The sequence below is a fragment of the Chenopodium quinoa genome, unplaced genomic scaffold, assembly GCF_001683475.1.
Source record: "Chenopodium quinoa cultivar QQ74 unplaced genomic scaffold, ASM168347v1, whole genome shotgun sequence".
NCBI lineage: Eukaryota > Viridiplantae > Streptophyta > Magnoliopsida > Caryophyllales > Amaranthaceae > Chenopodium > Chenopodium quinoa.
In genome coordinates this window covers 3044215-3116303 of record NW_018743894.1, presented here as the reverse complement: position 1 = coordinate 3116303, position 72089 = coordinate 3044215, and the positions used below count along the sequence as shown (strand labels likewise).

The 72089-nt window shown below is 37.6% G+C and overlaps 1 protein-coding gene and 3 long non-coding RNA genes across 5 annotated transcripts; 3 read left to right on the top strand and 1 right to left on the bottom strand.

Moving 5' to 3' along the window:
* Window positions 1-7375: 7375 nt before the first annotated feature.
* On the top strand, window positions 7376-10086 carry LOC110686842. The gene is made up of 2 exons (XR_002504317.1): window positions 7376-8024; window positions 9754-10086. It is a non-coding gene; the product is annotated as an uncharacterized LOC110686842 (long non-coding RNA).
* Window positions 10087-30091: 20005 nt separating this feature from the next.
* LOC110686841 lies at window positions 30092-33754 on the top strand. 2 transcript variants are annotated; one of them, XM_021863437.1, is made up of 9 exons: window positions 30092-30961; window positions 31038-31116; window positions 31209-31886; window positions 31998-32112; window positions 32216-32508; window positions 32589-32637; window positions 32733-32795; window positions 32884-32994; window positions 33080-33754. In XM_021863437.1, the coding sequence occupies exons 3-9, from the start codon at window positions 31771-31773 to the stop codon at window positions 33239-33241; spliced, it is 909 nt and encodes a 302-aa protein (XP_021719129.1). In that variant the 5' UTR covers window positions 30092-30961; window positions 31038-31116; window positions 31209-31770; the 3' UTR covers window positions 33242-33754. The 2 variants fall into 2 exon arrangements, with proteins under 2 accessions (XP_021719129.1, XP_021719130.1); XM_021863438.1 differs by having other exon boundaries at window positions 31038-31886.
* Window positions 33755-52650: 18896 nt separating this feature from the next.
* Window positions 52651-53931, top strand: LOC110686788. The gene is made up of 4 exons (XR_002504298.1): window positions 52651-52995; window positions 53120-53178; window positions 53450-53623; window positions 53725-53931. It is a non-coding gene; the product is annotated as an uncharacterized LOC110686788 (long non-coding RNA).
* A 3939-nt stretch (window positions 53932-57870) lies between these two features.
* LOC110686840 lies at window positions 57871-63250 on the bottom strand. The gene is made up of 5 exons (XR_002504315.1): window positions 62912-63250; window positions 61458-61540; window positions 60092-60173; window positions 59909-60010; window positions 57871-58122 (listed from the first exon to the last, which is right to left on the bottom strand). It is a non-coding gene; the product is annotated as an uncharacterized LOC110686840 (long non-coding RNA).
* Window positions 63251-72089: the final 8839 nt, after the last annotated feature.

The window sequence follows — 72089 nt, the reverse complement described above, 5'->3', positions numbered from 1 at the left end:
GAAAATCTCATTCTCATTCTCCCAAACATTGAAAAAGCCATCGTTCGATGAAGTTCACAGAGTTGATACATTGGAAAGGAACTTAGAGGAGTTCCAAGAGAATTGATTGAAGGAGATCCTTTACAAGCTATCCTAACGGGAGGCTTAGTTGAGGGAGATGAAGAAACCAGGGGGTATGATCTTTTGCACAACCAACCTTTAGTCCACAATGAAGTGAAAGTGGAAGTGCTCAATGTGGAGGTAAAAGAGGAGAGGACTACGCCTCCTCATAAGGTTGAACTTAAATCCCTTCCCCCTCTTCTTAAATATGATTTCCTTTATGATAGTGAGGCTTATCCCATTATTTTCAATGCCAAGCTCGATGATGTCTCTCTTGATAAACTCCTAGTTGTTCTAAAGGAGTATAGAGATGTCACAAGGTACAAAATTGATGACATTAAGGGGATAAGTCCCACAATTTGAATGCATAAGATATTACTTGATGATGATCATGCTTCTTCAACTGAGCACCAAAGAAGGCTCAATCCAAACATGAAAGAAGTTGTGAAAAAAGAAGTTTTAAAGCTTCTTGAAGCGGGCATAATCTACCCTATCTCCGATAGTAAGTGGGTTATTCCGGTTCAAGTTGTGCCTAAAAAAGGAGGCATGACTGTCATTAAGAATAATAAGGGTAAGACCATTTCTACATGGTCGGTCACCGGGGGGAGGATGTGCATTGATTATAGAAAATTGAATAAATCCACCCAGAAAGACCACTTTCCTCTCCCCTTTATTGATCAAATATTGGAAAGACTAGCATCACATAGTCATTATTGCTTCTTGGATGGATATTTGGGATTCTTCCAAATCCCAATCCAACCTGAGGACCAAGAAAAGACTACATTCACATGTCCCTTTGGCACCTTTGCTTATCGAAGGATGCAATTGGACTTTGTAATGCACCTTCCACATTTCAAAGGTGTATGATGTCTATTTTTTCTGACATGCTTGAATCATCAATTGAAGTATTCATGGATGACTTTTCTGTTTTTGGTTCATCTTTTGACATTTTCCTTTCGAATTTGATTAAGGTGTTGAAAAGATGTTAAGAGGTGAACTTGGTCTTTAATTGGGAAAAATATCATTTCATGGTAGAAGAGGGAATTGTTCTTAGTCATGTAATTTCTAATTGGAGCATTGAAGTATATTGTGCCAAAATTGAGGTCATTGAGCGCCTCCTACCCCTTACAAATGTGAAGGGGATAAGGAGCTTTCTTGGACGCGCGAGTTTTTACTGCCGTTTCATAAAGGATTTTTCAAAAATTGCAAAGTCGCTCACTCAATTGTTGGTAAAGGATGCCCCTTTTGTGTTTACTAATGATTATTTGCTAGCATTTGATAGGTTGAAGGAGGCATTGATTTCGGCTCCTATCATTCAACCCCCTAATTGGGAGCTTCCTTTTGAGCTTATGTGTGATGCTTTGGATTTTGCTATTGGGTCCGTTCTTGGACAAAGAAAGGTTAAGAAGCTCCATGCTATCTACTACACTAGCAAAACATTGGATGATACACAAAGGAATTACACTACCACACAAAAGGAGTTTGTAGCCATTGTTCATGCAATTGAGAAGTTTAGGTCCTACTTGTTGTGGTCTAAAGTCATAGTCTTCACCGACCATTCGGCCTTGAAGTACCTCTTGTCCAAGAAGGAACCAAAGCCAAGATTGATATGGTGGGTCTTGCTATTAGAAGACTATGACATTGAGATTAGAGAAAAGAAGGGTGTCGAAAATGTTGTGGTCGATCATCTTTCACGGTTGCCTATCTTTGTAGGTGATCTTAATAACTTTCCAATCGACGATTCATTTCCGGATGATCAACTATTTGTTATTCTATAAACACCGGCACCATGGTTTGCGGACATTGCAAACTATTTATCTTGCTCTATTCTTCCTCCTGACCTCTCCTATCAACAAAAAAGGAAGTTTCTACATGATGTTCGCCAATATTTTTGGGACAACCCCTTGCTTTTCAAACAAGGTATTGATGGCCTTTTTAGAAGGTGTGTCCCGGATGATGAAATTAAAGATGTTATCACAATGTGTCACTCCTCACCCTGTGGAGGGCATATGAGTGCTAACAAAACTTTGGCGAAAATCTTACAATGTGGTTTTTATTGGCCCACAATGTTCAAAGATGTGTGGGGTGTAGTGAAAGCTTGTGACCGGTGTCAAACAACCGGTAATATTTCAAGAAGAAGTGAGATGCCTTTAAACAACATTCTTGAGTTAGAGATTTTTGATGTATGGGGCATTGATTTTATGGGGCCTTTCCTGACCTCTTTTGGGAATAAGTTCATTCTTGTGGTCGTTGATTACGTGTCAAAGTGGGTAGAAGCGGTTGCATCTCCCACTAATGATGCTAAAGTGGTGGTCAAGCTCTCCAAAAGAGTAATTTTCCCAAGGTTCGGGGTGCCGCGAGCCGTTATTAGTGATGGAGGTTTACATTTTGCAAAGCGGTCCTTTCAAGCTCTCCTTGAGAAATATGGTGTGAGGCACAAGTTATCATTGGCTTACCACCCCCAAACAAGTGGTCAAGGTGAAATTTAAAATCGGGAGATAAAACTAATTCTTGAGAAAACGGTGGATAGGTCTAGGAAAGATTGATCTACAAAGCTTGATGATGCTCTATGGGCCTACCGCACCACATTTATAACTCCCATTGGCACCACACCATACAAGCTTGTTTATGGGAAATCATGCCATTTGCCGGTAGAACTTGAGCATCGTGCTCATTGGGCCATCAAAACATTTAATTTTGACCTTCAAAGTGCCGGTGAAAAGAGGTTGCTTGACCTCTATGCCTTGGAAGAATTAAGGTTGGATGCATATGAGAGTACGTGCGCGGATTTACAAGGAAAAGACCAAGGTTTGGCATGACAAGCACATTAGCAAAAGCGAGTTTAAAGAAGGTGACAAGGTCCTACTATTCAATTCCCGGTTGAAGTTGTTTCCGGGTAAGCTCAAGTTAAGATGGAGTGGACCTTTTACCGTTAAGAAGGTGTTTCCATATGGTGCTATTGAAATCTCAAACGACAATGGTGAACCGTTCAAAGTGAATGGCCAAAGGCTAAAGCCATACTTTGACGGTTTTGTGCCTGAAGAAGCCAAGGTTGTTCACCATGATGAGTTTGATGTTCATTCCTCTCATTGATCACGCAATGTCGTCAAGCTAGTGACGTTAAAAGAGTGCTTCCGGGAGGCAACCAGAGTTTCTACACCCTCTCTCTCATAAACTATTATTTCTTTTCCAAAATTTTTATTATTATTACTAACTTTTCTCATAATATCTTTTGTAGGTATTGATGAAAAGAGTAGCAAGAAAAATATTCATGGATTTGAAGTAGTAGGCTTAGTAATAATCATAATAATGGTGATAATAATAATTTTATTATTATTATGCCTTATTATTATTATTATCTAGAAAAAAAAGAGAACGTGCAGCATCAGGTATGCATAGACGTGCAGAACATCGCACGTCCGTGCAGCAGCAATCAGGAACTTAAAGAGTGAATTTTTCCAGATAAGCACGGATGTGCCAAATTCAGCACGTCCGTGCAAGGTGGCTCAGCACGTCCGTGCCAAACAAGTCAGTAACCTACCCAAGTTTCTGCTCGAGGCTGCACGTCCGTGCCAAAGTCTGCACATCCATGCAGCCCCGAATTAAGCAGTCAGCATCATGGTTATATTGTTAAAATAAAAAATTCTCACTTCCTCATAACTCAATCCCACAAATTCCCCTCTCTCTCTCTCTCTCAAACTCCATTACTCCTCCTCTAAACTCACTCAAATTCACTCAAACCCTCAAAATCCCACCAAAAATCAACATTTTTCCCCAAAATCTTCACTCCATTTTAACAAAATCACAATCTACTACTCCATTCTCCTTCTTTAAACCCAAATAAAATACCCAAAATTTCAAAACCCTAACCCTTAAAAATCAATTTGGGGGTTTTCTTGTGAGCTTTAAATTGAAGCAATTGGGTGTTGTAGTATGGTCAAGCAAGCATAAGGAAGGTTAGAAAAGTTCATTTGCGGGTTTTACACCCACGATAAGCTCTGTATAATTGTTCCTCCATTTCACTAATTTTGTGTTTAAATTCTTGAATTTTTGCATGAAATTGCTTGAGAATGTTTGTTTGAATTGGTTGTGAGTGATTGTTAGTTGATAATTGCAAAGTATAAGTGAATTTTGAGGTGTTTTGTGAATGTTGTGAGAATTGGATTTTTGTAATTTAGATTGAGGAATTATTTTTTGTGAATGATAAAAGCATGCTTGGTTGAGTAAGTTGTTGTGTTAGATTGTTTAAGGTTAATGCATGATATTAGTGTCGAATTATTGTGAATGCATTAGTGAAGTGGACTTAGTTGCTTGGTGATTTGCTCGTTTTATTTTAAGGTAGTGACTTAGAGCTTGACTTGGTGATTGTGTTGTGCTTATTGGTGCTTGATTAAGCCTTGAGTTGTTGTCTTAGTGGACCTAGTGCCTCCTGTGTGTTTGTTGTGTTGATTGCTTGGTTGTGGTGTGTTTAATTGCCTTGTATAAAGACCAACCATGAGCAAAAGAAACCAGGTCGGATGCTAAGTACTGTAACCCCTCTCCTCCTCCTCTCATTGATCCACCACAAGTGGACACCATGGGAATTGAGTTCAACGAAATGACCTTTTTGAACAACTTTATTAGAATGAGTAGGAGGAGATTCCGACCAACCAAGTTCTAAGACGAGAGTGTTGCCGAGGCCTTAGGGGTAGGGGATGATGTTAGGATGCTTTTCAAGGGACGTGGCCTAGGGAATTGGCTAGACTTAAGCGCCCCGACCTACAAGAGGTTGACACTTGAATTCCTTTCCACCCTTCAAGTGCAACGATACAACAATAGATCCCCCGCCGCCTTACCTTCCAACTCGTGAACACCCAACACAACATAAACATAAGGAGGGCGAATCAATCTTTTGGGTGGCCAAGTAACAGCACCATAGGACCAAAGGATAGGCCCCCCCGTAACTATTGTGCGGGTGAATTTTGGAGGAAGATCACTGGCCTTTTCGACTACAACCCTAGGACTGATAAGGCCAGGCCATACTCCACCCCTCCTTTAGGATGTCACATCGCACCATAGCAAACACGACGTTTTCTAGAGGTGATAGTTCGGGTGTAGTGTCCACTAGGGAGCTTCACTTCATGTGGCACTTGAGCGAGGGTATTACGGCCCTAGATGAAGGGTCTTGGTTAGTCGACCACCTAGAGGATTTTGCCACTAGGTCCGGCAACATCACCATAGGTGGCATGATCACCATTATTACTTCTGCTCATAACCTTGATTTTGCAGATGAGAAGGTTCGCCAAGGGCCGACGCAGCTAGACTTGTAATCGCTAAGGACCATGAGATAGATTGTGGACGCGGAAGCGCCACATCCTTACTTGTGGCACGTGAGTGGCCTCCCCTATGCCTTCCTTCCCGACCCAGAGAAGACCTTCATTTATGATGAAAGCTATTAGGTCTTTGAGAGGGATCATCCTTGGGTTCCCGGTGAATAGGAAGAAGAGCATGAGAAATCTCAACAACAAGAGGTAGAGCAGCAGCAAGACCAAGAGCAACAACAACAACAATTCCAACAACAACAATTCCACCAACAACAATTCTTTCAACAACAACAACATGAGCAACAACAAGGGTACTAACAAGGGTACCAAGGTCAAGGTGTGGGTGAGGACAACCCACACCTCTCTTTCGAGCAGCAGATACAACTCATGAATGCCGGTTTCACCCGCATGACCACTGAGTCTAAGACTATGAGAAAGTCTCACGAAGACATGAGGTCCTCCTACAACAACATGAGGACAAGATTTGAGGGTTTTCGATCGGAATTGGGTGAATTCCGAAATGTCTACCGGCATTAGTACCCCGGGGGCTCAAGCTCCCAAGGAGGCCCGAGCCAATGAGTTAGTTCTCTTTCTCCCCTTTCTTATGCTTTAATTATTTTAACATTGGGGACAATGTACATGATAACATGGGGGGAGAGTCATTAGCCCATATGTTTGTGCTTTCTTGTGTGTTGTTAATGTTGAACTTGCATGTTGATTGTTCTTTTCCCTAAATCAAAATCCCTTGAATCCAAAATTGCTCCCTTTGAAATCCAACACCCTAAATCCAAATATCTTAATTTGTGAATACTTTTCCTCCCTCTCTTTATTTAGATGTCTATTTATGCTTAGCTTAGTTTAGCTCAACTTTATAATTATTCTTTCTCGAAAAAATAAAAAATAAAAATAAATTATGAAAAAAGGCTCAAGGATGAGACTCAAATGACGATGCTTATATGTTTTTCTTGCTTGACTCTTGAGTGATGAGTAAAAGTGCTTTTAGAAGGGTGTGTGCAAGAGTTGGGGTCATTTAGAGGCTTATTAATCTTGATTGCATTAGAGTATATGAAATGAAAACCGAATAATGCTCAATTACACGTCTACCATAGGATATTTTCAAGTTTTCCCAAAGTAGGATATGTTTGAATCAAATTGCGGTCCCTTGTGCCCTTGATGTTACTCCCCTCCTCCCCAAAATGAAACTCTATTAGGGAATTCGTTCTGCTTGTATCATTTGTAATAAGTGGCATAATAAGCCACATGTTTTGAATAAAGAAAGAGACGCTCACAATTAAAAGAGGCGAGGGCAATGTTTGTTGAAAAAAAATGAACAAAAAAAGAAAAAAAAAAATAGAAAAAGAAAGAGAGAAAAAAAACTCCTACAAAATTTTTCTTTTTCTAATTTAGAGGTCAACTTGTGGATGCCTCCCACACATTATTTATTTTGATGTTTCTTGAGTAAATTACCGAGTTAGAGTGTAGTTGAAGGGGCTTGGGAGTGCATTTTGGGAGGTGGACTTGCATTTTAGGATTTTATAACTGAAAGAGGGCTTGTTGCAACTTTGGAATATCTAGACGTGCTCTAATAAACTAGTAAAAGGTATAAGGAAGTATCCTAGTGCAACCTTGCTTAGTTCTCCTCTCTACCCTCAACTCATATGCACATTTGTATGATCGGTAATCTATCCTTGAAATTTGCTCACTTGTCTTGCTTGTGATTTATATCCCGATGAGTTGACTTCACTAGTAGAAAAATGCTCATTTGCGTCGCCTTATTTGCGTCACCCATAGAAACAAATGACGCAAATGAGATATTTTGACAACATTATCAGTAATTTGCGTCGGACATTTGTTACAAAGCGAAGCAAATGTCTGACATATTTCAACTTACTTATATATACGTCGCTTTTATAAATAGGAGTGACGCAAATAACATTGTCATTTGCGTCACTCGTTTATTAACAAGCGACGCCACCTTTGTGAGTCATTTGCGTCACTCGTTTATTGACAAGTGACGCAAATGACTATTACGGCTTACATAAATTGTGGCTGCCTTCTGCTGTTCGAACTTCAATACTTCAAAAATCAAACCCTAGAAAATTCAACCTACCCCAAAATTTCCAGAAATTCAACATCAAAACCCCAAAACATTACAAAAATTTGACCATTAATCAATAATCCCAGCAAATGTGAGGCAAAACCCCTTATATTCGAGCAAATCCGAGCCAAAATACCATACTTTTGAGCAAAAAATCTACCCAAAACCCCCACAAAATTCAATTGCAGAAAATCGAGCAAATTACCTTAAATTTCAGCAAAATATCAATTGAAAACTCAAATCAAAAGCAAGTTAATATTGTCCTAATAAAATCCTAGATTTTTTTACAAAAAAACCAAGCATAATTGTGAGAAAACTTAAGTTTGAGTTTTGAATTTTGGGTTTTTTTTTGTTCTACGATTGAAACAGAGTTTACACACAGATCTAAGGAAGGAAGTTGGATTTTCGTTCAAATTAGGAGCAATTTGTTACGATTCTCTGAAAGTTAGGGTTTGTACTCAATAATATGGAATTTTGGCTCTATTGTTGCTGAAGTTGCATATGCAAAATCGATTTCAAGCAAGGTAAGACCTCTTCATCTCTTTTCTTTTTTATCGTGCACTTCAATCGACATAGATATTTGGAGTTCAATTGTAAATTAATTTAGTTTAATCTACTATTTTGTTGCTGTTTTTTGCACGAATTCTAGATTTACAAGCATTTTTATAAATAACAGCTTTTTGGGGGTTCATATTCGAATTTAGGGTTCATCAAATGCAATATATATTGCCCACAAATCAAAGAAATTTAGGATTTATACTCGATTCTAAGGAATTTTGGTTCTATTTTGGTGAATTTATGTAGTTGATTTCAACCAAGGTAAGATATGTTATGTGTTCTTACTGTTTTCTGATTTGAATTTATTCTAGTTATAAAGCCATCAAGTCACCACAATTTGTTTTCTGATTCGAAATGCCTATGCAACAACAGTAACAACGCAGGACAGTCTCTGGTGTTTTACTAACTCTAGTGTATAACTTAATATGGACAATTGTTTGTGGTGGTCAGATCAGTTCCTTTTTATAATTCATATTATTTACACAAAAATTCCAAGTTATGTAAAAAATTATAGAAAAATCAGCCTATCAGGACAAACCACCTAAGATAAACAGAAATATGAGCAGATCAAGTATTTGCCAAGATAGAAATACCTTAAGAAACTTGCAGACCGGAATAGAGTCATTATAGATAGATAGAGACTCTAGGCACGGTGCAAGCCAAAGAAGAGCCTGAACAAGTTCAACTTGAGTATACTTTAGTAATTATGAACGAAGCTGCACCACCAAGTTTTCATACTAGATTGAATTAAGGGTTCAATTTTGGGTGAACTTAGTTTAATTTTACTATTTTGTTGTATTTTGTTGATTATGTTGTTATCTTGAGGTTTTTCATAATTCATGTGGTTGTTTGAGTTGGAAGAATGGTCATTCAAGTTCTTGTGAATCTACATGGTTTTTAAAGGAGAGTGGAGCCTTTCCCCTGTAGCTTTATGCTGTTAGCTGTACTGTGATGTGTGATGCTGTGATCTTCATATTATAATATCCAACTAGCTATATTATTGAAAACTTTTAACCACAACTGTGAAGCGCAGTTCTTCCTCAATTGGTCCATCATGTTATCGATTTGGCGATAACACGCCCTTTCAAATTTAAAATTATGGTTTTTCTGGAAAGATGCTTATGTAGAAAGGTTTTTGCTAATTTTTTCATCTCTATTTTGAGTAGCTATATTTGAGGTTGAATGATGCTTGTAACTTTGTCTATTTGTTTCACTTTTATGGGCATTATTACGTATAGAGTCAGATATGCATGTGCTTGGCATTCATGCTTATATTTTTGTATATGGTTCCTTTTGAAAAGATGCATGTATTTTGTTGTCCTTACATATTAGTTGTTTGCACTGTTATTTTGTTAAACAATATATTATTTGAAATCAAAATCAGAATCCAAAGCAGAACATATGTTTTTATACTTAATGTTGAAATCTGATGCCTTAATTTGACATGTGTCTTTGCTTATTATTGGAAAGACCATATTACACTTTTGTAATTGGAAATTGTTAGCATCCTATTCTCGAAACTAAGGATTCATTTGATACAATCCTCCACTAGTATACTTAATTAGAGGAACAACTATTAGTATTTTTCTTGGAAAGGTAATGTAGTTGTTTAAATAATTGTAGAATATTATTTTGTTGCTTTGATGCTTCATTCTCAACTCTGATTGTTTATTGATTCATTATATTTGATTTCAGGAGCTGGTGAATTTAAATTATTTGCAAGAGAAAAAGGAAGTGGACTTCCATTAAGGACTTGTTCGTGTTAGGGAAAATGAAGATATTGTCCCTAAATTGAATTATACTAGCTTCAAATTCCATATTATTTATTGGATTCTTTTGTTATAGTTCTTAGGCTTGAAATGAACGCATTTGGTTTACCAACATTTGGGTTGGTCTGGTGCTTGTGTTATTAATGATGAAGATGTCAATATTGTTCTGTTGTAAACTTATTTGACAGGTTGCTAATACAAGGCGCCGTCAATCCCAAATTAATGGATAGGCCAAAATACAAAGGAAATTCTGTCGAAATTTGTATTTGATCTTATTATTTTTATTATGGTTTTTTTGTCTTGCACTATTGTATAATATCATATATGAAGGGATACAATTGGCAAATTATAATGTTGTTTTAATGTGGATTAAAAAATTTGTCTAAGAAGCGACACAAATAGCTCATTTTCTCTTCCTTAAACCAGTCATTTGCGTCACTCATTTATTAAAGAAGTGACGCAAATAATAGAATATATGTTATTAAAAAGAGTCATTTGCGTCACTCGTTTATTAAAGAAGTGACGCAAATAACAAATATAAGTTACGAAAAAAAGTCATTTGCGTCACTCATTTAACAAACGAGTGACCTTATTTGTGTCGCTCATTGGAGCGACGCAAATGACTCAAAAGTCATTTGCGTCGCGAGCAGTTGCGTCGCTCATAGAAGTGACGCTAATACAGCCTAAATGAGCGACGCAAATGAATGTTTTTGTACTAGTGCTTGGGCAATAAAAACATTGGTTTTGGTGTGTATTGATTACTTTGATGATAATGATGTTTTGATAGTTTTGGCGTGGTTTGTGTAAGTTGTGGGTTAAGCTTAAGGGAAACCCTCACGAGATAAAAACTCGTCCTCTTAGGCGACTTAGGGGTTTAAGTTGCTTTTCACTTGTGCTAAAAGTGTTTATGGTTGTTGCCATGCGGATTAGTGTTTGTGTTTCCTCTTTAGTATCTCTCCTTGGTTTGATAATTAACAAGTAATCTTCCTTCTTGAATTGACATTTTTGTTTTGCTCGAGGACTAGCAAAAGCTTAGCCTGGGGGGATTTGATAACTTGTTATTTGATATGATTTTAGAGTAATTTTGAACCTTGTTTACTTAGTATACTGGCATTTTCGTTCGCTTCAACTCTATTTTTGTTCAACTTTTGTGTATCCCTTGCTTCACGGGTTGTTAGTATTTTTGTTGAGTTTTTAGATTCAAAGACGATCATTTAAGGCATATAAATGATAAACCGAGGTTAGAAGCCGAGACAATGGAGCAAAAACGAAGAAAAGTGAAGATAAGGATCTTAGAGAGTCTGCACGGACGTGCAAAGTATGGCACGTCCGTGCAGGAGTGCCTCAGCACGACCAGAAGCTACTGCCTACTACTTTCAAGATTTGCACGCCCTTGCAGAGTTCAGCACGTTCGTGCAGAATATCTAGCACGTCCGTGCCTTATCCTTCACGTCCGTGCAGCTTGCCCAGCAAAAATCAGTTTCAAGACTGATTCCATTGTACAAGGCATGCACGTCCGTGCCACATTTGGCACGTCTGTGCAAGATCCCCAGGCTAAGACAGTAAGTTCTGCCTCTCTTCTTTCAGAGGTGCACGCTTGTGCCTACCTTAGCACGTCCGTGCGGATATAGCTGCACATCCATGCCAACCTCAGCACGTCCATGCTGACCTGTAGTCGTGCCCGACTCTTGTTTTCTCCGTCTTTTTTATTTGGGGGTCTTCATAAATAACCCCTTGAGCTCATTTGTACGGCCTCCAAGTTTTTAGTGCTTCCTCTTAGTTTGTAATTGTAGAAACACAAATATTCTCAAATCATTAGTTAGATTATAATTAATAGCTTGGAAATTTCATTATCAATCATTGTAGAAGACAAGTTCCACCATTGTTATTCAAGTTTAAGCTTCTAGTAACTTTTTCTCACTCTTCTGTTCCATTTTAATTGTTTTGATTATTAATTACCTTGCTTAATTCTTGTATGCTTATATTGTTATTTAGCTTAATCTTTGATTAATTCTTGTTCATGAGTTACTTGAAATCATCAATTGCTTTAATCTCCATGGATTGTGAGTAGTCTAATTTTCTAGGGTTTAGGTAAAACCCTCAATGTAGTCACTAATTACTTGTTGCATGTGTTAATTTGGTAATGTTGGGTGTTAATTAGTTGAGCTTAAGTGTTTTAATTGCTTATTTCTTGTATATGGCCATTTCTAGAACTATTATCTAAGCTTTCTCAATGAAGGATTGAGAGATGAACTTGAGTTAGCTCCCTTATGCTTAATTGACTTGAAATGCCATGAGAATAGGAATTTCCAGTCAAGGGAATGTTTTTGTCATCGTGATTATGTTTTAATACTTGTTTTATGCTTTATAACCACGAGAGTAGGTTGTATTTATGATTTTAGTATTCCCTCTAGCTTGAGAGAGTAGTTAGGTGCTTTAGATGACTTCCCCTGTATTATCCCCTTAATTTACCATTGTTGCTACATGTTATTTGTGATTTGTGACAAAGTTGAGTGGTATATCCCGAGCCCTAGAATCCTCTAAATATTGTTAATCACCCCTTAGTATTAGTTGATTGGAATTAGTACATGTTACATAAAACCAAACCAATTTCGACTTCATTTAGCTTATTTAAACGGTAGTATCTCGGTGGTTGATTCAACGCCTCTCTTGGGTTCGACCCTTTCTTACCCTTGCTATTACCTAGTGAGACCAAGATAATACTTTATCTTTGGTAGGCTCAACGACGGCCTATCACTAGTTCCTTGATTTATTTAACTAAGGGTTATTTTCATCAATCTTTCCATGTGGGATCTTTTTGTGAAAAAGTCCAACATTGAAAGATGATTAAAATTCACAAGATATCTGTCCTTATAAATAGTCAAAGCATGGCTTGAGAGTTCGTTGCTTGAGTAGGAGTTCAATAGATCAATGCATTTTCAAAAACTCTTAAACTCGTATAATACTCGGGTTTTGGTCGGACCTCGCTAACCTCGAGGTAACGAACCTGAAAGTCGGTAGTCATTTTTAAGGGTGGATCTTCGTCGGAGGCTCTCGTGTTTTCGGGGTTAAGCTTTCAAGTAAGAGCCCATTCGGTCGGGCGAATCACGCTCCAAAAGGTAATCATTTTATCTTAATCTTGTGTTTAATTTAATTATGTTTATGGTTTTATTTATTGCGAGTGCGCTCTTGTTATCAGGTTTGTTTCCGTGGTGAGTCGGACTCACCAAACCCTAACATTAATGCCCTCCCCCAATATGTGACTCAACCTCTTGGTCAAAAGGACTTTCCCAAAGGTTGTAATGCAAGGGCAAAAGGTTGAGGGTAGGCTTAAAATTTAGAATTTGGTGGTATTCCTAATTAGTGAAGCAAAGGGTGATCAATCCTCAACACCATAATCAAGTATCACCAAACAAAAAGAGACCAACACCCCCAAGCGTATTCAAAGCTAATAACACAAACATATACACAAAAAGCGTGAGAACGCTTCTCCCAAAGCTTAAATGGAGCATTGTATTCAATGCTCTAAATAGGGAGAAGGATACTCACATCAAAATATTTTTGCATTCTTTTATTTCTTACTTTTTTGTTTTTTATTTCTTTATTAGTCCTTTGTCCTCACCTCTTTTAACTTTGGACGGCTTTTTCAAATTTGCACTTGCTTTGTCCTTGCCTTTTTTTTTTAACTTTGGACGGATTTTTACATTTATTTGTTTGCCATTATTCACACAAATATCACAACACAAACTTGCTTTCAAGAGAACCAAATATCCAAACTCCTCCACCACAAACTCCAACAATAATGATCAATTGCTTCACAAAAACCAAGAATGGAAACGAAAATGAAACAAAAGGCTCAAGATTTAAAGATGTGGCTTGAAAAGAAGGGAAAAGGCTCAAATGGTAAGCAAGTAGGAAAATGTAAACCCTAAAACAAAAGAACAGAATACTATCCTAGAAAAGAAAAATTATCACCCTGAAAAGATGCCTTTGTCCTCCCTAGATGGCTTGGTCTCGTGTTTGAGAATTATGAGTCAAGATTCAAGATTAGGTCCGCAATAGTCAAGGATCCATGCCGCTCATGAAATTTTATGTTGAAGGGGATTGAAAAATAATGAACCTCACATGGATGTAGCAAAAACCCACTATTGGTGTCAATTCGACTATAGGAAGCAACTACCAACTTGCCACAAACAAGTAGAATCCGGTTTCATGGTCCCACTAGTTCTAACTAACTACCTTAGCATGCTTTATCCTAGAATAAACCAAGCACACTCTCAAACTGTGCACACCATTACCATTTAAGAAAAAAAGCATTCAACTATACAAGTCCAAAAGTATTTGTCCAAAGCAAGAACAAAACAAAGACACATTGCAAATTTTCCTTGATAGAAACAAAAATCTTTTTGGAGTTTTTCAGAATAAAGAACATTGAAAAGCCTATACAAAGGTGCATAGCATATATGAATCAATATCCCACCAAACATGAGAGAATACCCTCCCCCAAGCTTGAATGAGACATTACACTCAACATAAATCAAATAATCTATGGGAGGGGAAAACAAGGAGATCAATCCAATCAAACTAACATATGTCCAACCATCATCCACTTGATAAAGAGCAAGGAAGGATATTACCGGATATTAGGTGGGTGTAAATACCCATAAATGACCCAATTAAACCTTTTAAGGCTAATTTCCTCAAGAATTGAACCTTGCCTTCCATATGCTAGCAAAAATAGGAGTCAAACTTCCTTGATTCTTGATCCAAATCGAAGTACCAAAGTATATCAAGTCATATACCTAGAAAAAGGCACACAAACATTTCCATGAGAGAAAATCTATTCTAAAAAGAAAAGAAAATGAAAGCAATAAAACACGGGTTACTTCCCGAGAAAGGCTTGCTTAAGGTCCAAGCTTGACCGCTCTAGGTAATAATAATTCAACGCACGCAAGAGCTTGTCAAATTCACTACTACACATTTCATAGGAGAGTAAGTATGAACATGACAAAATAAAGGCATGCAACAAACTTATTGTACACCTATGGAGTTGAGAAGAAGTATACAAAAAAGAAGAAGGAGAAAAGGGAAAAACAAGAATATAAGAAAAAGGGAGAGAAATAAATGAAAAGGAAGAAGGCATACTCATCTTCTTAGCAAAATATTTTTGGTTGGAAATCCCACCATCATCCTCAAAAGTCATCAAATGAGGCACTTAGGGGACTAAAGGCTCTTCAAGAGGAGGAGATATGAGAAAAGAAGGTAATGACATGGGATAGGCGGGAACAAGATCAAGATTTCTTGAAAATGAGATGCAAGGTAAAGAAATAGGAATTGGTTGCTCACTTACACCATTATCTATTGAAGCACAAGCTCTCTCATCAAATGAACTCACATCCAAAGGGTTCTCCTCCAACTCATCATCATTCAAATTAAGCTCATTCTTAGTCACATCCTCCTCATAAACTTCACACCCTAAATGAGCTCTCAAAAGCTTCAAATCATCATCAAGGTTCAAAGGAAGCTCATCAAAGGGATGAGGGTCAAACTTGGGAGGTAGCTCAAAATAAACATGAGAAGTACAATCTTCCTCTAAAAAGGCCTCACCATTCTCAATGGCGAAAAATGTAGAAGAGAAAGGTTCATCAAAGGTTAAAGAGGAAGGAAATGGTTTAAGATTTGAGATAGGAATTGGAGACTCAACCTCACCAAAAACTTCACTCTCATCATCATAATCATCAAAAGGAAGCTCTACCTCCTCAACCTTATCATATGGAACCTCTTCTTCATCAAAATCATCTAAGATTAAGCCCTCACCCTCAAAGCAACCATGGTTATTAATCAAAGGAGATGAGGTGGATGAAAATTGGTTTGCAAATTTAAGGAATAGAGGAATGAAATCACAATCAAGGGAGGTGGGTAGGGGAATTTACTCACCATTGGTTTTTCAACACTCAAAACCTCTTGGTCCTCATCACCCTCAAACATCTAATCTCCCATGGAGACTACTTCATCCTCCTCATCCTCACCCTCTTTCCTCACAACTTCTTCACACTTCAATTCAAAAATTGCAATGTCCCATCCTTCATTACTTGAATTAACGTTTCCTCAAAATTAAGAGAAGACAACATTTTAGTTTCTCTTCAACTCCATCTAAAGACTCAATGGAACGACATTCAAATTTTGAAGTGATATGAAATTACCAACAAAACCGAAAAAAAAGGGAGGAGAAATCAAGTAACAACAAGTTCAAACAAACAAAATAAAGAAACCTATCTAGAAATCACAATGAAAATAGGGGTCTTAATCAAAGCCAACACCAAGTAAAGCTAGGATTAATGTGTAACCACAAATATTATAGGGTAGCAATCATAAAGAAAGAAAGATAATCACAAAGATTATGGTAGAGATAGAAAGTCTCTTTGATTACAAAATCAAGCAAAGTTCAACATAAATTAAAATGCAAAAACGTCTTAAAACAACTTAAATAGTTCGCACAAGCTAATAGAAAAACGGGAAAAGGTTCGGCCAAACTAAGGGTAAGTTCGGTCAAACTTGTGGGTAAATTCGGCCAAACCTAGGGATGGATCGGTCGAACTATCCTGCTCCTGGTTCGGTCGGACCTTTGGAGTTCGACCACTGCTGTAAAACTGACAAAATTGGGTTTGAAACTGACAAAATGGTTCGGTCAGACTTTTTAGGTTCGGTCGAACCTCTTCAACTCTTCTTGTCTTCAAGTGTGATGATGGTTAGTCCCGAAAGGTGACCTCCAAGGAGCTTGGCCCGACTTCGTGTCACAACACGTGGCAAGTCTTCCATTTCTTACACTAAGTTCCATGCACCCGCGTCAAACCCCTCCTCTTGAAAAGGAATTGCCTTAATTCCGGATCATCATCATCAATATCATCTTCAAAAAGAAAAGGAGCAAGGTAACCGACATTAAAGGTAGCATGAACTCTAAAGTCTCTTTGTAGTTTAAGTTTGTAAGTATTAGGTCCAACTCTCTCCACAACTTCAAAGGGCCTTCGAATCTTGGCATGAGCTTGTTCTTTCTCTTAGCTAAGAATCTTTCCTTCCAAAGATGGAGCCACAGAAGATCACCTACATTGAATTCCCTTGGCTTCTTGAATTTGTTTGCCCTTGCCTTGTAACTCTCATTTGCCTTCTCAATTCTCTTCTTGACATCTTCATGAAGTTTTTTCATCGTTTCAAATCTATCTTTTGCCTTAAAACTCAACTCCTTTTGAGGGATACTTGGCAAAAACTCAAGTGGTAGGCGGGGATTGAAACCATACACTACTTCAAATGGTGTTTTCCCGGTAGCTATGCAATGAGAGCGGTTGTAAGCAAATTCAACTTGAGGTAGCTTAAGATCCCAATCTTTCATGTGTTTGCTAATGATAGCTCAGAGAACGATGGACATGGTACGATTAGTTACCTCGGTTTGGCTGTCGGTTTGAGGGTGACTAGAGGTACTAAACAAGAGCTTTGTTCCTACTAACTTCCACAAAGTCTTCCAAAAGTAGCTAAAGAACATAGGATCTCGGTCTGACATAATACTTTTTGGAATGCCATGAAGCTTCACCACTTCTCCAAAGAACAAGGTAGCCACATGAGAAGCGTCATCGGTCTTGTGGCAAGGAATGAAGTGAGCCATCTTGCTAAAACGATCAACCACAACAAATACGGAATCACTTTGCCTTTGAGTGCGAGGGAGAGCATCCACAAAATCCATACTAAGATCATCCCAAGGGTGACTAGGGACCAAAAGAGGAGAGCAGAGTCCTTCACGGAATTGACTCTTAGCCTTGTGACAATCCACACAACTAGCTATCACATCTTGGCCCAATAAAAATGTTCTCGAAGAATTTCATATGTTTTTGGAACCCCAAAGTGTCCGGCTTGTCCTCCTTGATGAGCTTCTTTAACAAGAAACCGTCGATGAGAGCATTTTGGAACACAAAGTTTGATTCCCTTGAAAAGGAAACCCTGTTGCACCAATAAAGAGCCATCGAACCCTTCCTCACACTTCTTCATCAACCCACCAAAATCCTCATCATCACTATACAACTCTTTAAGCAACTCAAACCCTAAAAACTTCGCATCAAGAATAGTGATCATACAATTCCTCCTAGAAAGAGCATCGGCGACAACATTGCTCTTCCTTTCCTTGTACTTAGAAGAGAAACTGAATGATTGGAGGAATTTAATCCATTTGGCATGCTGATGAATGGCATTTATGCCACCTTTCCACCTCTTTTCTCTAAGGATTATCCCCTCATTTGCACTTGCTTGAGCCTCTTTAAGCGTTTTTACCTTAGTTTTGCTTTTTCCTTTCTTTTCTCGTGTTTCCTTTCTTTTTCCCTTTTGTTGGTTTTTCTAGCGTCTCTTCGTTGTTTTGTAGGTTTTTGGCCCTTTTGGATGAACCCTTGGATGCATGGCGAGCCATGGAAAGGAAATTTGATGCTCAAGGAAGGCACTATAGCAAGGAGAAGAGCCGCGGGCGCGGAGCTTTAGGCCGCGAGCGCGGGTCCTTGTAAATGCAATCAGCTCAAACTTTCTGTAGATGCCGAGCTGCGCCTCGGAAAAGGGGCCCTCCTCTGTGGCCCGCGGGCGCGGCTCTTCGAGGCTTCATTTCCTCTGTTACCTTGCCGCGGCCTCTCTTCAGCAGGAGACGGCATCTCCTTTCTTTGGCCGCGGGCGCGGGAGTAGAGCAGCGGGCGCGGGTTGCTAGGTTAAGCAACTCCGTACCCAGGCTGGAGAGGGTGCGGCTGCTTGATAGAGGGCTCTCCTAGGCGTTTTATTTTTGTCTTTTATGATGCATATATATAGCCTCCTATTTCAAGTTTTTATTATCATCTATCTTATTAACATTTTAGCCTAATCTAGAGAGAAAATAGATTGTTATTCAAGCTTCCTTTATTTGTATGCAACTTTGCTCAAGTTTTAATCTTCCATCAATCAAGCAAGAATTCAAGTTTTCATCTTTCATTAATCCTTTCTTTAGTAATCTCTTCTCCTTTCCTTTAGTATTATTTATTTGTTTTATTGTTACTTATTCTTGTCAATCTTATTAGCTTATCTAGTTGTTATTGATTTCATATATTTTAATCATGTTTTGTTTTGAGTTTCTTGAGTTTATTTCTAGTTTTGATATTATTTTTAATCTCCCTTCTCTAGGCTAAACTTTTAGCTAGGGGAAGGGGGTGGAAGATGTGATTTGATATTGGATGAATGATGATGGTTGGATTAAACTTATGCCATATATTGATGAAAGACATGATTTTTATTATCTTGGGAGTATTGTTACACACTATTTTATGTTTTCTAGTTTAAATGCATGAAAGTGATTTGAACTAGACTAGGATCACCTCTATTTTAATGATTGCATGAGAATGAGTTATTGATGTGGAGTTTTTATGGATTGTGCTTCTTTATTCTCTTGATTTGATTTTAACTAATAGGATGCATGAGAATGATCCTTATTAGTGTAGAACTCTTTCATTGATTTGCCTAGACTATTGCATGAGAATGAACTGTTTAGGTAGAATCTCGTGTTCTTTGGCATATGTTTCATGATAATCACCATTATTCTCCTCTTTCTAATCATATTTGACACCCCCGTATCCCTAGCGTCATTTTCTATTGATTTTAATCATCATTTTCTTGCTTACTTGTAGTTTTAGTGTTCTACTCAACAAAACCAACAAAAACAATCCCCTTTTAACTCTTGCATTAGTGATATTTGATGTTGAATTAGCGTGCTTCCCTAGTGGTTCGACCCTTTACTTGCCACTAACTATTTTAGTGTAGGTTTAGGTATTATAAATGATTAATTTGGTTAGGGTAGTAGCTTAACGACCTATCTTTCCGCGATCACATGAGTTGCATTGAGTTTATGAGAGCCATTGATGTACTTTAGAGATTCATGATCGGAGTGTATTATAAATGGTCTAGGCCTCAAGTAATGTGAACAATGATCAAGAGCCCTCACAATAGCATAGAACTTCTTGTCATAGGTACTATACCTCATTCTTGCTCCACCAAGCTTCTCACTAAAATAGGCAACCAGCCTCCCTCCTTGCACAAGAAGCGCTCCAACTCCAACCCCACTAGCATCACATTCAAATTCAAAGGGTTGATCAAAATTCGGAAGAGCTAAGATTGGAGCCTCACACAACTTTTTCTTGAGGGTCTCAAAAGCCCTTTGAGCCGATGGTGTGCACTCAAAAGTACCCTTCTTCATGCATTTGCTCACCGGGGCCAAAATAGTGCTAAAATGCTTCACAAACCTTCGATAGAAGGAAGCTAGACCATGGAAACTCCTAATTTGAGTGAGAGTAGTAGGAGTAGGCCTAGATATAATGGCCTCCACTTTACTAGGGTCCATTGAGATCCCTACATTCGAAACCACATAACCAAGAAAAACAATACTATCCACCATAAAAGTACACTTTTCCAACTTGGCAAAAAGCCGCCTACTTCTCAATGTTTCAAATACTTGCCTCAAATGTTTAACATGATCAAGTTCACATTTGCTATAAACAAGTATGTCATCAAAATAAACAACAACAAATTTACCAATGAAAGGGCGAAGTACCTCATTCATGAGCCTCATGAAAGTGCTAGGAGCATTAGAGAGCCCAACTGGCATAACTAGCCACTCATACAAGCCTTGCTTTGTCTTGAAAACGGTCTTCCACTCATCTCCTTCACGCATACAAATTTGATGGTACCCCATCCTCGGGTCAATCTTCGAAAACACCTTGGAACCATGTAACTCATCAAGCATATCATCAAGTTGGGGAATAGGGAAGCGATACTTGATGGTGATGTTATTGATGGCCCAACTATCCACACACATCCTCTATGTACCATCCTTTTTCGGAACCAAAAGAGCTGGAACCGAACAAGGGCTAAGGGATTCCCTTAAAAATCCTCTTTCAATTAACTCACCAACCTGTCTTTAAAGCTCTCTTGCTTCATCGGGGGTACACCTATAAGCCGATCTATTAGGGAGTTGTGATCCAGGAGTAAGATCGATTTGATGCTCAATTCCCATAATAGGTGGCAAACCGGGGAGAGATCATCGGGAAAAACATCATGGTACTCAACCAATACATCCTTGACAAGGGGGTGGATTGGGTTCTCTCGCTCAGTATCTTGTGTTTCCGTAAGAAGACAAATAAAGATAAGGTGTCCTTGATTTATCTCCTTTCCCATCCCATTTTCCCCAATGATAAGGTTCTCTTTTATTGTGTTTCCTGTACCCAAGGGTTCTTTGTGTTTGATGGTGGGGGACAAGGGGTTGAGTACAATCTTCTTCTTATCCATCATGAATGAATAAGTGTTCTTTCTTCCATCATGCATTACATCTTTATCAAATTGCCAAGGTCTACCAAGCAATACATAACAAGCATCCATAGGCAATACATCACAAAGCACCTCATCCTTATATTGCTTGCCAATTGAGAAAGAAAGAAGAGTTTGTTTCGTTACCTTCACCTCATTGTGATTGTTAGGCCATTGAAGCTTGTAAGGAGTAGGATGATCGGTAGTTTCAAGATTGAGCTTGCTCACCAATGTTGTTGAAGCCACATTAGTGCAAGAACCACTATCAATGATAAGATTGCAAACTCGATCCTTGATGGTGCAACGAGTTTGGAAGATTTTTTCCCTTTGCTCTTCCACCAAAGGGGTAGAAATGGAGTGAAGTGCCCTCCTCACAACAAGATTTGACCCTCATCGGCTTTAACTAGATTCTCATCCTCTTCATCACATATAGGATCTCCAAAATCCCTCTTCTCATCTTCGTAATCATCATCATCCATTTCACGAATCATCAAAGCTCTACTATTTGGACACTCATTAGCAAAATGTCCATAAACCCTACACTTGTAGCAAGTCTTCCGATTGCTCATCTTGTTGTGATCATCTTTACTAGAAGAGTGCATGGGATCCTTACCTTTGTCATCCTTGGCAATGGGTTTGCTTGTCTCACCCTTCGGAGCAAAATAACTCTTGAAGGTAGGCTTAGTATACTCACTAGTGATACTCACCTTGTCATACTTCTCAAACTTCAAAGCTTTTTGCACCACTTGATCAAAACTTCCATGGGCATGCACATCAACCTTTTTCCCAAGCTTTCTTTCAAGACCACCAATATACCTAGCAATCTTATGCTCCGGTGCTTCTTCAATTCCACTCATGATAGAAAGTTTCTCAAACTCCCTAGTATATTTCTCTACCGACATAGTTCTTTGTTTAAGAGAGTTCAATTTAAGATAAGCATCTTGCAAATAATCATTAGGCACAAAGGCCTTATTCATATGTTTCTTCAATATCTCCAAAGAAGTGATTTTTGATTTTACATCTTTCTTCCTACGATTCTTTAAGTTCTCATACCACAAAGAAGCATGTTTTTTAAGTTTAAGGATGGCCAATTTGAAACGTTTTTCATCATTATAACCCTTATATTCAAACACATTCTCCATACTCCTAACCCAATCAAGCAATTCATTAGGATCAAGATTACCTTCAAAGTCCGGAAATTCCAACTTGATGTCTTGGTCAAGGTTGTCCTCATGGTGTCGTTGGCGGTGTTCCTTCTCCGGTGAGGAGAGTGAGAGTCATCTTCTTCACTAGGGCTCCTCCTCCTTCTAAGACTTCTTCTATTCTATAAGACCTCAAGAAGTCAATCAAACTTCCTTTCTAGAGCATCCAATCTAGAGTTTTCATTGTAACCTTCATCATCTTCATAATAGTATCTGTCACCCATGTTTCAAGATAGAAAGCTTGTATTTTGGGAGAAATTTCAAATTTTTGTGGGAAAAGAAGAGATCTTTTGAGAGGGGGAAAGAGAAATTCAAAAGGTAGGATCTTTCTAGGCTAATAACCTAGGCTCTTGATACTAAATGATATGAAATAACCAACAAAACCCAAGAAAAAGGGAGGAGAAATCAAGAAACAACAAGTTCAAACCAACAAAAAGGCAAACGTATCTCAAAATCACCAAGATAATAAAGATAAGGGTCTTAATCAAAGCCAACACTAAGTAAAGCTAGGTTTAAGGTTTAACCACAAAGATTACAAGGTAGCAATTACAAAGAAAGCAAGATAATCACAAAGATTATGGTAGAGAGTGAAAGTCTCTTTGATAACAAAATCAAGTAAAGTTCAACATTAATCAAAATGCAAAAACGTCTTAAAACAACTTAAATAGTTCCCACAAGATGACAGAAAAACGGGAAAGGTTCGGCAGAACTAAGGGTAAGTTCGGTCGAACTTGTGGGTAGGTTCGGCCGAACCTAGGGATGGATCGGTCGAACTATTCTGCTCCTGGTTTGGTCGAACCTTTGGAGTTCGACAACTGCTGCAAAACTGACAAAATCGGGTTTGAAACTGACAAAATGGTTCGGTCGGACTTCCTAGGTTCGGCCGAAGCTCTTCAATTCTTCTTGTATTCAAGTGTGATGATGGTTAGTCCCTAAAGGTGACCTCCAAGGAGCTTGGCCCGACTTCGTGTCATGACATGTGGAAAGTCTTCCACTTCTTCCACTAAGTTCCATGCACCCGCGTCAGGAAGGAGGATCAAAATACAAACTCTTTTTAGAAACATCCATCTCTACTCCCTTTTCCTCACTCATAGGCTCTCTAACATCCTCCTTAAATACTTTAGAGCTCTCAAAACAATCACCGTCATCATCTTCCATATCTACCAATGTGGTAGAAACTTCATTTACATTCAATATTGATGACAATTGACTCTCCATCTCCTTATTCTTCCTTAAAACGTCCTCATTAATCTTTTCCAACTTTTTTAACATTTCCATTTGGTTTCTCACAATCTCCAAATATCTCATCTCATTTAGTTCCAAATTAGAATTCATCTCCAATTTTCTCAAAGAACCATCAATTGAATTATAAGAAGACTTAAAGGTAGACTCTAAAGATTGGAAAGATGAAGAGCATTGAGGAGCATCATGGGGGATAGAATTATGTGCAAGCATGCGAGGATCAACATTAGAGATATGACTGGCATCATCAAATTGGGGAATGGGGGCACAAGTAGGCATGCACAATTAATCATTCATGGAACATGGAACATCACAATTATCAATAGAAACATTTGAATAACCATAACAATGATCATAAGTATCTCTAGTAAACCATACATAAAAGTCCCAAGCATCATTGATCTACAATGTTTGAAATCTACCATTAAACATGCTTTCAATAATGTCTCTAGTTTGCTCATTCAAATCATGATGAAAAATCTCGCAAGCCTCCCAAAGATCCTAACCATGGTAACTAATGAAGTTCTCTAGTCTATTAAAGTACACCCAAAATGGCTCATTCTCAAATGGAGAAATCGAGGTACTTTCCATTTTTTTTCAAAACAAGCGAAATTCAAATAAAAAGGAAATATATACAGAGACCTAGACTCAAACAATAAAAAACACTCAAACATAGACAACGTTCCCCAGCAACGACGCCATTTTGACGAGGGGAAAACTAGTTCGTTATCTAATCTTCCCTCGGTCAAACTAAATTTTTATACACTTAACAAACCTAAATACGAGTACAGAGGAAAGTCAAGGGTCGAACCCAAAGGAACGCTAATGTTTAAATGCTTTTGATTTGGGTGCCTAAGCTAGGTTGAAGACGAAGGTAAGAGAGAATACAAAAAACTAACAAAACAAGCAAACAAGGAAATAAAACAATAGGAACAGGGATCAACAAGAAGAACAGAGCACGAGGGAAGCCGTGCCCGTAGGGCTAGGCCCGCGGCTAGCCCGCGGTGAGTTCCTGCTCGAATTTGGCTGATTTGACATGCAACCACCCGCACCCGCGGCCAGCCTGCGGCTGCTTGCTGAGCTAATGGCTGCATTGCTGTGCTGCTGCGCGCGTGGCTACTCGTGCTTGCTGCCTTGATGCTCGGGATCGCCACCGTAGAACTCGTGCTTGCGGAGCTTGCTTGGTTTGGCTTGACTTTCATGCTTGTCTTCCCAAACTTGGCTCCGTTGACTTCCTTGAAAGCGCTTAAGCTTCCACCTTGATGATTAAATCCCGGGAAACTTGACACACGTAACAAGTCAAAGAAACGGAGAAGTGAGAGAAATAGGCAAGAAATAATAAAATAATAAGAAAACCATTAAAAGCTAGCATTTCTCTAATCTAACACACAAACACGCAATTCAAGCATTATTTCCTAAAATCATGACATAAAAGACTAAAAACAAGCATAAAAATATGAAGAAAACCTAGCTTAAGAGTGCCATAAATGGCACGCATCATTATGCAAAAAGGGACATAATGGTTAAAGCTTATTGTGTATAGACTAACCAGAATCCACACGCCTTATGGAAAACACTCACAAAGGTGTTTGTGGACCTCACATGAACGGAATATGCTTGCTTAAATAATCTCACAACAAGGGTACTATTGGTCCACTATGGAACATCATTGCATACAATATGTCAAAAAATGTCCAGAGTGCCAAATGTTCGCTAAAATACAACATCTTCCACCAACCAAACTGTACAACCTCACTTCCCCTTGGCCTTTCTCGACTTGGGGAATTGACAAAATTGGCAAAATTTCTCCAACTGGAATAGAAGGACACAAGTACATACTAGCAGCCATCGATTACTTTACTAAGTGGATCGAGGCGGCTTCTTACGTAAAAAAATCTAAACATGTTCGCAAAGTTTCTCGAGCAAAACATATTTTGTAGAGAAGGAGTTCCACACGAACTAATTAGTGATCAGGGATCTCAATTTAAAGCAGAAGTAGAGACCCTCTTAGCTCGTTATAAAGTAAAACATCATCACTCATCTCCATACAGACCTCAAATGAACGTAGCTGTAGAATAGGCAAATAAAAACATAACAGTCATCATTACGAAAATGGCAATAAATTACAAAGACTAGCCGAATAAACTACAATGCGCTCTATGGGGTTATAAAACATCCATACGAACATCAACCAGTTTTCAGAATGGATGTAGTTCAACCAGTTCAACTCGGAATGGACGCAGTTAAACCAGTTGAACTAGAAGTACCATCCCTACGCATCGTACGCAAAAGTAAGCTACCGGAAGCTGAATAGGTAAGAGTGAGGTATGAAGAGCTTTTATTCCTTGATGAACGACGATTAAGAACTTTGCATCATGTACAAGTCTACCAACAATGCATTGCGCGATATTTTAACAAAAGAGTACGACCCCAAAATATTAAAGAAGGTGACTTTGTACTAAAAGAGGTTAGAGGTTCACCAACCGATCCAAGAGGTAAATTCAAACCTAACTAGATATGACCTTATCGCGTGATTAAAATTCTATCAAGAGGAGCTGTCAGATTAATGGATATTGGGGGTGATGAAATTCGCCAATTAATAAACATTTATCGACTTAAAAAATATTACATATGCAATCCGGATAAACTCGTTCATTCATTAAACAAACCTTTTTCATTAGCATTCAAATAAAGAGTCTATGTGTTATGCACTTTACCGAACACCACGGTAAAGTTCACAACACTTGGGGGGTAATTAAAAAAAAATGTACCATTCAAAGTGTTTAGATTTTTTTTGAAAATCATGAAAAAATCTTCACACTTGGGGGGGGTAAATTCACACACAATTACAACAGATGCGCGCGGATGTCACACGCAACTAAATCAGTTGCGCGCGGCAGGCACGCGCAACCTTGAATGTTGCGCGTGCCACCTTGGATGATGCGCACGCCACCTAATGACGAACTGCGAGCCCAGAATTTTACGCTCGAATAAAATCTCGATTTCTACTTACGATAAAAAAGGGTGGCGTTTCTCAAACATCATATACTCGGAAAAGAAAAAAATTAAACTTTGATTTATGATTGATAAACAAAGCTTGATTAATTTTTCATTTAATTTATACAAAGGGAATTTAAGAAAAAAAAACACATATAATAATTTTGCAAAGAACTACGCAAAGACCTGATTTTGTGATTCGAATACGTAGGCAATATTTATGATTCGGTCATATAAATAAAAAAATAATAAATAAATCTCATTTTATTCCATTCAAAATAAAATATTAAAAAATAATAAATAAATAAAAAAAGACATCATTGAACTAGATCAAAATTAAAAAAAATAGTAGTGATTACACTTTATTATTCGAATTAAAATTATTAATAATTGTGTAACACTCTAAGGTTTTACTATATTCTCGATTGTCATGGTGGATGGAGGAGTAGTTTCCATTGCAGCATTTTTGGCAACCTTAGAGCTTTCTCCTTCGCTCTTCTTCTTAACCCAAACATTCTTCTTCAACCTTGGAATAGGGGCTTTTTCAATTCTTTTCCCTTTTCCTTTATCATTTGTTGGAGCCTTTTTGCGAGGATTTGGAGAAGGTTCCTTAATCTTCACACCTTTTTGCGCGGGTTTAGGCGGAGCCTTTCTTTTTGGCTCCCTTGAACGAGCCTTAGGAGATGAGGAGTATTACTTTCTTCTCACCCCTTTGTTTTGGCCATTATAAGGAGTATTAGTGGCCGAATGCATCAAAGGCTTAGGTTGATTGTGGGACAAAGCCACTTGATTTTGTGATCGAGCATTATTTAGCTCTCCCTTATCTGACGCATTCATCCAAGCCTTGTAGAAAGAGGATAAAACAATACTCGCCGTGGGATTTTTCACTACCCACCTAGGAAGACTTGACTAATATTACATCCAACGGGGAATTTGTTCGGGTTTAAATATCACATCCTTAGGGTTATCACAATCTTGTGGGGGAATAATTTGTTTCATCCCATATTGTCTCATCACCCTGCAAGGAAAAATATAGGGAAATTCTACATGGTGGCCTCAAGGTTTTACTTCTTTTACGTGGAAGACGAAGTTTTTTTCACATCTCTTAAGTGACCCCAAGGTTTTGAAGAATTATGCATAGTGTCCTTTTTTTAGGTTTTTGGCTAACCCAATAAAAATGGTTAGCCTTTGTTTTTTTATTAAAAAATAATTAAATTATAATTTAAAATAATTTTAAAAAAAGGAAATTTAAAAAAAAACCCAAACCCAAGACCACCCTCCCACCACCACGTCCACCATCCACAACCCCAACCCCCACCCACCTAGCCACAAGCCAAACCCCACTGTCGCATGTGCCGTCTGCGCCACCCCGACCACCCTCCCTTCCCCAACCACCGTAACCCGACCCTTAATAGGCCAAACCCGTAACCTAAAGTCAACAACCTCGAAACAACGACTCGGGTCGTGGCCCCTCTTCTTGCAGTGCGGACAGGGTGCCTTAAACCAACAGGAAGCAAAATCATGCCCCTGTTTCTTGCAATGGGAGCAAACCGAATTTCTGCCTCCACCTGTGTTAGCCCGTAGAGCAAAACCTATAGCCTCGGTTGGCTTTGCCTCGGTCTCCTTCTTAGCATTGCGAACCCGTTCATCTTGAACTGCAAGTTGATACGCACGATCAAGACTAGGTAACGGATCTTGAGACAATATATTCGATCGAAGAGAAGAATAATAGTCCGAATATAACCCCATAAGAAAATCATGTAATCGGGATTGTTCGCGGCGTTGGGCATGTTGTTGACCTGCTGTACAAGAAGAGCAGCACGAGCAGGAGATTAAAGGCTCGTGATGATCAAGTTCGAGCCATAAAGCGTGCAACTTTCCATAGTAAACCGAGACAGCCATGTTCTTGCTCTGTTCGCACTTGGCAATGGAAGATCGGAGCTGTTGAATTCGAGGACCATTGGTTTGTGCAAACCGTTCTTGGAGGTGATCCCAAAAGGGTTTCACTTCCCTAAATTTCGAGAGTGAGGATTTTACTTCAGGAGAAATCGTATTTGACAGCCAAGAAATTATCATAGCATTTAATGCGGTCCAATCGGACTTGGTGCAGGGGGCTTCTGGTACAATAATAGTGCCATCAAGAAATTCATATTTGCGCCTAGCCTCTAAAGCAGTCCGAATATCGGCTGCCCATTCATCATAATTGTCGCCGTTAAGTCGAGTAGGGGTAATATAGTCACCGGGTCGATCTTGAGGGCCTAGATAATAGGGAGAGTTTGGTTCAATTTTAGTTGGTGGTGGTGGTGGTGTTTCATCACCAGCCATTGTTGTTTAAAAAAAAATCAGAGAAAAAAACTTTGCTCTTGATACCATGAAGAATTAGAAAGATAATTGCTTGTCTTCTCATTAATCACCTTGGGAAATATATAGCAAATACAAGTCCTAGTCCTAGTATAACAAGATAACTTAGGATCTTAGGAAATTAACTAAAATAGAATATGGAAATATTATCATATCATTATCATATCAAACTAAATATTCTATCATATCTCAATAGCTAGATTGTGTGCAACACAATAACCATCACGTTTCACATGTGACCAAACAACGGACATGAAACTAGAACATAAGCTCATGATATCACCAAGAATAGAGTTGAACTCCACAGCCTGCGAATTCTTTGATAGCTTCTCGATAATGACCTTGCAATTGGATTCCAAAATGAGTTTAGAAAGGCCATACCTCTTTCCGAAACGAAGAGAAAATAACAAAGCATTAGCCTCTGCAATTTATGGGCTCTAATAGGAACGTCATCTTTTTGTAGCAGCAGCAATAACCTTGTCTTCGTGATCCCTAACAACAACTCCAAGCCCTACCCACCCTTCATCAGCAAGACACGCATTCGCATTAATCTTGACAAAACTCGCAGGGGGAGCACACCACTTATTCGGGCTAGGGGGAGGGCGTAACCCAGCAGCTCCATAGATGCGAGTGGTGTACTTATCCTACACATCAATGTACCTATTCACACGTTCACCAATCACATCATTTGGAGTCGTTCTGTTCTGAAACACCTTGCAATTCCTATCACCCCACAAACACCAAGCAAGAAACATACCTCTTTGGAAAATTTTCGGGTTTAATTTTTTCCAGCTAATAACCAGGTCACGGGTTGAATCACACTCCCTTCTATTGGCCATTCTAGAGCAGCCACAGTCCTCCCAATGCTCCTGCACTCGCCAAAACATAGGAAAAGCATGGATAACAGTCTTGGTCTCAGCAGAACACAATGGACAGAGATTGTGTAATACCCGTATTTTAAAAAACATAAATAAATAAAATTATTGGTAATCTTTAAAGTATAACTTTATAAATGATATAATTTATGTAACCCTATTTTATTTTAAGTAGAACTCTAATATTTAGAGGTATACTTAAACCCTAAAATTTGCTATTTTTATCAAATTCTTTACGGAGTATCGAGTGCAAGCGTGAGCCGAAGGGGTAATTCAAGTTCATCAGCCTGATTTGCGAAATCAGTAATTGAAGAGGCAACTATGTCATTTCCTTACAAAGGGTGAGGGGCATTTTGCTCGCTACGGTCATTAATTGGGAAAACGTCTAAATGACATGGCAGACGTTCTTCATAGTCAAACTAACGGTTGACTAGTTTTTTTTTCAACATCCGTCTTTGAGCAAATTGTTGTAACGTTTCTGGATACTTTCCCAAATCTCTGAAAACCTAGGGCGACATTCTCACCGATTGTTGCTTCTGTGGCTAGAACTCTGACACTCTGTCATTGGGGATCAATTGTAAGTGAAATTGAGGTTCTTGAGGGTTATGCGGTTGTTGGAATACAATCAAAAGCCGCAAGACCGTCCCGTCGAATTCGAAAAGAAAAGGTGCTCTTGCTACGGCTTGTGTCGTCTCTAAATTCTTGATTATCTCTTCCTATGGCTTTATGTTTCTGGAAATTTGTTGTTTATTAGATAGCTTAGATTTTGGGAATTAAATGGCTTAGCTTGCGAGTCAAATATGTTAACTTGTTGTGTATCCATTTTGAATTTTGCCCATAGGTATTAGTGAACATCATTTGTGTTCTGGAATTTATTGTGGAGCCCAATTTTGCTGTAAACCAATCCAATTATCGTCAAAGAAATGTTATGAATTGGAATTTGAGTATGCAGCATTAGAATAATTTCCGGAATTTTTTTTTATTTTTTTCCTTTAACGGTTGTTTGTGCTCAAACTTTGCAATGTGTATTAATTCATTGGTTGATGTTCAAGGTAAGTTCCAAATGATGCAAGATAGCAAACACGTTTTCCAGGCAATGTTCAAGGTAAGTTCTAAATCACACCAAGATACTCTCTCGTTGTTTATCTTTCGTTTTATGATGGGTTGAAATCTACCTGTAGGGATGATAGTTTGACTGTCGGTGGGAAAATAAAGGCTAAAGGTGAAGTTTTAAAGGAGTTTTTTAAGGCGAGGTCTAAGGTATTGTACAATGTGTGTTGTTCTCCAAGTTCAGGTAAATGTTATGTTGTTGTTATTGTTTCCATTTAACGTATCTTACCCAAATTCAACAGCCACCAAACTTGAATTGTCGAGTGGAGAGTTTTGCCAGAATCTGTCAAACCTTTGACTCACGTAGGAGACGGTGGGTTGCCGAAATGGGATTTGGAGGGCTGTTGTATTTATCTGGTGACATGCATCTTCCAAGGCAGTTGGGGTACTAGTTAGTGACCCGAATGGATCCCATTAGTAAGATGTTACTAGCCCCGGATGGAAGGTGTTTAAGGTTGTCTAAAAATCAAGTTCATTGGGTCCTTGGCATCCCTAATGGAACAAAGATACTTCCCTCATGAAAAACATTAAAGAGTGCACAACGGGATAAGGTGAAAAAAATAATTGCAAAATACGGGGCAACACGGAATAATGGACAACCAGACGTCTTTGATAAAGTAAGAATTCCGGTCTACCCTGAGTTAATGGAGAGGCTTGAGTGTTACTGGGAAGAGAACGAGGAGGAAGAGTTCAAGACACTCTTCTTATTGATTGCTTTAGAAATGTTGTTGTGTCGTACGTTGTCCACTAGATTGTCTTCTGACCTGGTACCTGCTTTGACATGTGCTATGGAAGCCGTTCAATATGATTGGTGCACTCTGGTGCTATCCAAACTGCTTAGTAGTGTCCGGTCCTTCGCTCGTAGATTTTATTCTTATGGGCATGCTGGTGGATGTGGTGGATGCATTTTATTTGTCGTGGTACGTTCAGTGTAATATGTCTATCTTTGTATGTATTGGCATTTGGTTTTAATGTGATTAATAAATGGTTTAGGGTCTGTGACATATTTATTACTTGGTTCGGCTTGATAGGGAGGTTGTACAATGGGGTGTTTTCCCTAGGCTGAAGGTTTGGACCATGAAGGACATGTTGATTGCTAGCAAGGAGGACAGAGCACCCAATAGAGGTGATTATGGATGCAAAGGGGTATATGATATTATCTGTTAACCCTATCCCTTTTTACAATACTTTGTTTTTATTTATATTCAAGCGTGTATGTATTAACTGGTACAATTTAGTGTGTTGGTAGACCCTGGATGTTGCTTATGGTGAGATTCATCCAAGGCAGGCTAGAGATACGGATGGACCTGGTGTTGTAACTAAGGAGATTATTGAACATGATATTGATTTCACAGCGACTCCTAGACGTCGTAGAGGAGCGTCATCATCAAAGATCCCTCGCCAGGAAGCTGGAAACACTTACGCAGTTGAAAGTGCAAGTGTTGTTGCTGTTGTTTCTGAAGAACCGAACCAAACACATGGCAAATTATTAGTTCGGTCCGATGGTTTACCGCATGTTGGTTATTTAGATGATTGGAGAAGGTAAAAGCTCCTTTGTATATGAATGGTGTCTTCCCTTTGCTAAAAGTTTGTTGCTCATATTATTGTTACCTGTGTCCCAGGTTTCTACCTACAGGAGCTCTCTCCCTGCTACGAAAGATGATTTTGGGGGTAAGATTTTCAATGGGAAATGTTGTCTATAAACCGTGTTATGTCTTATGTCACAGTTATGAGCCTAAACATAAATGTTTATTTTCTTTTTATAGGTAATGAGCGCTTCTAACTATTGCATTATGGGTGATTGGCCATTAATTTTATCGTCTGCATTTGTAAGTTTAAGTTCATGCACTTGTCTCCCTATTTATGCTGATTATTAGAGTCTTAATGGTTTAATTTCTAACTGTGATTTGGTTTTAGCTTCAGGTAGTATCGTTCGATGGACAATTAGATTACAATATCGTGATGCTCCCTTTATTGTCAACATTCATTTGCAATCCTAGATGTTCTATGCTATTGGTTGTCTCAGAGGTTAGTATCTCTTTTTTGGCTTCAACACATCGAATTGGTGCTATATGATAAACTATTTATTGGATTCTTTGAGGTTTTTCTACAGGACTGTGGAAGAACCTTAAGTTCTGATCTTGCTCTATACCGGATTTGTATTCCTTTAACGATAAGCGCCCGATATGAAATGATGTTGTTATCTGCTGACTCCATAACACCAGATATCAGTTCTATCAGTAGACCGTTAAGTTGGTTGACCTTTCTATTTTGATATTAGGTTCAATCTTATTGCTTAATCACAGGATATCCTTTTCTGTGACCAGATGTTAAACATACAACAAGTTTATCACGATATATTTGTCTCTTGCGTGAAAGGCCTCACAACTTCCAACCTGTCAAGGAACATGTTGCTGGTACAAAGGAGTCATGCGTAAAACTGCAAAACGCCCCTTAACTTAGTTGAGCCCCCCTTGTTTGTGCTAATTTAGGTAATTCTTTTAATATATTATACTAGGCAATGTATAACAACTTGTAGTCTTGTACTATTATTGTGGTTTTTTTTATTAGAGTTGTATTATTATTTCTGTACTACAGTTTATAATTGAGGCATTAGTTTAACTCACACACACAAACCATGTATTTCTCTACTTTAAGTGCGATTTGTGAAAACAAATATTCAACAGTTATATTCTCACTCTAAAATTTGTCCAACAGGACCTTGAATATGAGTATGGCCCAACCGAATTATAAAGCCCATCCAACTCATCCTAAGTGAGCCAACAGAAGTAGGCCACAATATTGGGCCATACTTCAATATGATTCACTCTAAACGTTGGTATTCTTTGTATCACTTATTCTTGGAATAAAATTCGACACATACCCATACCATTGGCCAATAATAAAATTCGACACATATTCATAATATTGGCCCATATTATTGGCCCATAATATTGGACCTATATTACATTTTGCATAGTTTATGAGTATTGACTTGTTATCTTAGGCTTTCTGAAACAACCATAAAGGTTACTATTTGAAATTTCTGAAAATCTACGATTTCTTAGTGAAATTATAAAGGAAAATAAACAGTTTCCATTAAATACACATTTTAATACACTATTACAATCAACATTAAAGTAACCATACAGAATAGGCCAATTATTTTGGTTTAGTCAACATATAAACATCTTCATTTCACAAAGCGATATGTCCTTGAATTGGTTAAGCTATCAATTAACTCCAATGTGTTTTCCTTCCTGAAAACAACTATCGCGTGGCCACCATCTACTACAGTCTTCGATGACCCGTATACTACAAACGGGTATAGTTCCCAGCAAATCACGCACCCCAAGTGCACAGTAACTCTGGTCTCGGTTAATATTACCACGTCTGGCGTAGTTAATTCCACCGTGGCCTTGAACTCTTCCACAAATGTATCTTTCGCCATGCTTTTGCAATTCCACACCAACCATTTATTACGGTTGCAGATTGATTCTGCTACTACAACATCAGTGTAACCCACTGTCATACTAATGTTGATTTTTTTAACGTCTAATAGGTTGCTAGTGTGTAAATTGGATGAAATTGTTAATTGTTTTATTGTACAATTGTTACTAGTAAAAAAACAAGTGTTTATAATCACTGTAACTATTGAATTTGATGCAGTGAGTTCCAATTGTAAGATTGGTGGTTTGTAGTTGAGGTTCAGCATCACTTCCAAGAAAACTTGAAATAATTTCGGGGATGATTTTTTCATACCCCACACCACCTTCACCGCCATGGTTTGCAACTATCCATTTCAGGGCTACCTTCAACCCAGCTGGTAATAGAGCTAGATCGGACAAATCCGACAAATAGCCGGGTGTAACATCGTTATTGTCATGGATGACAACTACATCCCCACCAAAGTTACCACCACTTGCAACCGTCTTAGCAGCGGATTTTGCATCTACAAGTGTGATGGGAACTTCCCCTTTGCTGTTCAACACACAACTCTTCACCACGACAAGCAGACCTTTTGGCTTGGTTACTTTGGTTGAGTCCAACCGCTTCCTTTTCTTTTTGTAATGGAACTCTACTCGTGGTTTAATAATCATAGCTGGAATGAGCATCTCCTTACTTGCCTTGCTGGTTTTATGTTGGGTACTTTTGATATCTTTTGGTTTTCTATCACTACATGAAAAAATGAATTTAGTACCGGTTCAAACCCGACCTAAGGCACCGGTTTGAACCGGTGCCAATGTGGGGGGGTGCCAAAAAGGGGTTTAAAAAGGCACCGGTTCAAACCGGTGCCAAAACTCAGAATTGGCACCGGTTAACCGGTGTTAAAAATGGCAAAAAAAAAAAAAATAATTGCTTGTTTTTGGCACCGGTTAACCGGTGCCAAATGTGCCCCAAAATTTTTTTTTTTTTTTTTTTTGTTTTATCGTTTTATCTACTTAAAAATTAAATAGACTAAATTAATAACCACATCAAAACATAAATCCAATATCATCGAATATTTACAGTATATGATAAAAAAATAAATTATAATATACATCAATAAAATAGTTTGATTACAACATATAAGTACGAAAAAAAATTACAATATAAATTAAAAAAAATTACAATATAAATTAAAAAAAATTACAATATAAATCAAAAAAAGAAACCATTCACATCTAAATCAGTATTCTTGTATCTTGTTTCTTCGATTTCAGATCTAAATAACATACCTGCACCAATTAGAACAAAAAAAAATCGATTAATATAATCAAGCTTAAAAAAAACCCCAGAAATTTAATCCCAAAAATTCAAACCCAAAAAAAAATTGAAATCGAAAAAAAACTTGAAAACCCAGTATTCGAATAAACCCAGAAAACGAAAAAAATTGAAAACGAATTAACCCAGAAAAAAAAAACAAATCGAATAAACCCAGAAAAAAATAAACCAAAAACCGATTAAAATAAAAATCAAAAACTGATTATAAACCCAGAAAATAAAAAATAAAAATCGATAAAAAAAAAACTCAGAAAATAAAAATCAAAAACGAAATAAATCGCTTAAATTAAAAAACAAAATTCGATTAAAATAAAAAAAAAAACCCAGAAATAAATATATAAAAAACGAATTAAAAAAATCGATCAAAAAATTGATTAAGACAAAAAACCAGAAATAAAAAACAAAAACGAACCCATAAAATAAAACCTTGGATTATAAAAAAACAAACCCAGAAAATAAATATATATATAAAAAAAACTGAATTCAAATGATTAACAAAAAACAAACCCAGAAAATAAATTAAAAAAAAAAAAAAAAAAAAAAAAAAAAAAAAAAACCTCGAATTGGTGATGCATGTGGTGGTCTTGGTGGTGTTGCATGTGGTGGTCTTGGTGGTGGTGCAAGTGGTGGTCTTCAATAGAAAGAAAGAAGGAGATCGAGAAAGAAAGAGAAAGGAGATCGATATTTCTGTGGGCTGGGCTGGGCCGGAGGTGGTGGTTGTGACGGTGGTTGTTGTGTTGGTGAAATGGCGGCTCAAAAACTTGAAACTTGAGAAGGAGAAGGAAGGAGGAGGAGAGGAGAGAGAAAGAGGAGGAGAGGAGAGGAGAGAGAAAGAGGAATGAATTAGATTAGGGTTGAGAACAAATAAGTAGCAGCCGCTTTTTTTTCTTGTTTTTTTAAAAAAAAAACTTAAAATACCGGTTCACAAAGGCACCGGTTCAAACCGGTGGCCTTTATGTTTTTGGCACCGGTTTGGACTGAACCGGTGCCTTTTATTCTGCTTTAACTTCCCACCAATTTTGTAGCCCATTTTTGGCACCGGTTTGGACTGAACCGGTGCCAATTAGGGGGTGCCTTTTTGATATTTTCTACTAGTGTATTTTAAGGGCATACGATCATTTTGTGTGAAGAAAAACATAAACAAGCCAGCTATATTAACAGGAGTATTGGAATTGTTTGTAAGAGGGGGTAGTGGATTGGCTACTAATGCCTATTGCAGCATTTTATAGGTGTGTTTTTTTCATAGGAGTAGAAAATTGTGGTTTTACCTCCAGAATTGAAGCGAAGGCGGGAAATTGAAATGATTGGTACATAATTTTACCACCAAAATGAAAATAATGGCGCCAAAATATGCAATCAACTTGTAATACAACCCTAGTAGTTTTTGGTCCTTTAAAATGCTAGAAGCTTCTTATAAATAAACCTTTTATAAAACCAAAAGTTTGAATAACAATCTATTTAGAATTGAAACTGTTCCGAGAACAATTGATTTTTATAGTAACTGTAATTGAAATCAACTACTTTAAGAATGCACACCTGCCTTAACTAAAAGTGAATTGCAATTGATTATTGTTTTCGAAAATGGGGTTGTATGAAACCGTAATAGTTGGCCAATCAACCTTAACCATACATCTTTATTGGCCTATCAACGCACACCTTAAACAGTGATGAGTAGTTGATGAATGTTTTTACATAATTAAAATATCCTCAAATTCTTGTTTACATCTATATACTTCCCTTAATATATTTTCAATATTATTCTTGATCAACCATTAATTTTCAATATTACTTAATATATTTTAATTGAATTTAATTACTTTATTATTATCTAAGGAGTTTTAAAACAAATACAACTATTATTATTTTAAAAGGATCAGATAATAAAAAAAATATTATAATACATTAGACAATAAATCTCTATAAATTAAATTAATTTGGTTGTAATATATTAGACAACAAATCTTTATAAATTAAATTCATTTGGTTAGCTTATTTTATTATATAGTGAAAGAGGTACTTTTTTATAATTCCTTAAAAAAAAAAGGTACTTTTTTATAAGAGATACTTATTTAAAAATTTTATGATGGAGATACAAATATATTTAGGGTATGTGATACCTTCAACTATAAACACCATTTTGTGATTAGGTTGTTGAACTTTTGGTTCAATTAATTTTTTATTTAACGCAATAGGAATTCCCGGTGGAAGGTTTCGTATATATATTACAAGTATATTGTTATTCACATACATACTTTACGACTAAATTCAAGTCTTTTATTCTCACCCACATTTAGCACATTTTTATTATTTAAATTTTTTACACACCTTCTAGGGTGATTATTAATGATTTGTCCTATATCCTATGTTGATTATTAGCTAATGTATCATGAATAATTTAAGAAACCAGTAAATTAATTAATACTTTATCATTTTACAAATACTTTGAGTATGTACTATCTCTTGTTTCTAAAGTTTTATTTTCGATCAAAGTTGTTTATTTCTATATTAAGTAAATGATTAGACTACTAAAAAAATTAAGAGTTTTATGACCATTAATAAAGCATTTCATAGCTAATATTCATTTAATAAGCATAGTCGCATTATATAATCATAATATAAACCGCTACATTTTTTTATATGTTACATAGTACATAAGAAGGTCCTATCATAATACTAATACTAGTCATAATTATAGAAGGACCGGAGTTAACCAAAATGATAACCAACTTTAACAATTAAAACTAGGCGTTAACTACATAATCCAACAACACAAAATGATTAACACCCACTTCCACAAAGCTTAAAAATACCCAAACAAAATGTTCCCAAACCATGATGTTACACGTTGTAGCCCTTAATCGATCATTCACTATTCAGCACAGTCATTACCACCATCATTCTAAGATGGTCTTCAGCTTCTTGTGGCAAAGAGACTTCAGGTTAAGTGGGTCTGATTCCTTTCCCTACAATAAGGAAAATAATTCATGACAATAAACTGGTAATACAAGTAATTTAACAAAACTAATCCTAAGTGTTTTACCTGTAAAACAACATCGGTTAATGCATAATTAGAGAATAGAGGTTTCCCTACCATCTTAATGACCTCTTCCTTGTACATAATAGCAGTTCCACCGGAGCATGAATGGATGAACGAGGTGTGCACTATGAAATTCACGGGCAACCTAGAAATAACCTCCTCACGTTTTCATCAAAATGCCTTGTGTCTAAAAGGATAACAACTGAAGGATTCACAACTCCGTACATCAACTAAAAATTCTGGAGGAAAGAATCCCGACTAATACCATGCAAATTCCAAGACACCAGTTTCGTGTTTAACGGCACATTATTCAAATGAGGGACCCAATTGGGGCATGAAACTAGATCAAATGCTACTATGTGGAATGGCCCCCCTTTTAGGAGATTTAGTTGCTTTGTAAATTTGTATGATAACCACACACTCATAAATGGGAACATCCAACACCTGGAAGGCGTCTGTGAATGTTCCCATGTAGCACTGTCAAAACGGTTTGACAGTTCGGTTTCGGTTCGGTTTGAAATCGGTTCGGTTTGAAATCGGGTCGGTTTGAAATCGGTTCAAATGTCTTACGGGTCGGTTTCGGTTCGGTTTAAATAATTATCGGTTCAGTTCGGTTTCGGTTTATTCTTGAACGGTTTAAATTCGGTTCGGGTTATAAACGGTTCGGTTAGTAAACGATTCGGTGCAAACGGGTTGCGGTTTGTTAACGGTTCGGTGTAAACGGTTTTTAACCCGGTTTAAATTCGGTTCGGGTTGTAAACGGTCCGGGTTGTAAACGGTCCGGGTAGTAAACGGTTCGGTGCAAACGGGTTGCGGTTTGTTAACGGTTCGGTGTAAACGATTTTTAACCCGGTTTAAATTTGGTTCGGGTTGTAAACGGTTCGGTGCAGACAGGTTGCGGTTTGTTAACGGTTCGGTGTAAATGGTTTTTAACCCGGTTTAAATTCGGTTCGGTTTGTAAACGGTGCGGGTTGTAAAAATTCCAGGTAGTAAACGGTTCGGTGCAGACGGGTTGCGGTTTGTTAACGGTTCGGTGTAAATGGTTATTATCCCGGTTCAAACAGTTTCAGGTTGGAAACGGTTCGGTTGTTTTTTGGTTTAGTTTTATTTTAGTTCGGTTATAACTGGTTCGGTTCGTTCACGGGTTTGGTTCTTCTACGATTTAACATTATTTAGATCGGTTTTATTTCAGATTTACTAAATTACGGTTCGAGTCTGTTTTTGATTTCAAAAAATTTTGTACTACTTTCTAACTTTTTGCTAGTTAACAAGTTTTATATCAAGCCGAGACTTCATCACTTCATATTGAGGCATCATATTATATGCAAATTCTCATTAATTTTATAAATACATATCATGTTATGATTTAAGTTTAGCTATACTGATCTTACTAGTTTATTATGAAGTAGATTATAAAAGTTTAGTGCATTAATGTATTATTGTTTTACTATCAGATTATTATCTGCTTCTGATTTGATCATTTAGTTAATAGTGTCATAATCATGATTTGATGAGTTGTTGTGACATCGAAATTTGCAATTTGGTATTCGATACTTAATTAGTCAACAAGACTGATAATTAAGACTCGTTTATCATTATATATTTGCATAAAGTTATACATGAAGATATTACAGAGTAGTTTGATTTGTATAATGAAAGAAAACATTAATGAAGAAGAAGGTAATGTTGATTCCTTCAATCGATTATACAGATACATAACATATAACCATCTCATATTCTCATAGTTAGATATTATTAGTATAAAGGGATGAGAAACATAAGATTATTATATTTTTGTATATCCTTTACTGGTTTACCCTTAAGGCTTAAGTCACTAATTAGTAATTAGTAATTACTTAATTAGACTAACAAGTTAATCAGAAAGAGTAACTTTTAACTTGAGTCTAGTAGATCAAATACTGAAATGGTATTAGTATATTACCGAGTATGATAGTCTAGTACGCTGCTAATCTGTTATGCAGCTATGCTAAATTGACAATTGCTCATATAGTCATATTAGTCAATCACTCATGTAGACATAACTCATATCTAATTAAGTAATTTGTATTTATGTACTAATCTACTAGTCAACTATATCATTTATAAGTTTACACGATTACAAGTGTATTGCTTATAGGTACAGCTAAACTGATATAAATATAACCATATAACAAATCCGTAGTACTTCTAACTCTCTAAGATATGACATCATTATTTATTGAACAATTTTCGATTTTTTATTAATCGCAACGCCTAGAAATTACACGCTAACCGATTCACATTTTATAATTTAAAGAACTTAATATTTTAATGTGTGTGTTAAAAAAAATTATAAAAGCTGATATTATGAAGGTGAATATCGTTTTATCGGGATCCGAGAAATGTAATTAGTTTTTTTTTTAAGTCATGTAATTAATTAATTGTATAAAAGTTTGTTTAATGTTATTAAAATAAAATTAAAAATTTTGATTTTTACAAAGTGGAAAATTAATTTCATTTTTTTTGGTTGACAATTTCAACAAAATATGGTGGGAAATTTCCCTCCAAAAACCAAAAGGAAATACACATTTTAGATTTAGAATTTAGATATTTTGATTCTTTAATAATTAAATAAACATGTGGTTCATATATTATGCAAAAGAGAAAAAAAAAAAAAAAAAAAAAAAAAAAAAAAAAAAAGTGAAACGTGAAACTGTGAAAGACTGAAAGGCAATTAGGTTCTTCATTCATCCTCTTCATTCATCCTCTTCATTCCACAGCATTCACCGTTCTTCTTCTTCATCCTCAAATCGAAGCGTTGAATCCTCACTCACTCTCAAGTTCTCAACTCTCAAGCTCTGAACTCTTAGCCTTCAATAGCTCAAAGGTAAATTTTAGTTAATTGTTTTTGTTTTCGTTTCGTTTTTTTCGATTTTTTTTTCGATCTCTCCATTCTCGTTTTTTTTTTTCATTCTCCAGTTCTCCATCTTCAAATCTTCCTCTCCTTCAAGCCGTCACTGCTCAAAGGTAATTTTATGTTAATTTTTTTGTTTTCATTTCGGTTTTATGTTGCTGATTCGTTGTTTGCAGGATTTGCATGTCTTTATTTTTTGATTTTTACTTCTGATTTGTTCATATAATTTCATATAATTTCTGATTTGTTCATATAATTTCTGATTTTTTGATGTTGTTCATGTAATTTTTAATTTTATTGTTCTTGTTGTTCATTTAATTTCTGATTTTTTAATTTTATTGTTCTTGTTGTTCATTTTTTGTTATATCTATTTGTGAGGTGTTCTGGCCTTACCAGCTTTGGCTATGCTCAGTTCTGATCAGGGTTGTGGTTGTAGTACCATGAGCAACAATTGAGTTGATTTGGTTACCTTATTCATGCTCGTGGTTTCTTTTCGTGTTATTAATTGTGCTTGGTTTTTTTCAGGCTGCTGTGTTGTTGCTGGTCTGCCTTTGTGACTGTTTGCTGTTTGTTGAGCATTTAAAATGTATGGCTTTGTCTATAATGCTCTATTAGTATTCAAATATACTGAATGCTATCCTTTGTTCTATCAGCTGCATTGTTCTCTCATTAGTGTTTCTGTTTATGTGGGTTAATGCTGAATGCTAGCAGGATTTTTAGATTTAAGTTTGGGTTTTGTTTTGTTGCAAAAGTGCAAGTGCATTCAGATAGGAGTTGTCTAATAGTGTTTAGTATATTTTAGGACTGAATTGTAGATGGACTACCTCAGCTTAGAGCATGTAGTACTAGCTAGGGTCTGTCCTGTGCTGCTGCTGTTCTAATGTCTGGCCAGATCTGCTAGATGTACAAGGCTAGATTGTAGGATCTGCTGGGTGTTTTCTGCCCTGTTCAGAGCAGAGTCTTTCTGGCCATGGTTTGTGCTGTCCTAGTTGATGTCTCTGCTGCAGGCTGGGTGCTGGGGTTGGTTGCTGCTGGTTTTCTAGGGTATTGCAGCTGTGGTTTTGCTGTCGTCTTGTGTTAGCTGGGCTGTGTTGTCTGTCTGTTGCTGGGCTAGGTTGCTGGTGTGCTTTGCTTGAAGCAAGCAGGTCCGGAGCTGCTGTGTTAATTTGCCTATTTTTTTTATTTGCCCTTAATTTGCCTTTTTTTTCACTTGATTTATACTGTTGTGTTTTTGTTTTTTCAGCAATGGAGCAAGAGTTTATTGGTTTTGATGAGGATTCTACTGTAAAGAATCAAGATTCTACTGTTCAGAATCAAGATTCTACTCAACGTACCACTAGTGGTAGTAAGCGTGGACGAACATCAGATGTTTGGAGGTATTACACCTTTTTTGATAAGATGGTTGGTCTTGCTCCGATAAAATATGCTCGATGCAATGTTTGCGGTAATAAATATAAAACTCCAGGTAATGCTGGTACTTCAACTTGTAAAGCTCATACTAAGACATGCATGAATAAAAATCCACACCATCCTGGAAATCATGAAAGTGGTGTTGAGCTCCTGTTTAATCAAACACGTCATTTACAATTGCTTGCTAGAGCTATAATTTTGCATTCCTATCCTTTAAGTATTGTGGAGCATCATGGCCTTAGGGAAGTTTTTACGAATTTGAACCCCAACGTGAATCATGTGTGTAGAAACACTATTTTGAAACATTGTATTGATGAGCATGATAAGTTTAAGTCTTTGTTGTTGCAATCTTTTTCGGGAATTGAAGGTAGAGTTAGCTTCACTTGTGACTTGTGGACAGCATGTACTAATCGAGGTTATCTTACTTTAACGGCACATTATGTTGATAAAAATTGGTGTCTTAGGTCTAAAATTCTGAATTTTAGATATTGTGGTCCTCCTCATACTGGTGTTGAGGTAGAAAAATTTGTGTTAAAACTTATTGGGGAGTGGAACCTTCAGGGTAAAGCTTTTGCAATGACTGTTGATAATGCTCGATCCATGGATGTTATGGTTAACCTTTTGAAGAAAGATTTAATGTTGACTTCTCCTCTTCCTTGTAATGGTAAATTTTTTCATATTCGATGTTCAGCTCATGTCTTGAACATTATTGTTCAAAGAGGTTTAAAAGAAGTTGATAGTAGTGTTCAAAAATTGCGTGAGGTTTGTAAATATATTGATTCTTCAGATTCTAGACTCACTCAATTTGAGCATGCTCTTCATGAGGTTAACTGTGTGTTTAATGGAAAGTTACGTCTTGATGTTGTGACTCGTTAGAATGCCACATATACGATGATTCGAAAAGCTTTGGAAGCAAAGGAAGCCTTGAAATTGGTTATTGATAGGTTTATAGGTTATGAATTCAAACTTTCGAATGATGAATGGGATACCCTTACTAAAATATGTAATTTCCTAAAGCCATTTCATGAAATCACTGTGTTATTTTCTGGTTCAGAATATCCTACTGCAAATTTGTATTTTGCTAGTGTTTTAAAAATTGAGCACACAATAAGTAAAGTCCATATAGATCCTAAACTTGCACCCATGGCAAAAGTTATGCTTGAAAAGTTTGAGGGCTATTGGGATGAATATAGTTTGATCCTATCAATTGCTATTGTTCTTGATCCTCGTTATAAGCTTGTTCGAGTGATGAAGATGTTAAAAGTGCTTTATGTTGATGAGGCATGTGTTGAAAAGGCGAAGGTGATTAAAGATGCTCTTTTGGAGTTGTATAACTTTTATTCTTCTTTGTCTTCCGGTTTTACATCAAGTACAAATGCTCCACCCTCCATCCCAGCTGTTATCGAAAATTCAAATAGTCACTTGGATGATGATATATTCAAGGTAATCAATTTCTGATTATTGTGGTTTACAAAATTAATAATTTTATGTTTTAATTTTATTATTTAATAAAAGCATTTTGTTTGAACTTTTCTAGTATGTTGATAATGATGATGATGAGGAGGATGACACATCAAATCGGCCATCGATGGAGATTGATTCTTATTTGTGTACTCCTCGACAACCAATTTATGAAGGGCAGGAGTACGATGTTCTTAAGTATTGGGAATCTCAAAGTAGTGTGTACCCCATATTAGCTGTTATGGCTAGGGATGTTTTGGCCATTCCTATTACATCGGTAGCCTCAGAGTCTTCTTTTAGCATGGGTGGTCGTATTTTAAACAAGTATAGGAGTGCGCTTTTGCCTAAGAATGTTGAGGCGTTGGTGACCACACAAAATTGGTTACGTGGTTATGATTGTGATATTGAAGAAGACGTCCTTGAAATTGGTAAAGAAGTGATAGATGAAAGTTTTGCATCTAATTAAGAAGACATGGATGTTGTATTGTAGTGAACTAGTGATGCTTAATATATATTGTGTTGCTTCATTGCTAAAATGTTTTAATCTCATAGAACAAGTATTAATAGTTTTAGTCACATTACATATTGATATGTTGTTCCTTTTTTTATCTCGAGTTATTGGTTATTATTTATGTCCCGCTAAATATTCATCTTGACCTGCAACCGACTCACTTCGTAAATGATCTGCATCGACCCACACTGACCCACCCAATAACCACTCCTAGTAGTAAGTAGTTTGTAAACGGTTCGATTTATAAGGATTCGGTTCATAAACAGTTCGGTTTATAAACGGTCCGGTTTATAAACGGTTCGGTTTGTAAACGGTTCGGTTTGTAAACGGTTCGGTTTGTAAACGGTTCGGTTTATAACGGTTCGGTTTATAACGGTTTTTATGCCAGTTTAAACGATTTCGGGTTAGAAACGGTTCGGTTTATTTTTGGTTCGGTTTCCTTTCCAGTTCGGTTTAGATTTGGTTCGGTTCTAAAACGGTTTAACATTACTCGGATCGGTTCGGTTTCGGGTTTACTAAAATGCGGTTCGGGTCGGTTTTCGGTTTCAAAAAATCGGTTTTTAATCGGTTCGGTTCTCATTCGGATCGGTTTGAATCGGTTCGGTTCGGTTTTTGACAGTGCTATTCCCATGCAAAGGTACACCGTATCCAAGCACAACCTAATCGGTGGAATATTTAAATCCAACACCGGCTTTAGATTAATTAGGTGTTGTAAGTTGCGAGGGATGTAGCTCTTTGTTTCTATCAGCCAAAAAGATAAAAAATATTAAAACAGAGTCTGGCGCACGTGAAACAAGGTTGGCGCCAACGCTGGCTATTGGCGCCAGACGCTGACCCTGGCGCCAAGCGCCAAGCGTAGCGCTAGGCGCTACAGCTGGCGTTTGGCGCTGACCTGGAAATTCACGCGTTTTCTTAAAATCAGATAAAAATTGCCGTACAGGAGGATAAAATCGTATTTCCCTCAAAAATGCTCTTTGATTTTAATTAAAACTCTGAAAAGTCAACAAAAGTCAATTTATCAATGCTAATTGAATTAAGAATGAATAGAACCTTCTAGAAGAATCTAGAAGAGTAAAACCGTTCCTAATTGCATTAGGAATGATAAATCTATATTAGGCCCTTCCCTAGATCATTGGGCCGCATATAAGGCTCAAACCGGGCCCAGTTTAGTAAATTGGCCATAACTTCCTCAATATTCATCGGAATTGGGCTTATAATATATCGTTGGAAAACTCTTGTCAAGCCCCATCCAACTACACCACTATTGGACCCATATCATGGACCAACCAAATTGGAATTGCTGTTTTTTTAAAATAAGTTTTCAAAAACAGAGAGAAGAGAAAAGAAATTAAAACTATCCGCAACACTAGACTTTCCACACTCTCACTTCATTCGATTATGATTCGATGTGAAAGGTACTCATCACCGGGTTTGGTTTTGGGGAGACACAAATGGGTGTCTACATTCGTGTAACTAGACTTGAAGGTAATTGCATATTATTTGTTCTTGCTGTTTATATGGGACTAGAGTTGTACCACATGGATGTCTTGGATGTCGTTTGTATAAATTTATGTTATAGATGTCTATGTGGAACACACTCTAGGATAAAATGCTATCCAAGTTCCTTCTTGAAAATTGAGTTTTAAAATTGTCAATTTTAATTTTCAAGGTGGATTGAGTTATTAGTTGTACTTGTTTACATTGATTACATATCTGGTACAACTAACAAGCCATCGTGCATTGGTTTTTGATGATTCTATGATGAGAAAATGTATTAACCACTAACAATGGAACTTGAGTTAGAAGTGAAAGTTCATATTAGATTTGAGATCATCAAGGAACAGAACAGGCACTTCAAGGTACCACTTGAGCAGTGATTTTGCTTCAACTAGTAGAGCATAACAATCATCAATGTTTGGGATATGTGTTGGACATGTCACCGTTTTTAAGTGATCAGGGCGCATTTTGAGAGTGGATTATTGTGGGTTGAAAGCATTTGGATTAAGGATCAATTGGGCTATAGTTTGTCTATAAACAAACTCTGGGTTGTTGGCTTCAGCATGACATAGGTATATCATGGAGTTAAAATCAGGCTCGGTTTGGGTACCTTCAGGTGGATGGAAATATAAAAAGCATCGGTTACATATCTTGGTGTAAGCAAGTCTTGGCATAGGCATGGTGCAGAGAAGGATAGTTTGGCAAAGGGGTTTACAAAATACATTCAAGGTAAGGGCATATAGTGGAATATCTTATCTACTATGTATATAAATAGTGAGGCCACCGAGTAAGCCCTAATATTTATTGAAAAAGTGTTTCCCTAATGTCCTTGTTTTAATTTCAATTAGCGTAGGAGTAATTTATTTTTTTAATAGAGATACCATGTGTTTTGGGTGTTTTTGTCCCTCGAGAGAGTTACGTCACGAAGTCTGGTCCGGCTGAGTTGTACCTGCAAAACAACGGATACTCCGGGTGGTTGGAGCTCCGCCTCCGAAGATCAAGTTAGTAACTTGAAAGGGAATAAAGAATGCGAAAATTTAGATGGAGATCTGCTTGGATTCCAAGCTCAGGTCTCTCTCTGATGAGAGAGAGTGTGTGTGTAATAAATGATTGAATTTGTCCCCAAAATGGGGAAATATCTCTCTATTTATAGGGTCATTGGAGAATGTGCCCCCATTTAGGTCACTTGACCTAGATTTTAGTGGGCTGCGCCATTTTTACGGCGCTTCTTGGGATTTTGGCCCTTGAAGGCCGCCATTTCAGAGATTTATCCAAGGGGGCCATGTGTCAAGGGGATATTAGGCCACGTGGGCCATCCTTAACTCGACACGTGGCCTGCTCTCATTGGTCCACGTGTCTAGGGTATTTTTACCCTAAACATTTGCTCCTCACAGGGCTCACGTGCGTATCAGGTGGGGCCTGTGACACGTGTCCACCTATCAAAGGTGAACGGTAACGGGTAGTAAAATTTGAATTTCAAACAAGAATTTCCCCCCATTTTCACTTTCTATAAATAGAAGTTTACCTCCCCCTTTTTCCTCACCTTATTAACATTTGACTTTTTTAGAGAGAGAAAGAGAGGGCTTCTAGAGAGAGATTCTCTGCCTCCGTCTGCATCAAAGCAGTTTCAAGTTTCCGTGTGCTAGAAGTTCAACCCCCGGTTTACCGGTTGTAGCGGTTTTCAGATTTTTCAGAGTTAAAGTAAGGTAACCGCCTGTACCATTTTAGCTTTTCTCCTTTTCAACTTGTATACAATTTTTTCTCTGCCTGTATACATAATTTTAGAAAATAAAAATGAGTTCTCAATCCACTCACTCGGCACTGCCTAGGACACTCAGCCGGTCCCCCGGAACGGCTGAGTCTAGAATAGTGGGTGCCTTTTCTGGACTGTCAGAACCGATGTGCTCATCTCCGAATTCCTCCCTCTCTGTGTCTGTGCAGGACACAATGGCCAGAAGGTCTAGGAGCCGGCGCACTATAGCAGTGCCAGCCGATGAGGTTGTCCCAAATAGGGAACAGAGGGATTTGGAGGAGAGTGGTTCTGATGAAGAGGCTCCCTCTACTTCTAGGAGCTCAAGTGTACGAGAGGTAGGCGGTGAGGAAGTCGCCTCCTCTAACGGAACCGGCGATGCTGAGGCCGGCGAAGGGTCGAGGGCCGAATCTTCTGGCTCTAACCAAGATAACTTTGCGGCTGACTATCAGCAGCCGCCTAAGGTCGCCGACCTCCCCAATCCCAAACAGACTAGAATGCTGCCGGGTAACATTGCCCTACTCAAGAGCGGCTTTAGGGCCTTTAAAGAAAAGCACCCCTTTGGAAGGGGCTGGGACATCATCGTTCCACTGGCTGATGCAGTAATGGCCTGGAGCGATGACATTGATAACGCAGACCATTACTTTGTCTGCTACTAGGCGGTCATTAAAGTCGGCCTCTGGTTCCCCCTCCGCCCCGCGATTAGGAAAATCCTAAAGGGGTACGATGTAGGAGTTTGGCAGCTCACCCCCAACTCGTGGGTGAACATTCTTAGTGACACCGTCGCATGCGAGTTCCAAAATATAAATCCAAGCTTCTCCGCCTTCGCTCATATGCATTATTTGAGCAAGGCCCCAGGCGGCCATAGGGCATGGTATACTCTGACTACCTTGCCCCAATATTTGATGACTTTGGACAAAGTGTCCAAATGGTACGGGTGGAAGGACAAATTTTACTTGATTTCTTCCCCAACTCTAAGGCATAACCGGACACTGCGCCGGTACAACACATAGCCGACTCTTCTAGGCAGGAAGTGCCCTCTCCCGGCGCTGTCTACTAAGGCCCGAGAACAAATAATTGATCCGGGATTTTTTGAGACAACAACCGAGCCCATGGGGGATGGGACTCACATTATAGTTCCCAAGAACTTGATCACCCATCCGGACTTCTTCAAGGACGAGTGCATCTTGTCCGCCTGCGGGCTGAGTACCATGTTTCCCAAGGCTAGATTACCTTACATCCGGAGTGTTTGCTATTTTTTTATTTTATTGCAAACTTGCCACAATTTCTTCTAACCTTGAATTCTATTCATGCAGCCGACGCCTTGAAGATGGTCGATCCGGCAAAGACACCGGCTAAGTCGGCGGCGCTGCTGCGCAAAGAGGCTGCACTTGCCAAGAAAGCAGCCGTCGATGCAAAAGAGTCTAAGAAAGGCGAAGTAAGACCGCCTAACTTTATATGTATTCATACAATTTTTTTTTTACTAAGGCAATTTGCCGGTTGGGTATACTGACCCTTGTACATTTCTCAGGACTCTACAAAGCGAGTGCCACGATCCTTCTCCAAGCTTCTCAAAAGGCAAGGAGAAGATCTGGAGAAAGCTCCGGCTGCGAAGGCCGCCAGAAAGGACCCCCCTCCCCAGACAAACTCTGCTGCCAAATTCGATCGTCCAACGACCGGAGGCAAATCTCCTGCTGCGATAAAGATTTTGAGCGAAAGCTCAGAACGCTCACAGCAGAAAGCGCCGGATGCCTCTACGGCATCGAAGGGTGGCGAGCCACATAATGTTGCAGCCGGTACGACAACAACTGGGGAGGAGCAGACGCCTAAGCCCCATCCGGACACACAAGGTAAGGGAAGGATTGAAATACCTTGGCCACTTGACTTCATGAGAGTCAAGACTAAGGTTGATCCCTCTGGGGATTCAGTCAGAAGCCGGCAACGGATGAGTGCCAACTATGCTGCCTCTTTCTCACAGAGTACTACTTTTGATGCAGATATAACATCCGACGAGCCGGATCTTGTGGGTTTCGCAAAACGGATGGTGAGGACCCTCACCCGGTCAGAGAAGAACTCTATACCTGATCTGCATGTAGTGGACTTCGACCGGATAATAGGCCAACTGGCTGAGGTAAGGAATCCCACAACCCTGATATCTTATCCTTTGATTTTACTAAGTAACTCATAATTCGGCTGCTCTTCTCTCAGGTAATGCTGAGGGTGGACGGGCTCCGTGGCCCCTTCAAGCGGAAGCAAGAAAAGGTAAATGACGCCAAACGGAGGGCCATTGAAAACCTTAACTTTGCTGAATATGCTAATTATATGTGTGATTAAAAGATTAAAGCAGTAGAGTTGAAACAGGAGGAGCTGATCCAGAGCTTGACAGCTGCGAACGATGAAGCCAACAGCCGGGCTGATGACCTTGAGCAAAAACTGAAGGATGCCAAATTTGAGCTCAAGGCATTAGAGGATGCTGATCAAGAAAACACTCAACTCCGAGCCAGGATCAGCCGGAGCAGCAGTATCCACCTCAGCCTTAGGCGGGCCTCCCCACTTTCTGCGACAGTATGCCATCCTGTTTCTTTACCGGCTTGTATGTTGTGTAATATTGTATCTTTACCAACCAAGGGGTTGGGTTAACAATTTATTTTTTGTTTCTTCACCGGATGTAACTCCGGTTAATACAACTTCTAGCCTTTGAGCCATTTTAAATATTAAATGAAGTATTCTGACTCAGTCGGTTGTTTATACCTGTTTATTTTTTAATGAATTTTTCAATTTGAATTTTGCGTATGCTTGCAATTCTTTAATATTTTGCCTAACTTAGAAAAGCATGCGGCAGTTTGCAATCTGGGTGCTCTTGCCCCTGGACGGCTGTGTGGTTGGTTTTGTTTCAAATAGATTGATTGGCTTGAAAACACTTGATATTAGGAGAAGTATGGAGTGTTTTTAGGCCGATCAATCACAATGGTGATTGCCCCAAACCAAGTGCACAGCCGGCCATTAGAGCGGGTGCTTTGAGCTTCTTACCCAGGCGGTTATATTCCGTCTGGGGTTATTACATAGCCATTACACAAAATCTTTTGCCCCAATTGAGAGAGAAAGTGCAACTTTGGAATAAATAACCTAAGTGAGAACTTCAGCCGGATACCGACTGATGCCTCGGGGCATCTGGTATTCGATAACTTAATCGTTCTTCGTAGATTACTCTGGTCAGACGGCTATGAGTTGACCAATTTGGTCGTTCAATTATCGTCGTCCGCATAGGTATGTAGAACCGACAAGTAGTCTATTCTCTGCGACGATTGCACCCGGAGGGGTGTCGCCGGATGCCTTTATCCATGTTGGGACAGCGATTTTATAAAATAAGCAACCATCCGGCCTCTTTAGGACTTTGGTCTTGTTTGAGACCAGTTGTATAGCCTTAAGCGTTTTTGTGCTTAATTTTTTAATCGGACCATCGGCCGAGCGTTATTACAAAATTGAATTTACACTAAGTGTCGAACTTAGTTAGTTAAACAAATAGTCCGTCTGAGTGTTACCCAGACGGACAAGCAATTATTGAATTACACTAAGTATCAAACTTAGTTAGTTAAACAAAGAGTGCGTCTGAGTATTACCCAGGCGGACAGGCAATTATTAAATTATACTAAGTATCAAACTTAGTTAGATAAACAAAAGGGTCCGTCTGAGTATTATCCAGGCGGACAAGCAATTACAACCTTACTAAGTATCAAACTTAGTTAGTTAAACAAAGAATCCGTCTGAGTATTACCCAGGCGGATAAGATAAAATAACAAAACAATTCTACAAACAAAGTCTGAATTCTCATTAATTGACTCACTGTTTACAAAAAATTTACATTTCTCAGAATTAGTACTTTTTTAGGTTATCTACATTCCAAGTTCTAGGCTGGCGCCGGCCATCTGGGGTTTTCAGACGGTAGGTGCCATCCCTGACTTCTTCATAAATCCGGTAGGGGCCTTCCCAATTAGGAGTTAGCTTTCCAGCCTCATTCCTACCGGTTGCCTCCATTTTTCGTAACACAAAGTCGTCAACTTTCAAAAGACGCTTGTGCACTTTCTTATTGTACGCTCTGGTCATTCTTAGACGGTATATCTCATGGCGCAAGGCAGCGTTGCCCCTGCGTTCCGGGAGGGAGTCCAATGCTAGCCGCATGGCCTCCCAATTTGCCTCTTCATCATAAAGCATGACTCGCACTACTACAAAATTGGTCAAAGAGACCGTAAATAAGAGACCCTTTAATTAGATAACCGGTCTCTTTGTTTCAAGAGACCGAGTTTTACAAATCACGGGTCTCTCTTAGTTTTTAAATTTTTAATTTAAAAAAAGGAGACCCTTTATTAAAGGTAATAGGTCTCTCTCGATATTTTTTTTATGAAACTTTAAAAGAGAAAGACCTATGTTTAAGATAACTGGTCTCACCTTATTTTTCCCAAAAAAAAAAAAAAAATATTTGGAGAGACCTGTTACATCACTAAAATGGTCTCTCATACACTAGCTCTAATTAAACCCTAGAACTTCTCCTATCTTCAACCCGCCTCCATCTTCTTCCTCTTCTCTTAGCTCTCTCTCTCTTCTTTCTCTATTTAGTCCCTATCTTTTTCTTCAAATCTTCCTATCATGGGAAACTACAGTGTCAACGAACAGTTTCTCAATCCATGGGAAACTTCGTCGATCCGATGGTAAGCATGAACGAAAACCCTAGATCCCTAATAACTCTCGAAATTTGTCAAATCCAAGTAGGCTACCATTGAAATTCGTCAAATCTATTTTAATTTTTTGATTTTGTTGTGAAAATGTCTACAGGTGCAAATGGGTGCAGCTAGGAAGCAGTGAAATAAATTATTGCCATTTTATGATATCTCGTATTTCTTCTAATTCCAGTGTTTGTTTTTTTTTTAATTATTATTTTAATTATTATTTTTTTGAATCTATGGTTTATCAATTTTCGGCATGATATTATTAATAGTTTGTATGAGGTATGAATAAGAGGAAAATCAAAATTTTAAGATTTACGAACTATAATCTGTGAAAATTACTCGTCAATTTATCCCAATTTTTTTGTACTTTCTTTTCTTTATGAGTATTGATCTCTTACAATCTTAGTTGACCAGATCTGGTTTTGAATTTGAACAGAGTAAAATTCTTGCAATCTGGTGGAAATTAAAGCCCAATTGCATGAATTATACGAAAAGGAAGGGAAACGTTTGATAATATGCAAAATATAAAATTAAAGGTGGTGGTTATTCAGTTACTTTTCTTCTGCCTTCATCTACTGTCAACTCATTGGTATACTAGATGAAATGTGAGGTAATTGTTTGTTTTTAGTTCTTTTTACAATTTATTTAATGAAAATTATGTAATTTATAAGTTATTTTGATTATTTTGGAAAATGATTCTTTCTGAATCAGGTTTCTGGGATTTTGTAAGAACATTGAAGGTATTGGACAATTGGGAGTTCGAGATTTTGCAGTTGAAGAATTCGTTTCCATCTCTTCCACTTTGTATATAACTATATAATTTCAATATAATTTTGTAATGGATTTCAAGTTTGATAAATTAGTTTGTATCTAAATATGAAACATTTAATTATGCAATTTTGATTCTTTTAATGTGAAGGTGTAACTTGCAATATTCCAATAATTTCAACATAGTACTCCGTATCTATAAGAATAATTAAATGCTTAATTTTATTTTATTTTATTTTAAATGAGACCAAAGAGATCGGTTGAGTTAAATAAATAGTCTTAGTTTTTGAAAAAAAGAGACCACCTACCTTAAATAGGTGGTCTCAAATTTCTGAAAAAAAGAGACTGCCTATGTTAGATAGGCGGTCCCAATTTTCAAAAAAATGAGATCACTTATCTTAGATAGGCGGTCTCAGTTTTTTCATTGTAGAGACCACTTCTAATAAACCAGTCTCTTTGCCAAAGAGACCGCTGAGCTAGAGACTGCCTCTAAAGTAGTCTCTTTGGCCTTTTTCAACGAGTCTCTTTGGCCTTTTTTGTAGTAGTGTCGTAGAGTCGGCTCGTAATGTTCAATGGGCAAGACGGCTTCAGCACCGTATACCATGAGGAATGGGGTTTCACCGGTTGCCCCTTTGGCAGTAGTTCGAATGGCCCATAGGACATGAATTAGTTCTTCTGCCCATAAGCCACCGGCCCTTTCGATTTTCTTTTTTATGCCGTCTGAGATAAGTTTGTTGAAGGCTTCAACTTGGCCGTTTGCTTGGGGTCGGCCGACTGATGCAAAACAATGTGAGATACCTTGATCTCCCAACCAAGTCTTGAGATGAGGGGTTTCAAACTGAGGGCCATTATAAAAAACCATAGACATAGGTACCCCAAACCGGGTGATGATGTTCTTCCAAATGAAAGAGACGATATCCTTTGTCTTGATATTCTTGACCGGCTCAGCTTCTACCCATTTGGTGAAATAATCCACAGCCACCAAAATGTAGCGCTTTTCGCTTGGAGCAGGCGTATAAGGACCCAAGATATCCATGCCCCATTTAGCAAACGGGACTGGGCTGTGGATTGCCGTCAAGTCAGTAGCCGGGCGGTGAATAAGTTTGCCAAACCTCTGGCATTTGTCACATCTCTTCACCAACTCTTTAGCGTCTGCTTCAAGAGTAGGCCAAAAGTAATGCCGCCCGGCTCTGACGGCTAGGGACCTGCCGCCTATATGAGAGGCGCAATACCCAACACGCAATTCTTCGAGAACTTCTTTCCCCTTTTCTGGGGTAACACACTTCAATAGAGGTTTAAGGAAACTTGCCTTGAAGAGCTCTCCGTTTCTCAACTCGAAGTTTGCTGCTCGCTTCTTCATGACGGCTGCTTCCTGTGGTGAATCAGGAAGTCTGCCGTCTACTAAATATGCCCGGATGCCATCCATCCAGGTAGAGTTTCGGTCCAGAATTCCAATGGGCTCTTCATATATGCTTCTCTTTTCCCAAAAGACCGACTAAGGCGTATCACAGCAGGCGGATGAAGCCAATTTGGACAACGCATCCGCCTGATTGTTATCCGACCTGGGCACTTGATTTAGACGGAATTCCTCAAGTGCCCCAGCCTCTTCTTTGACTGCCTGAAGGTATTTGATCATAGCCGGATGAGTTGCCTCATATTTTCCCTCATATTGGCTAACGACCAACTATGAATCAGAGTAGGCGTCAATTTTAGTTGCCCCTGCTGCCTTACACATGCGGATTCCGGCAAGCAGGGCTTCATACTCCGCCTTGTTATTTGAGGCTTGAAATTTAAACCGCAGTGCATATTCAAATCTGTCCCCCTCAGGGGACTCATATAAAATTACTGCACCGCAGCCGTTCTTCGTTGAGCTCCCGTCTACATACACTTTCCAAGCCTGTTCAATGTTATCCGGTTGCACCGGTCGTGTCATTTCAACAATGAAGTCGGCAAACGCCTGACCTTTCACTGCCTTTCTAGGTTCAAAAGTGATTTCAAGACTTTGCATTTCAATAGCCCATTTTAATATTCTGCCGGATAATTCCGAGGTAGACATTGGCCGTTTGAGGGGCAGGTTGGTGTAAATTACCACCGGATGGGCCAAAAAATACGGTTTCAACTTCTTGAAAGCCATATACAAGGCAAGGCCAAATTTTTCTACCATGGGGTACCGGAGCTCAGCATTTTTTAGAACATGGCTAATGAAATAGACCGAGAGCTGAACGCCGTCTCTCTTAGCAAGAAGAACAACACTGAGGGCATGATCCGAGACGGCTAGGTACATGTATAACATCTCTTTAGGCAGTGGACTAACAAGCCTTGGCAAAGAGTGCAAGTGTTCTTTCAGCCGTTGAAAGGTCGCCTCAGTATCATCCCCCCATTCAAATCTGGTCTTCTTCCTGATTGCTTGGAAGAAGTAAAGGCATTTGTCACCTGACCGGCTAAGGAACCTCCCCAAGGCCGCCAGGCAACCGGTTAATCTCTGTGCTTCCTTGATAGTACGGGGTGACTTCATGTCAATTACCGCTTGTATCTTCTTGGGGTTAGCCTCTATCCCCCTTTGATCAATCAGGAATCCGAGAAACTTCCTAGACTCAACACCAAAAATGCATTTCTTAGGATTTAACATAACCTTATGCCGCCTGAGTGTGGTGAAGGTTTCTCGAAGATCAGCAAGGTGATCCGCCTGCTGCTTGGATTTGACTATCATGTCATCAATGTACGCCTCCACATTCCTCCCAATTTGATTAATGAAGACCGTATTAATCATCCGTTTGAATGTAGCCGGCGCATTTTTCAAGCCATACGGAATCACATTGTAACAGAATAACCCCTGATCAGTGACGAAGGCCGTCTTTTCTTGATCTTTCTTCCACAGGGGTATCTGATGGAAGCCGGAGTAGGCATCCATGAAACTCATCAAGGCATGCCCGGCTGCCGAATCGACCAGACTGTCGATCTTAGGAAGCGGATAACTGTCCTTGGGACATGCCTTGTTGAGGTCTGTGTAATCAACACACATACGCCAGGTACCATTCGACTTCTTTACAAGCACGACATTCGCCACCTAGTCGGGAAAATTACATGGCCGAATGAACCCAACGTCCAACAGCTTTTTTACTTAGGTAGCTGCTGCCTGACTTCTTTCCTCGCCGTAATTTCTTTTCTTTTGCCGGATGGGCTTCTTTTTAGGATCCATGGCGAGTTTGTGGACAGCAAGATCCGGGCTGACGCCTGGCATCTCTTCCACTTCAAAGGCAAGAATGTCTTTGAATTCTTTCAGCAGAAGGTGCAAGTCTGCACCCAACTTAGCATAAGCAACCGTCCCAACCTTTACAGTACGCTCTGGACGGCTGTCGTCCAGAGGTATATCAACATGTTCTCCAACCGGTTAGGGACGGAGCTCATCTGACCGTTCACCGGTCAGTGATTGCTATTTTTTCTCTTTCTTCACCTCCACCAGCAGGGGTGCCTTTCTTTTCTTTCCGGCTGCTGGTGGGGCTGGGGCTGGGTCGGCAGCCTTGACATTGTCACACTAGTGGAAAAAAGGCCATCCGTAACGGGCAACGTCCGTTACGTATGCGGCCGTTACGGATGGCCATTGTTATTCGTAACGGGCAGTGTCCGTTACGAATAATGGGTTATTCGTACTTAACATTTCAAATGTCCGTTACGAATAACCCCTTATTCGTAACTAACATTTCAAATGTCCGTTACGAATAATGGGTTATTCGTAACGGACATTTAAAATGTTAGTTACGATTAAATCCTTTTTTGTATTAAAATAAGTCCTTATTCGTAACGTGCACCTCAAACGCCCGTTACGAATAAGTGATTATTCGTAACTGTCATTATAAATGTCCGTTACGAATAAAGTTTTATAGTATATAGTTAAACACTTATTTGTAACGAGCAACAAAAATGCCCGTTACGAATACGTGGGTATTTGTAATTGACAAATCTCCTGCCCGTTACAAATAATCATTAAATTATGTTTTTTTTTAATTAAATTTCGACAGCATGTATTTATATATAATTAATATATATTAATTAAAACCTATTATAATAAACATGTTCCTATAAATACACAATTATACCGAACAATCTTTCGTAAAAATTAATACGACGTAATATAAAAATTGAAGTAGTAACACATTACAAATTAAAACTTGTATAAATTTATCCAACATTTACAACATACAACACTAAAAATATTACTTTGTTCTACATAAGCTAATAGTTATGCATTCAATAAATATTTACTTCTAAATTATTGCGCCCATTGTTCTCGAACCACATTCAACTTGTCAACATCATCAGGGCTGCCCTTGGACAAAAATCCTATTGAAAAAAAAAACATATGAATGAGGTTACAAAATAAAAACAATCCATCATAAAAACAATCATTAGAATAAATGTGATGGTCCAAATTATAGAAATAAAACTCAAAATATAGAAATAAAAAACATAACATCCTTATTAACTTATATTTTGATTTCTATGAATCGAAATTAATGAAACGTGAATATTTACTCACTTTTAGAGCGTACAGATCCAAAAAGGCTTCAAAATTGCACTAAGGGACTTCCATCTTTCCCATATTTCATTATTGGTCCAAATTAACACAATAAAACACATAAAATCCTTAAATAACTTATTTTTTATTTCTATGAATTAAAATAAATGAAAAGTGAACATTTTCTCACTTCTGGGAGCGTATAGAGCCAAAAAGGCTTCAAAATTGCCTAAGGGACTACTATCTTTCCCATCTTTCATGTATTGGTTCAAATTGACACAATATAACACATAACATCCTTCATTAACTTATATTTTGGTTTCTATGAGTTGAAATCATGAAAAGTGACCATTTACTCACTTTTGGGAGCGTATAGAGCCAAAAAGGCTTCAAAATTACCTAAGGGACTTCTATCTTTCCCATCTTTCATGTATTGGTTCAAATTGACAAAATATAACACATAACATCCTTAATTAACTTATATTTTGGTCTCTGAGTTGAAATCAATGAAAAGTGATCATTTACTCACTTTTGGGAGCGTATAGAGCCAAAAAGGCTTCAAAATTGCCTAAGGGACTTCTATCTTTCCTATATTTCATGTATTGGTTCAAATTGGTACAATATAACACATAACATCCTTAATTACCTTATATTTTGGTTTTTATGAATTGAAATCAATGAAAATTTACCATTATCTCACTTTTGGGAGCGTATAGAGCCAAAAAGGCTTCAAAATTGCCTAAGGGACTTCTATCTTTCCCATCTTTCATGTATTGGTTAAATTGACACAATATAACACATAAAATCCTTCATTAACTTATATTTTGGTTTCTATGAGTTGAAATCAATGAAAAGTGACCATTTACTCACTTTTGGGAGCGTATAGAGCCAAAAAGGCTTCAAAATTGCCTAAGGGACTTCTATCTTTCCCATCTTTCATGTATTGGTTCAAATTGACACAATATAATACATATCAACCTTAATTAACTTATATTTTGGTCTATGAGTTGAAATCAATGAAAAGTGATCATTTACTCACTTTTGGGAGCGTATAGAGCCAAAAAGGCTTCAAAATTGCCTAAGTGACTTCTATCTTTCCCATATTTAATGTATTGGCTCAAATTGGCACAATATAACACATAACATCCTTAATTACCTTATATTTTGGTTTTTATGAATTGAAATCAATAAAAAAATTTACCATTTTATCACTTGTGGGAGCAGATATAGCCAAAAAGGCTTCAAAATTGCCTAAGGGACTTCTATCTTTCCCATCTTTCATGTTTTGGTTCAAATTAACACAATATTACACATAACATCCTTATTTAACTTATATTTTGGTCTATGAGTTGAAATCAATGAAAAGTGACCATTTACTCACTTTTGGGAGCGTATAAAGCCAAAAAGGCTTTAAAATTTCCTATGGGACTTCTATCTTTCCCATATTTCATGTATTGGTTCAAATTGGCATAATATAACACATAACATCCTTAATTAACTTATATTTTGGTTTCCATGAATTGAAATCAATGAAAATTGACCATTATCTCACTTTTGGGAGCGTATAGAGCTAAAAAGGCTTCAAAATTTGCAAAAAAAAAAACTACTAACCTCCTCTAAGACACCTTTGCACTCCAAGTGAGAAGTAACAATCTCATACATGTATCTCATAATGTAGTAGCCACATTCAACGCCTCCTTGTTGTTGAGCGCACTAGTATATATAACAAATAGTTAAAAATTTTGTGTTCAAAGTGAACAATGTATAACAATATGGGGTGAGTAGTGTATTTACCTCCATTTGTATGAATTTCAATTTTTGCCTATGTGATTTCAATTCACTCCTTGTGAGATTCGCCCGATATAATTTATAAGCCCTACAAAAATATTATATATTCTAACACTTTGAACAAAATAATCTACAACATTCTTTTGCAAGTTTTCCAACTATTCCAAAAAAAACATATATAAGATATGGCAGAACAAGAACCTGAATAGAAAAAAAATGATATGCATAAATAGAGAGACTTGTAGCCTACAGCATAAAAAGCATAGAACTGATCATAAATGATCAGCATATAAAGCAATATGCATAGAACTAATCAGAACTGATCAGCATAGAACAATGATGGCAATGAACATGATAACAAGCGGGGACACGAGCAATAAACAGAAAAGGCCTGAAATGAACTGATCAGAATTGATCGGAACTGAAATTTCAGAACTGATCGGAACTGAAATTTCAAAACTGATCAGAAATGAAATTTTAGAACTGATCGGAACTGATCAGAATTGAAATTTCAAAACTTATCGGAACTTATCAGTACTGATCGAAACTGATAAGAACTGATCAGAACTGAAATTTCAGAACTGATCGGAACTGAAATTTCAGAACTGATCGGAATTGTTCAGAACTGAAATATTAGAACTGATCGGAACTGATCAGAACTGAGCGGAACTGATCACAACTGATCGGAACTAATCAGAACTGAAATTTCAGAACTGATCGAAACTGATCGGAACAAATCGGAACTATACTTTTATTCTTCAATTTATCTAGATGGCTATGGTATTAATCAAAAGATCGAATTCAATAACGAGTGATTGCTACTAAACCTAACAAGACCAAAGAAATAGGAGGGGCTATTCAGGGCAGCCAAAGTGCATAACTAACAAAAGTAACCAAACACATAAACATGAGTTATTTACCTAACAAAGAAAATTTGATATTTGATGCAAATAAATTATGCACATAGAATAAAATATACCAACCAATGAAACTATACACTAAAAGTATCCAAATAAAGTACAACATACTTCAAAATTTCCAAATGCAAGAAAAATATTCACCTCTACCTCTAATTCTTAGGAATTCGTCACATAAATATCATTTCCTATCCTCTTACATAGTAACACTCATTCTTCATTGAACACACCCAATTAAAACACTCATTCTTCATCATCACTTGTTTTTCAAACAAAATATTGCCCGGGATTCAAAATTTCTATGCTAATCACATTATCTAATACACAATCAATCTTAGTTTCATATCAGGTTCAGCTAAACAAATCATCGTTAAAAGTTTAAGACAAAACAAAATCAATCAACAAAATACACTACACCACAACAAAAATGTCGAAAATTAAGACTAAAATCAGACCTTGCCCTTGCTGATAAAGGCGTCGGAGCTTGTCCTAACCTCACTAAACTGGCTATCCCAGACTCATTACTTCCACATGGTTCCTATAGACAATACAGAAACGCATTAAGTGATTAAAACTCAATGGTAAGTTTTTGAAGATAGAACTCATAAAAGCCATGGTTGAACAGAATTATTCTTCACCTCGCTACCAAAAAAATTATTAAAATTACATAAATTAAGGCTAACAAACTTAACAGCTTCAATTTTTTTTAAGAGCAAAACAGGAGAGGGGGAGCTTTATTAAACACATAAAAACAATTTACAAATAGTCAAGCTCCGCAAGGGCAGTAACACCCTGCGGAAGTGAGTCCAAGAAAATTTGCTCCACCCCATTACAAGGTTCAATTCTGGCCATTAAAAGAGCTACAACATTCCCGTTTCGTCTAATATGAAAGCAAGAAAAAGAATCAAAGGACCGTCTATCTTCATTCCTTTGTTGGATCAGCTGCACCACAGAAAGGGAATCACACTCTAGCTCCACTCTCAAGTACCAAAGTCTCTTTGCCATAGCAATGCCAAGGCGAGCTGCCATGGCTTCCGCCAATTTCACCGAATCAGAGCCTACACATTTATTCACAGCAGCAGCAACTATCTTACCCTCCTCATTCCTGATAATCGCTCCTAAAACCACCTTAGCCACATCAAACAAAGCGTACTACCCCAGGGCAAGGCTTCTTCCAAGTGCTATGGGACGCTACACCACATCCCCTACTCACCCCACCAACAGCCCCCTTATACTTCCCATAATCTTCCACCAATTTCACAAAACCATTACCCCTACCACGCTGCTACTCCATGGATTATCAAACACCATAGAATTTCTGTAGGCCCACACACCCCAAGCAACAACCATGAAAGTAAGAAAGTCTTTATTGCTCACCCATTACCCCCTCTTAGGTTTTATTCCTGAAATAATTATTTTACGATTCAATATTATTATAATTACAGTATTATTTATAACACCCTTTTATAATTACAATATCGTGTTACCCCTCGCATTTCCATCTAGTAAAATGCAAAGTTATACTATAGATATCTACTATGAAGTATATCAATCTACCTTAATTATTCAATCTTGCTATATAGTTGAGCTTTAATTATGATTTTATTTATGAAAAATCAAATTGACTTTTCAGCCAAAAATAAATTAGAATCTTAATTCGAATCCATCTAAAACATTATGAATATAAGATTTATTTCCACCCAATGGAAAAAATCAAATTAAACATGTAAAATCAATCAATTAATTCGGAAAAAAAAATTAAAAAAAAAACCCTATAATCAATTAATTCGGAACTTTTTTTTTTTAAAAAAAAAAAACCCTATAATTAAGTAATTGCAATTAAGCAAATTGAAACAAGGGTTACGAAATTGGGGGAGGAGATATAAAGATAGCATCAAATTGAGCTTACAGGAAGCTATTGATGGGAGTTTCTTGAGCAGGAAGGGAGAGCTTGAGCAGCTTCAATGGAGAGAGCGCTGCTGCGTGAGAGGGAGTAGAGAGCGCTGCTTCAATGGAGAGAGCGCAGCTGAATCGCGACGAGAGAGCGCACCGGATTTTGGAGAGGACCGAGCTGAGGAACGACCTGAGTTGAGGGAGCTGAGGACCACCGGAGTTTGGAGAGGACGAGCTCAGGATCGGCCGGAGTTCGGGGAGTTGAGGTCCGAACTGAGCTTCAATATTATTGGAGAGAGAAAAGGGAAATATTTTGATGAGAGAGAGTGATGAGAAAGGGGAAATTAAAAAGTTAGGGTTTACATTGAAAAACTATTCGTAACGGACATTCCTTGTTAGTTACGACTAGTGGGTTATTTGTATCGGGCAAGACTTGTTGGTTACAACTAGTTGGTTATTTGTAACGGGCAAGACTTGTTGGTTACGAATAAGTTGTTATTTGTAACGGGCAGAATTCTGCCCGTTACAAATAACAACTTATTCGTAACGGGCACTAATCTGCCCGTTACAAATATATCTTTTTCTGCTCAAGTCACAGCTTATTTGTAACGGACATTGATTTTGCCCGTTACAAATGATGTAATTGTAACGGGAAATCATATGCCCGTTACAAATAGCTTGTTACAAATAAGCTTTTTTCCACTAGTGTCAAGGTCTATTGGTTCCTGGCCGTCTAGGGCCACAGTATCTTTGACGGATGAGAGATAGCACTCCCGAGCCGTCTTCTGATCCCCATTCAAGGAACCAACAGAGCCGTCATCCCTCTCATACTTGATGAGCATGAGGGAAGGGATGATTACAGCCTTGGCTTCGTTTAGGGTTGGCCGGCCTAGAATAATGTTGTAGGCGGTCAGCTCCTCAACGACCAAGAACTTGACGACCAGGTGTCGCCCTTTTCCTTTCTCACCCAGCCGGATTGGTAAATCAACCCTTTCGACTGGGTAAACCATTCTACCCCCAAAGCTAACCAAGGGGTAGGTAACCGGATGCATGCTGCTGACATTTTATTTCAGCTTTTACAGGCACCGGAGGCTGATAATGTATGATGAGCTGCCGGTGTCAATAAGGATCCGTCCAACCAGCTGGTTGGCAACCTTACATTCAATGACAACCGGGTCATCATGCGGACGGCGGACGCTGCCCCTGTCCTTCTCAGTGATCAGGACGTCTAGGAAGGAGGAGCTAGCAGACGCCTGCTCATCATCATCTTTGTCCATCTTTTGAAGATGGCTCTTTGTGCCCCGGATGGTTGGGCCACCGCATGAGAACCCGCCTGGTATTGTGTAGACCGGCTCCTTGTCAGTGTCCGAACTACTAGCAGGCTGGGGTGTCTTACACGACTGCCCCGGATTCTTCTTATTAGTCCCTTTGGACTTAGAAATGTAGGACTTTAACATCCCCTTGTCAGCCAGACGGTCCAACGCCTGTTGAAGGCTGAAGTAGTCGTTGGTGTCATGGCCAACTTCCTCATGGTATTGGCAGAATTTGTTTTTGTTCCTTTATTGAATGGAACTTTTCATTGGATTGGCTTCTCTAGGGACAGCCGGCCCTTAATTTCCATGATGATGGAGTTGCAGTCCTTGATAAACTTGTACTTAAGAACGTACGGTTTAAATTCCTTCTTCTTCTTCTGGGACGGCTGGTCAAAGTCACTAACCGCCTAGATTTCTTTTCTTTTCTTGCTCTCTTTTCACATATATTTTCCGAAATATCCTATCTATTTCACCCTCCCGCAATCGGCAGTAACACGAATGTTGCGATTGAAAATTCTTCAATTTGTTGACGTCGAGATGCAAACTCTTGTGATGTCTCCTTCAATTTTTGTTCCTTCTTTTTCAACGATGAGAACGTTCCTCTTTTCGAACTCATCAGTCATCAATCAAACAGCAACGCCATTCTTTTCGAAGTTGCAAATATAACCTTTTTATGGTTTTCCTAGAGCAAAAATGATCTCAAACCTCTTATAGGTTTTTCAGAGTAAACCACACTTAAATCCGAAGGAGCAAAATTATGCTCGAATCAACTAAAAATCCTTGTCTCCTCACGATGAAGGAGAACCAAATATATACTGTTTGACACAATAGAGCCGCGTATTTTTATTTTTTTTTCACATCAAAGTCAAAGCTCACCGGTAGGGGAAAATTTTTCATAAATACTTCTAAGATTTAACTTGCTCCTGATACCATGAAAAATTAAAAAGAATTAGACTAGACTTTCTTGTTTACACGTATTATTCATCAACAGGTAGAGTATGTATATAAAACTTACGAACATAAGGTAATAAACAATATTCCTAAAAGATATCACCCAAATAATATAATTTCTAAATAATACCTTAACATATGATAGTACTAAATATAGTACACAGAAAATATATCACATATATTTTCCGATATATCATATATCTAACATAAATCTAATCTACAATTTGTATCCAATCAAATCTAATTTTACCTAAACTCTAAGCTTATCCTTAGAAAGTTTATCCAGTCTAATATTTTAATCTAATGTTAACGATATATTATTAAACGATAGTAGTTGAGAACCGTACATCTTAATGATAATATAGTGTATCAAAAATAATTTTTAAAATAAATGGTTCGAGGACAATATTTTTCTTAATGATCCATGCATGCGTAGGCAGGAACAAATTAATTAATACTCTAATAACGCGTTTGTTATTAACCATGTAGGTTATTATGGCAACAAATTATCCTTACGAAGCTAGGGTTAATTTATCTAAGCTAGGGTTACTTTATCTAAGCTAGGGTTACTTTAAAGGTTTACAGTGTACCTTTCAAATCCGAAGCTAGGGTTAGTTCACTATATGGGATTGGAAGTGCGGGTTTCATTTAGGGTTGGAGGACTAAAATCATTTTACGAGTAAAGGGTGTTCTTGTATGTATATCGCTCCATCATTCGAGGATAGGGCCCACATAGTTCAATTTCTCTTGCAAACTAGAAAACTGACAAAGTCAGATGTATCCCCTTTTTCAAGAACTATCCCCTTTTCTACGAATCTTCTTGTTTACCCTTAAAAATTAAACAATTAAGCTCTACCTTTTTAAACAACATCTTATTTAGGCAATTTAGGTAATGAACTTAACACTCAAATGATCAAGTGTTAGAATTTGAATTTATTGGTATTCAATTTTTCTGTAGATTTTCTTAAACCCAAATCCTATATTGAGTACATTATTTGGCTAATAATAACAATTGGTAACTGATCAATTTTAACTAATCATTTTATTATTATTATATTTTTTATAATAAATTTATTATCATAATAATATTTGTATTTCTATTATATTTATTCAGAGAATGTAATTATTTATATTTTAAAATTATATTAATACATAGTGATTATTATTTTTAAAATGAAAAGACATTTACTAATCATCCTATATAAAATTGGACTACAATATCAAACAAAAATTGTGACATGGATTATGAAACAAGGAAAAATGTAGCTCTACTTTTCTTTTAATTGTGTATTAGAAGCTACTCGATCAATTGAAAAAATCAACTGGAACCTGAACTGAATATTTCATAAGGGAAGCTACTTAGGAGCTGAATTGAACTTCACTTGAATATTTTATTTGACAAGGAAATTAAGACTAGTATAAAAATGAAACTAAGTTGATTAATTTATTTGACTAAAAGAATCTACAGTGAACTAATTTACAGTATAAAGAAAATCCAGGCATATCCAAATTCGAGCTTACTTAAACTCGTCATGACTCGACCCGAATTTGACGCCTTGCTTGGCAAGTGGCTATTGGCGTTTGGTTGTTGTCTGGTTCACTTGACCAGCTGGCCTTGTTTGGAAAATAGCTGTTTGATTGTTTATAATGGCTTTTGAAATTGGTTGTTAAAGCTGGTTGTTTATAAAAGTGTTTGGTAAATTAACTGTTGATAGTTGTCTGTTTATAAGATAATTTGTGGGCCAACAAGCCAAAAACCAACAAAAAAGCTACTCAAAGCGGCTTTTTCATTTTTGGTTTATAGCCAGCTTTTTCACCGGCTAAAAAGCCAATTAAAACACATTTTTTGGATGTTTGACCACATAAAAAGATAAAAGGCAAAAGCTAACCAAAAAGCCACCAAAAAGTCATTTACCAAACATGTTGGTCCATGCCCTTGTTTGGCAAATGGCTATTGGCGGTTGGCTGTTGGCTGGTTCACATGGCTTGTTTGACCAGCTTGAATGTTTGGCTTTTTATAATTTCTTTTGAAATTGGTTGTTTAAACTGGTTGTTTATAAAAGTATTTGGTAAATTAATTGTTAGTTTTTGGGTGTCTATTATATAATGTGTGGGCCAACAAGCCAAAAGCCAACAACAAAGCAGTTTTTTCATTTTGGCAAAAAAGCTAGCTTTTTCGCTAATTAAAAAGAAAATTAGCAAACATAGCCCTATGATTTCTACCTGACCCACCTTTGGTGACGAGAATGTAACAAAGATTCACTCGTCTTGAATTGGTTTGTTATCGTTGTCCCAATGTGGTCGAACCCAAAATCCATATGTGTACCCGAGTTGACACTTGTTCACAAATAATTAGTCCCAACGATTTTATTTGGGCCGGTTGTGTGTATTATTTAAATGAATTATTATTTATAACAATGGTTGAGACTAAGTTCAAAAAATTAGTGAGGGTATTTTCTTTGGTATGTGGTGCCTTGTTTGGGAGAAAGCTGAAAGTTGAAGCTGATTGAGTTAGCTGATTTTATTAACTGATTTGACTAATTTATTGTATTAACTGATATATAAAAGTGTATGGTAAAAAGCTGATAGCTTAAAAGTGATTGAGTATGTGAAATGACCAATAAACTAATTGTGGGGTAAGTAGTTTAGATAGAATTTTAAATTATATGAGGTTATAAGTGTCATTTCACAATAATTAATGAATAAGCTAATTAAAAAAGCTCCTAAAATGAGCTTTTTTTAAAAAGAGCTTATTTAATGGAATAAGCTCTTTCAAAAAGCTTACTATCAAACACTTGTATTAGCTTGTTTGACTAGTCAATCAGCTAAAGTTAGTCAAATAAGCTAATATACCCCCAATAAGCTAACTACCATACATGACAATATTTTTGTTTTGTTATTTACCGGGTTTGTTGTTTATTTTTTTAATAAAAATTACAAAAAAACAAATCAATTACGGAGTAAAAAACATCTTACGTTCCTACCTACTCAGCCACGTTTTATGTTACAATACATCTACTTTACTCACTTGAAGCCTTTAATATATATATAGCCAAGTTTATTTATTCAGATTCACTTTTATTTATCCTACTATTTTGACAAAAAATATTATATAAGTTAAAAACTTTTGTCCTTTCATTGAACACCAAAATGAGCTACTAAGGGCCTCCTCTACTGTACTGGCAATGTCCTTCCACACGCCGTAATGAGAGTGGTCTCATACGCGGCGTGAAAATGCATCCCAAAGAGCCTCAATTGTATTTTAATCCCTTCATACCATTCCTAACTCCGGAATTTGATTTCAATAATGCTCAATATTTTCAACATGAATTTGAAGCTATCCTAGATAAACAAAAGTTAAGTAACGAGTCTATCCGTGATGAAATATGTGGGGACGATGTGGCAAGGGAGCCTTCCCTATACGCCGCAAGAGTAATGAAGCTTCGTAGCGGAAAAAATTGTTCCAGCTTATGTCCCCCTCTTAAGTGACCTCAATGGTTACTTACACAAGGGTGTTGGTGTCTTTGTGAAATGGTTCTACAAGCACCACGTGTTCGAGCAAGGTGAGCTTATACCCAAAACACTTGTTCCAATTTTTGATCTTAAGCCGTCTTTCGAGGCTGAGGTAACCCCTACCTATACCCTTCCAACAGAAACAAGGCAAATTATGTTTGGCGCCAATACTAATTCCATCCATGTAATGAAATTTCTCACAAGGATTGCTGCAATTCAACTACAGGTGTACTCATGTATCACTGCGAAGAGCGGAGTTAGGTACTTCCGTATATCTGTTAGCGGTGACGTAGAAATTGACCAGCTAAAGAAGCCGGTATTCCCGGAGAGAGGACATGTTGTATTTTGGAACGCTCGAGATGTTTATAGAGAGTCCTTTAAGGAAAACTTTCGTTTAATATATGATACCTACAACCCGTTCTTGATTGTAATTACTGAAGCAAGGGCCAGGTATTTCCAAAAATATGATGTCCTCTCTAGTGTTTGTGGAAATTATCAAATCGAGATAAATGGTACTTGCGGTGTTGGAGGTGTCGTGATTATGTGGAACAATGTAGCTGAACCTCAATTCTTTACTAGAAGTTCATCAATCAACACCCTTAGTATGGCGGCAAAAATCTTGGTATACTGAAGCAACCAATAGTAATTTCAGAAATATTTATCTCATTTATTTTGATATTAATTTAATAAATTCAACTTTAAATATACTAACTTTCTTTTTCAAATATTAAACAACCAGGTCCCGATATTAATCCACCATCCCCAATTAATGATGAAGGGCAGTGAGATGATGAATACGACTATATAGGGAACTGGTTGGTGGATTCCGACTTAGATCATAATCCGTCTTTTCACGACGAGGGTGGCTAGTGTTATTGTTCTCAAGAACTCCACATTAGCGGCTTAATGTTTAATATTATGTTTCCTTTTGTGTACTTTAAAGTTTGTGTTAACTTTCTCTATGTACTTGCAACTTTCATTTCTAAATTTGCACTAATGTATCCTGACATATAAGGCCACTCCTTGTTCTAATATGAGGACAACTAATGTGGTTTTAACTTTTATTTATTTTACGTTATTTTTATGTAAAATTATTAATTTAAATCTTAATTTTTGGTTTTAATTACAAACAGTTACCAATTACCATTTTAATAATAACATAAAACATACACAAACAGTATTGTCATATTCAATCTTGCCATGTATATAAGGAATTGTATGTACATATACTTTCAAAATCAACCCAAATTTGTGTAGACATTATATATTTATATCAACAGTGTGGGACCTGCCCTTATTCTTCCCCCTAGTTTTGGCGAAAAAACCAGATGTAAATACCTAATGTCATGTGATATTATTTTTTTATTCAACACAATATTTGTAATTCAGTTGGTGTTACCCCATAACAGGAAAATCATGCATTCATTAAGTACAAAAAATGACTTTTATTAAATACTTTCATGCAATAGTTCTTCAACTTCAAATCTTCATTAAAAAATTTGTTTTTGATTTTAAATTACATTTATGTCTTCAAATGTTAAACAAATTTTTGGATTTTTTTTATTAAAACGAATATATTTATGTCTTCACATGTTCTCCAAATGTCGAAATAAATCTTTAAATTTTTCCAAAATTGTAGCTCTTCAAGTTTTTTTTGCAAACAACAAGTGATTAAGATAAAAATCGATACAAAATACGCCAAGCTGCATGACAACAGCAATTAACGGAGTACAATTTAAAATACACTTAAATCCAAAAGGTTCATTATATTACATAAACATAATATTGAAATAAAGCAAAGTCTACTGAGATGCGGCTACAGATTTTAAAACTAAGGCTAAACTCACGGTTAGCCTCTCCGTAACAGGAGAGCCTGGTGTGAATAAAGTGAGAAGTGTCAGCCACACACATAGCATCTCCTTCATGGTTACTCCTTGCCATGTCACCCATCCAAAATCATGCTGCATATCCCTGTCGATACGGATTATATTTAGTGTTTGCAAATCAGTAAAATGAATACAATAATTTATTGAAATGAGAGGTCCTTTTATGAGGCTTTTTACCATTAAATTCACATCAAGGAGACATTGCGCCGCTGGGCTTTGAAACCTTGGCCTACCACTAACAGACTCTGGTTGCCAAAGTAATGCAACACCTCCAGCGTAACCCTTAAGAACGGAGTGTGCAAGGCGGTAATTACCCGGGAGCATCCGAACAATCTCATTTAGATTAGTCACCGTATTCCTAATTTCTAATAGGATGACAATAAGTGGCCTATACATTCCGTATACCGTGTTGAAATTCGGAATGAAAGATGGGCGTGCTATGTCTCTAGCATTCAGACAGACTAGTGTGCTATTAGGCGGTAGGGCTGGAATTTGGGGTGCCGGAGAGGTGTTATAGGTCTGAATTACAGCAGTCTGGTGTTTGGGTTGGTCATTGGCGAACTGGCTAAACACCATGATGTGGAGCACATATGGGAAGGCTGTAGGGAGCATAACAGCTTGTACCGCATCGGTAAATGAACCCATTTGAATCCTTATACCATCATGTAAGAAGAATGTGGGGGTGTTAGATTGAGAATTGGGTAAGGATCAAGTAAATGCAAAAGGTAGGTTGGGAATAAACTGTCTACTTCATCTGGTTTTGCTGTTTCCAAGTGGTAATCTACTAGATGGGTAAACTCTTGTGAAAGAGAAATGCAATCATGGATGCTTGGAATGTGGCCTGACCTACATGGGCCGCAACCGTCTTTAGGGACCATTCGGAGGCTAGTACCATCCTTAAACCGTTTATCTGGGTTCAGAAAAAACTTCCAATGTGATTCCCTGGAAGCAGGATAGGTTCTAGTGTTGGTTTGCCAAAAGTAATCAAACTGATTTGGGTTCATTTCAGGTTTGATGTCTGGTGTTGCTTGTGGTGGCTTATAAAACAAAATGAGCGGGCTACCGCCGACGGTTGTGCGATAAACCGCCATTTTTTGGGTTTGAGATGATTATTATTTTGAAGACAACTAGAGTAATACAAATGTTTGGCAAAGTAAGAGACTAAATTTGACCTAGAGTTTTTTTAAGTGAAGTAGGATAATTGTACTTCAATATTTTCACCACTAGATTATTGACATGTGGAATATTTTTGATTCATTTCTGAGCAAGTATAAATTTGACCATGGATTTGTCTACCTGTGGGTCGGAAAACTCAATTGTAAGACAATGTTTTAGGCAAATATTAATTTAAGTTTGAAATTGTTCTTATGTATTATATGTAAGCAATATTATATATTAGTTTGACATGGAGCTGTGATGATAATAATATTATATATATGTTTACTTTTTAAATAATTTAAAAGACATTTCTTCTAATAACAATATCATTACAAAGCAATAGTCTCTCCTAATACAAAATAGACGTGTAGCA

Bases quoted from the DNA above. Each gene is read 5' to 3' on its own strand.
- LOC110686841 (XM_021863437.1), top strand. From the start codon at position 31,771: ATGATTGGTGCACTCTGGTGCTATCCAAACTGCTTAGTAGTGTCCGGT. The intron at 32,638-32,732 runs GTAAGATTTTCA...TTCTTTTTATAG, and splicing joins TACGAAAGATGATTTTGGGG to GTAATGAGCGCTTCTAACTA. The intron at 32,995-33,079 runs GTTAGTATCTCT...GTTTTTCTACAG, and splicing joins TGCTATTGGTTGTCTCAGAG to GACTGTGGAAGAACCTTAAG.